Source organism: Cricetulus griseus, chromosome 5 (assembly GCF_003668045.3).
Source record: "Cricetulus griseus strain 17A/GY chromosome 5, alternate assembly CriGri-PICRH-1.0, whole genome shotgun sequence".
NCBI classification, from domain to species: domain Eukaryota; kingdom Metazoa; phylum Chordata; class Mammalia; order Rodentia; family Cricetidae; genus Cricetulus; species Cricetulus griseus.
Window position 1 is genome coordinate 78,268,965 of NC_048598.1, and position 70,748 is coordinate 78,339,712.

The window sequence follows — 70,748 nt, forward strand, 5'->3', positions numbered from 1 at the left end:
TTGCCACAAAATTTATGGAAGGGTGCCAGGTCTCAGCAGTCAAGGAAAAGGAAGTTAAGTTGCTCTATATATAGCAGGAGGTTACAATTTTTAAAATGTGACTTTATAATATTGTTGATGCCCCTCAACTGAAGAGTGAATAGAGAAAATGTGGTACATTTACATAATGGAGTACTACTCAGAGAAAAAGAAACAATGGAATCTTGAAATTTTCAGGCAAATAGATGGCACTAGAAGAAACCATCCTGAGTGAGGTAACCCAGTCACAAAAAGACAAACATGGTATGTACTCACTCATATGTGGATTTTAGACATGGAACAGGGGATTGCCAGCCTACAATCCCACCACCAGAGAGTCTGGGAAACAGGGAGGACCCTAAGAAAGACATGCATGTTACCCCCAGAAAAGGAGAAAGGAACAGGATCTCCTGAGCAAATTGGGAGCATGGAGGGAAGGGAGAGGGAGATAGGAGAAAGAGAGGGAGGAGAAGAGGAGGGAAGAGGAGAACATGGGGGAGCAGGAAGATTGAGTCAGGGGAAGAATAGAGGAGAGCATGATAAGATGTATTGTAATAGAGGGAGACATTATAGGTTTAAAGAGAATCAGGCACTAGGGAAATGTCCAGAGATCTACAAGGATGACAACAACTGGCAATCTAAGCAACAGTGGAGAGGCTACCTTAAATGCCCTTCCCTGATAATGAGATTGATGACTACCCTGTATGCCATCCTAGAGTCTTCATTCAGTGGTTGATGAAAGCAGAGGCAGAAAGACACTCAGAGCTAAACACTGAACCGAACTCCTGGAACCCAGGTGCTGAAAGAGTGATGAGCAAATGGGTCAAGACCAGGCTGGTGAAACTCACAGAAAAAGCTGACCTGAATAAGGGGTTGCTCATGGACCCAGACTGATAGCTGGGAATCCAGCATGGGACTGATCCAGATCCCATAAATGTGGATGTCAGTGAGGAGACCTCAGAAATCTATGGGGCCTCCTGTAGTAGATCAGTACTTATCCCTAGCATAGGAATTGGGAGCCCATTCTACATAGAGGGATACTCCCTGAGCCTAAACACACTGGGGTGGGCCTAGGCCCTACCCCAAATGATATGATAGACTCTGAAGGCCCCCTATGGAAGGCTTTACCCTCCTTGGGAAGCAGAAAGGGTATGGGATATGTAGGGTGTTGGTTGCAGGGGGGTCAGGGGAGGAGGAGAGGGAGAGGGAACTATGATTAACATGTAAAACAATCTTGTTTCTAACTCAAATAATAAATGGAGGGAAAAGAGGAAATGAATAAAACAGCAATATACTGTGTGTCTTTCTACCACACTACCTGAGCCCTGCCATCACGTGGGCACCTGAAATAACACACAGAGTCTTATAGTAATTACAATGTTGCTGGCCAATGATTATGATTTCTTATCTGTTATCTCTGTCTTAAGTAACAAACATAATTATTAATCTATAGTTTTATAATGACTTATCTGATTGAGGACACCAGCAGCATGTGTCCTCTCTTGTTGGGATCATATTGCAGCTCCCCAGAGAAGAGACAGGAGAGGAAGAGAGCAATTTCCTGCTTGTCCCTGCTTAGATTCTGAGTCTGCCTGCTATGTCACTTCCTGCCTGAATCACAAGACTTCTCTTTACTACATTTCCCAGAATCCCCCTCTACTCCTAGTCCCACCTATCTTGCTTCCCTATTAGCCAACAGTATTTTATTCATCAACTAGTAAGATAAACACATACACAGAAGGACATCCCCATCACCTGTGTCTTCAAAAAGAAAGAAAAAAGAAAGAAAGAAAGGAAGGAAGGAAGGAAGGAAGGAAGGAAGGAAAGAAAGGAAATGGGCTCCAAAAAAGGCCATCTCATGCACCAGGGACAGTTCCTGGCCCCACTTCTAGGGACCCCACAAACAGACCAGCCACACAACTTTCACCCACATGAAGGGGGCCTAGTCTGGTCCCATACAGGCTTTCCAACTGTTGCTCCAGAGTCTGTGAACTCCCACCAACTGAGGTTAGCTGTCTCTGTGTGTTGATCTTGAACCCCCTTGCTCATGTAATCCCTCTCTTTGACTGGAATCCTGGAGCTCATTCCAGGTCATTTGTGCTTGGTTGTAGATACCTGCATCTGCTTCTATAAGTTACTGGATGGAGGTTCTATGAAAACTATTAGGGTGGTCATTAATCTGACTATAGGAGAAGTCCAGTTCAGGCAACCCCTTCACTACTGCTAGGAGTCTTACCTGGGTCATTCTTGTGAATTCTTGTGAACTTCCCTACCTCATAATGACTCCCTCTATCAAGAGATCTCTTTCATTCCTCTCCTTTTCCATCCCTCCCACAATGTGCTCATCCCCATTCCGTCAATGCACCCACACTCAGTTTACCCAGGATATCTCATCTAGTTCCCCTTCCTAGGGAGATCCATGTGTGAGAGTCCTCATGACTTATTATTACATGCCATCCTTTCATATGGCATGCAGGGAGATTTATATTACAGTTTGGTTATGCAGTCCAAATAGACTTATGAAGTTGAAAGATGTGTTTTACCTGCTCTAATATAGAACAGAGAATCACCTTTAGCCGACTTATCCATGTTTCACATTCCATACTGTGATAATGCAGATTTGCATGCTACCTTTAGCATGTAGTTTCTGGGGGGGGGGGAGGACCGAAATCAATGAAGATAAGCAGCCCAGTGATCCAGCCTCTCAGAATGCCCTCTGTTATAGTTTCCTCAAAAATGTGCATCCAGGACAACTGCAAAGCTGCTAGCTGAGAGGGTCCAGCCTAATAGACTATCCAGCCAAGACTTTAGGTAGGTTCAATACTTCCCCATCACACAAAGACTAAACAAAAAAATAATACATCTAGCTCTCAAAAAATTTGACCATTAACCCAATTTTCTCATGCCCCCCTACAGATGCCATTACCCCCAGACAATAGGAAACGGTCAAGAGTACTTGAAGCCCCTACTTCCAAGAGGTGGGGTGGGTGGTTTTTGGTCATTTGGTAGTCTATGGATGTTTATAATCATTTAGGGGGGGATGGTTCCACGTTGTTATTTGTCACGGTGAGAAAAAAAAAAACTAAGCAAAGGGGGTTGCTTTCAAGGATCTCTTTCTGAAAAGAAAGAAAAACGAGACATAAGATTGATAGAATAAAAGGTTAGATTATTGAATCTACTTTTAAAATAAAAAGCAACCATTAGTCTGAAATATTTTACATTGGTATGGATTTTTGTATACTGACATAAATTTATGGTTATTTTAGTTATAATGTACTCTGTATATGTTTGTACTCTTGTTGAAGGTTGTTTTGTATATTGATACAAACCTATGATTATTTTTGTTATAACATATTATATATGTTTCTACTATTACGTAAGATATTTTTGTATATTGATACAAATTTAAGGTTATTTTTCATAACATACCTTGTATATGTTTCTATTCTTGTTTAAGGTAGTTTTGTATATTGATATAAACTTAAGATTATTTTTGTTATAACATACTGTATTTATGTTTCTACTCTAAGATATTGTCCCTATGAAGCTTACTTAAAAATGTAATGTGAAGTTCCAGTCTTTGGAAGCTACTATTATAAACTGTTTAGGAAAATTATAAAGCAATAAAACTTCATGTAAGTGTTTATATGTAGACAGAAATAAGCTCTATTTAGCTTCATGTGTTTAAGTAGATTGGTGGTCTTCAAGCACTTCAAACAGGGTAGAAGAGTCCTTTAAAATTACTTTACACACACACACACACACACACACACACACACACACACACACACACACACACTAAAAAAAAATAGCTGCAGATATTCTAGGTCTGTAAGCTGAAGATGAATGCCCCAACAATCCAGAAGAACCTTGATTAACTTTTCAGGCAGCCAGATGTTTCTCTCATTTCTTTTTTTTTAATTTTAGAAACAATTTTATTTTACATATCAGTCCCCCCAATTCTCTTGCCCTCCTATCCTCCTATGACCCCCACTGACCCCTCCAACCTACCCCTACCCACTCCCCATAGATTGTGAGGCCTTCAACAGAGGATAATCAAAGTCTGTTGTACCATTTGGGGGAAGGCCTAGTCCCTCCTTACCATATCTAGGCTGCAATAGTATTCCTCCATAGGGAATGGGTTCCCAAAATCCATTTGTGTACTAAGGATTAACACTGGCTCCACTGTTAAAGGTCCCATAGACTGCACAGGCCTCCTAGCTGGCATCTACATTCAGAGGTCTTGGTTCAGTCCAATGCTGGTTCCCCAGCTTTACGAATAGGGTCTCTGTGCTCTTATTAGGTCAGGTCAACTGTTTCTGTGGGTTTCTCCAGCATGGTCTTGGCTCATTTTCTCATCCCTCTCTATAACTGGATTCCAGGAGTATGGCTCAGTGTTTAGAGGAGTGGGAAGGAGAGCAAGAGGGATCAGGAAGACTGAGACAGGGAAGGAATAGAGGAGAGCAAGAAAGGATATGCCTTGATAGAGGGAGCCAGTATAGGTTTAGAGAGAGGTTTGGCACTAGGGAAATTATCAGGAATGCACAGGGATGACCCCTAAGAATCTAGGCAGAAGTGGAGAGTCAGCCTTTGATGCCCTTCCCCTATAATGAGATTGATGACTACCTTGGTTGTCATCCTAGAGCATGCATCCAGTAGCTGATCGAAGCAAAAACAGGCACCCACAGCTAAACACTGAGCCATACTCCCAGAATCCAGTTGTTTTTTTATCATTGTTATAGTTTTGGAAGTTGTTTGCTCTGCACTTCCTGTTTACTCGGCTAATGTTATATCCTTCCTGGGACTTTGATGGAGTTGAAAACTAGATAGGATATATAATAGAGTAGTTTCTTTGAATTTGTCAAATACAAATGGACTGGACATTGTGAATGTAAATCTTACCTGATAATTGTTCTTATTATGCAAGTTTTACTGTGTTATTGTTTAAAAAAACCTTTACTGTTTATTTTGACAAAAGGGAGAAATGTTGCAGGATATTTGCTTACACTGTGTAAAGATGTGTCATTGTGATTGGTTTAATAAAAAGCTGAATAGCCAATAGCTAGGTAGGAAAGAATAGGTGTAACTTCTGGGGAAAGAGAAGAACTCTGGAAAGAAGAGAGGTGAGAGACACCAGTGAGACACTGAGGAAGTCACACATATAATTAGACGAAAGGTAAATGAGCCATGTGGTGGAACATAGATTAATAGAGACAGGCTAATTTAAATGATATGAACTAGTTGGAAAAAAGCTTAAGCTAAGGCTCAACTTTCATAATTAATTATAAATCTCTGTGTTGTTATTTGTGAGCTGGTGGCTCAAAGGGAAGTCCAACTACATTTTTGTCCTTTACACCTATTTATATATTCCTAATGTGTTTATTGCATGGAAGAGAATCTTATCATTAATTCCCACTTACTATAGCTTCTTCCTTCATTATATATATTTATATATATTATATAATAAATATATAATGAATGAAAGAATGTGGCAATCATTAAGATGGAAGAAGAGAGCTAGCAGGAGGAGGAGGGGACAAGAAAGAGTAATGGGTGGGAAGTGTGATGATATATGTCTTTGAAACTGTTCTATTGAAAGCTATTATTGTATAAACTAATTCAAAACAAACGAGTAAGTAGAAATAAGCAAAAAATTGTATTATAATTTACCCAACCCCCTTTTTTTTTTTTACATTTTTTGCTTTTTCAAGGTCAGTGAAGAAGGAAACCTATGTCTCTTTGCAATCTGCTCCTGTCTAAAATCTCTTAGTCAAAAGTTCAGCATATTCTGCAGTCTCCTCTTTGTTTCCTTTGTGTGCTTTTACTTCAAAGAGATAAGTGAGCATTTGTGTTGCAGCACATGTGGAAAAACAACATGGGTGCTAATATGACAACATATTAGTGGGCATTATCTTCTTTAGAGAGATTTGAAAGCTTTTGGTTTCTAGTAGTTCTTCTGGGCTCCATCCAACCAAACAATAATTTTTTGTCAGTTCAAGAATATCCTTCTCTTCTCTTTCAAAAGAACCAAATTGAGAACACTCACATTAGCACTGATGAGGCATACACAAGCAGATGTGGGCTTCATTTCTTCCATTCTCCTTGGTCTATAGCAACAATATTCCTTATTCAACCCGAAGTACACCCTGCCTTTGGTTAAGACAACTAGCTTCATGAGAACATTTGTTTGTTGCTCTTACCCCTGTTTGGACCACATCACACTTCCATTCTTCACCCAGGGTATCAGCAGCTATTTCTCTGGACATGTGCTTCTCATTGATCCTCTACTTCAATGAGTCTCTGACAGCTGAAAGCTGAGAAGGAGCTATTCAGCTTCATCTTGACATAGCTTACCACTTAGAGGCACTATGAAAAAGAGCTTCTGTTTTTTTTTTTCATTTTCTTTTCTTTTTTCCATTCATTAAAAATAAATTTCTTTCTTATGCAATATAGCCCAATTCAGTTTATCTTTCCTCTGCCTCGCCCCCAATTCTTCCCCTTTCCTCTCGATCCACTCCCTTTCTGTCTCTCATTAGAAAAGAACAGGTTTCTAACAAAAATGACAAAATAAAATAGAATAAGAGGGAAAAAACCCCATCACATCAAACCTGGACAAGGCAAACCAACAGAAGAAAACAGCCCAAGAATGCACAAGAGTCAATGCCCCACTCATTCACACACTCAGGAGTCTCATGAAAATACTAAGCTGAAAGCTACAAGAACCTGGTCCAGACTCATGTCAGCCCTGTTCTTGCTGCCCCAGTCTCTGTGAGTTCATATGAGCTTTGCTCAGTTGATTCAGAGGGCCTTGTTCCCCTGGTGTCCCCCATCCTTTTCTAGTTCTGCCCATTTGCATACAAATTTCATGAATAATTTCATTGTATAAATGTACCACATTTTCTTTATCCATTCTTTGGTTGAGGAACATCTAGGTTGTTTCCAGTTTCTGTCTGTAAACATGGTTGAGAAAATATCCTTACAGAAGGCCTTTCTTTGAGTATACTCCCAGGAGTAGTATAGCTGGATCTAAGGTAGATCAATCCCCAAATTTCTGAGGAGCTGCTGTATTGGGTTCCATAGTGGCTATACAAGTTTGCACTCCCACCAATAATGAATGGTGTTCCCTTTATTCCACATCTTCACAAGGCCAGCATAAACTTTCATTTATTTTATTAATCTTAGCCATTCTGACAGGGATAGATAGAATCTCTGAGTCATTTTTATTTGTATTTCCCTATGGTTATGGATGTTGAACATTTCTTTAATTATTCCTAACCCATTTGATTTTCTTCTATTGAATTTTCTGAATTCTGTATGCAGATCTGTACTCCATTTTTAATTAGATTATTTGTTTTCTGATATCTCGTTTCTTAAGTTATATATCATTTGGATATTAGACATCCATTGGATGCAGAGTTGGCAAAAATCTTTTCCCATTCTGTAGGCTGTTGCTTTGTCTGAATGATGGTACCCATTGCCTTACTGAAGATTTTCAGTTTCATGAGGTCTCATTTATTAATTGTTGTTCTTAGTTCTTGTGCTATTCGTTTATGTTCATGAAGTTTTTGCCTGTGCAAATGAATTTATGGCTTACCCCCACTTTCTCTTCTATCAGACTTATTAGATCTTATGTAGAACCCTCTTCCAGTCAGCAACCATATTTGCAAAAAGGAAAATAAATATATAAATGTGGCAAGGGTTTAGGAAAAATTCTTATCTATTTGAGGATTAGACATTTTCTATCTGAGGTGGGAAATTAAAAAAAAAAAAAACCAGATGCTTTCTGATGGTAACTTTCTCATTTTTCATCTTGAGAAACTCCAGTCTGAAAATCTCTCTTCACATCTTTCTAATTAGCTTTACGTCCTTTCTCATTGCTCTACTCATCAGCTTCTCTCTAATTAACTCTTCACAGCCTCCACACCTTGTTCTCTACACCCTTCCTCTACTCTCTTTTTCCAAACAAACTCTGGACAATTATAAGTTACATTTTCAGGCCCTGAACCATTCTTATAAAACAAGATAAGTCATATAGTTTCTCTTAGGCTAAGGTGGTCACATTGACCAGCTAGTGAGTAATGCTTGTCCGTGCATATAGCTGGACCTTAAGTGATAGGGAATATGTGTAGAAAGTCCATTTCTAAAGTTGCTTCAAGCTCTGACTTTGAATCAGCAAAAACCTGGGAAATTATAATCATGTATTTGTCTCTAGGGGAAAACAGATATTCATCTTTAGGGACAACCAGCCTGGTTTGGATTTATTCTGGAGTCTAAAATTAGCTGTCTGTGTAAAAAGCTGTCTTTGTGACTGAGGATATCACTACTTTCCCACATCAGTCTGAGTAATGTAAAATATCTTCTTGGTAGTATCTGTTTTTATATTAAGGTTTTTGATCCATTTTGACTTGATTTTTTTGCATGCTGTTAAGTACGGAAATATTTTCATTCTTCTACCTGCCAATATCCAGTTTGTTCATCACCATTTGTTGAAGACACTGTCTTTTTTCAGTTTCTTTATCAGGTGTCCATAGGTGCATGGATTTATGTCTGAGTTTTCAATTAGATTCCATGATCAATGTGTCTATTCTTCAGGCTATATTTTTAAGGATTTATTTTATAGTTTTGCAGTGCAACTTAAAATCTTGAAATTGGGAATGTTGAGTCCTCCAGCATGTCTTTTATTTTTCAGGATTGTTTTAGCTACCTTTGTTTTTTTATGTTTGTATATGAAGTTAAAAATTGACCTTTTAAGCCTGTTAAGGCTTTGGGCAACAGCAGGGAAGTGTATCTACTACTTGAATGATTAAGTAATAGAGTGGGGTAGACACACACATGCATACACACACACACACACACACACACACACACACACACACACACACAGAGAGAGAGAGAGAGAGAGAGAGAGAAAGAGAGAGAGAGAGAGAGAGAGAGAGAGAGAGAGAACACAAATAGAATAGGGTAATAGTAGTAGATCTGGGGGAATTGGTTGGGGACAGTGGAATGAATATAATCAGATACACTATACAAACTTCTCAAGAAAATAACAAAGTACCATTTTAAAAATAATTCATAAAAATTAAGAAAATGTTTATAACAGAAAAGTCATGAACCACACAAATTCAAAATTAAGTGGAAAGACAAACACATAAAATATTGAATTATAAAGAAGAAATCACCACAGATACTTGTTGCTAGTGGTTTTCTTTCCTGCCTAGGTTCCACCATGCTTAATTCCCCAAATAAACACACAGACAGTATATTAATTATAAATTGTTGGCAGATGACTAGGGCTTCTTATTGGTTAGCTCTGTCTTAAATACTAACCCACTTCTATTAATCTATATATTTCTACATGGTCTTATCTTACTGAAGAATGTCTGGTGCATCCTTTCTTACAGGTCCTTACATGGTGACTGTTTCATGGTCTTCCTCTGCCTACCTTTCCCAGAATTCTCCTTGTCTCCTTATTCCACCTATGTTCCTGAATCATTGGTCAAACAGTGTTTTATTCATCAACCAATAAGAGAAACACATATACAAAAGGACATCCCCCACCATATACCATTTGAGAATCTGAACGTAAGGGATGATTTCCTAAGAAAACAAAACTTAGCATAATTGCCTCAGGATGAAGTAGAAAGTATAAATAGTCCATTAATTAAGGAAGAAAATTTAAATCTGAATATTCATAACTTTAATTAAAAACTTAAAAGACATATTATAAAAGTGCCACATAAGAACAAACCCATGTGCATTAAATATGAACATTGTCTCCAACCAACCAGTCATTCAAACAGCAAGACAATTGGAAAACCATAACACTTTAGAACTGATACTCTTATTAAAACAATGAAGCAAGTGAGCCAGTATCTGTTGTGACACTTCAGCATGATATTCAACCCTTAAATACATATTGTTTGTTTGTCACTCCAGAAAGAGTTTCTGCTTCCCCTTTAGAGTGGAAGTAAAGGGAGGGTCACTGCCCTGTCATTTTCAAACTGGGCTATCTTCATATCTAAGCAATATTCTTCTCCAGTTGGATATGAACCATGTCACAGAATATGAAACTTAACAAAGTTACTCTAGGATCATAATATAGTGGCATGTAAAAATGTTATTTTGTAATGTTATCTAAGTGAAGATTATTGCCTTTTCATAAAATACCAAACACCAACTTTCTCATTGTAAAACGTCTAATTTCTATTTCTTTAGAACTGCTTACAACTTCTTCATTTTACTTTATCTCCTCTATGGAGAATGTTTTTTTAAATTTATTTATTTTATTTTACATGCATTTGTATTTTTGCCTCCATGTGCTTCTGTTTGTGGGTATCAGGTCCCCTGGAACCAAACATACAGGTGAGAACTACCATGAAGGTACTGGGAATTGAACCCCAGTCCTTTGGAAGAGCATTCAATGCTTTTAATTGCTGAACCATTTCTACAGGCTTGAGACTGTTTATTTAAATACCTTGCAAAGAATTGTCTCCAGATTTCACAGTTCCCAATCTAGAACAATACTAACCATGACTATGGATCAGATGTCAAGGAGGCCTTGCCTGAGGAAGTACAGACATGTGAAGAGCCAATTTACCATGGCTGTTGAGGACTTTGTAATTATTAAGTTCCATTGCTCAGAACTGGAGAAGTCAGGTATTTTGGGGGGAAGGGGTATCATTAAGAATCTAACATCTCCTTAAGCAATCATAGAACCCAAAACAACCACTGTAAACTGGAAAGTGTATGGAAGTTATCAGTGAGAAGATAACTGACCTTCGGTTTTAACTTAACCCTTCACCATTTATTACCAGTGATCCAAGTCTCTTTACTTTTTTTCTCAGCTGAAAAAAAAAAACATTTTAACTTTTTTGTATATTCACCTTGTGTGTGTATTACACACATATGTGTGCAGTGTGTGTGCACAAGTTGTATAGCAGTTGCTTCTGACATTAAGTTTTCTCTCTGTTTTGGAGGGGAGCTCATTAAGACACAGGGAAGGGAATGTGAAAACATTCCATTTTTCAGGGACAGTTAAGCTCAAGATGTGGAAAATTCTACAGCTTCAAGAAATCCCTGCAACTGACCAGATTCACTAGCGCCTGTATCCCCAAGAATGCATAAGCAGGAGGGACTGCTGAGAGACACTGTCAGACAAGCTTAGCTGCCCAGAAGAAGCAGAGACTGTGTTGTGTGGCAGAAGCTAAGACCTACTGAGCTACCCACAAAGAACACTCTCCAACCTGCTAAGCTGTCTGAAAATTGCATAATATGCTCTAGGTTCCCATATTTCATGAGCTGTCACCCATGTTGGATTGGGCTTCAGCTTTGCAGCTGTCTTTGAGTCATTTTTTGCTCCCACAAATAACCCCAGGAAAATACTCCGGTTCTCAAGTTAGACTTTGGTGTTATCCTTACTTTGATCTGTCATCAACTCCCTATCTGAAGTGAGGAGTTCATGTCTCCCCAGGAATAATGTCACACAAAAGATTCCTGCTGAGTTTGAGGTAGAGGTCAACCTCAGGTGTCATTCCGTAGCGTTATGACCATCTTGGTTTTTAGACAAGATCTCTCACTTTGACCTGGAGCTTGATTAGACAACATCGACTGGCAGACAAATCCCAAAGTTCCGCCTCTCTCCACCTGTTCCGCACTGATATTACAAGCACACATCACCGTTCTTTCTTGAGCATGGATGTGGTCATGAAACTAGGTCCTCTTGCTTATGTGGCTCATACATCATTGATCTTAAATAATTGTTGACAGTAGTAAGTTAGAAAAAGTATATTGTAGCTTTGTAAATTTTATGTAGCCTGTGATAGCTCGCAATTTGATACCCAGGAAAGAAGGAACCTCAGTTGAGAAATATGGGGTCTCCCTTTTCCTCATGATCCATTTGGCCACCAGTCTATGAGGACAAAGGGGGCAGAGGCAGCATGCAGGGCTTTGTAAAGTCTGTGAATACAATGGGAATAGCCTTCCTGAAGTTGTCTTCAGTGTTGCAGTTCAACTTTATTCCAGAGTAAGGGGAGTATATAGGATGGGAAGAGTAGCTCCTCAGGGCATCACCTAATTTGTATTTGGCAGCACTGTCATACCATACAGCTGTGGCACAACACTCACTTATCATATGGATAGCAGTAGGGGAACATTTTCGGGGTACTGTGTCAAAAGTCACACTTAAGTCAGGCATCCAAGCTCAGGAACAGCTTCCAAATAAGGTCAGGCAGAGAGCAGCAAGCCTTGCTGGAGGAAGGGAGTTCTCCATTTTGTGCCAAGCTCAGAGAGCTATTTGGACACGGTGGTCTACAACCTTAAGAAGCAGAGCCCCCCAATAGAGGAATTGCCTCTATCATACTGACCTGTAGGGACATCTGCAAGGCATGTTTGTGATTGGTAATGGATGTGTGTGGGGCCAGCCCATTGTGGAAAGTGCCATCCTCGGGCAGGTGGGCCTGGGCAGTATAAGAGAGGTCGCTGAATATGAACCAGCAAGCAGCATTTCTCCATGGTTCTTACCTCTTTTCCTGGCCTGGCTTCCCTCAGTGATGGGCTATGATGGGGAAGCAGAAACCAAATAAACTTGCTTCTTCCCAAGGTGCCCTTAGTAGTGGTGTTTTTCACAACAAAAACAAAACAAAACAGACCAAAAGATGAGGCAGAACAATATAATTTTATGGCTTTACTATGTAAAGAAAGGGAAATTCAAAGAAATGTCCTACATAAGATCCCACAGCTATTATTAGATTGTAGTGTAACACTCTGTTGGAGGTATTTGCAAGGGTGCTTATGTAACAAAAATAATGCTTTCAAGAATTTTTTATATCAGAATATTTTTTACCATGTCACCTATGTTATTTCATTTATAAGAACAATATTTTAGTTTTACATATGTGGTATATAAATGCTTTCAAATATATTCTACTTCATAATTTTAATTCAGAACTCAAAGCATCACACACACAAACTCCCTCTCTGTCTGTCTCTCTCTCTCTCACACACAAACACACAGAGGAGAGGCATGCATATATACGTACATAGATATGTATGCACTTATATATATACATATGCATACATATACACATAAATACACATGTATTAGTTCATAGTGCATTGTAGGAATATGTTCCATCACTAGGTAGCATTATTGTAGCCTAAGATATTATTTTAAAACTTTGGAAATGCAGAACATGTACTTATGTTTCCACATCAATAAAATTAGAAGAAAGAGGATCTTACTTCAAGATTATGATGACATATTAGAAAACCACACAGTGTAATTTCAACATGAGTGAATGAGTCACAGATATAGAGGAAGGGGTCATGACTCTTCAGCAGAAAAATGTGATGGACAAAGGGTTTTTCTTTTTTTATAACTAATGCTGAAGTCTTCATTTTTTTTCTTTTGGAATGGGACTTGTATATTCAAGTCCGGGCAAACACAAATTTGTTGTAGAGTAAGAGTAGTTAGGCACTAATAGCTCCAAGAGATGGTCTCAGAGATATATGTACTTGAACACAGGGGAAAGAATGCCTATGTCTTGAGTAAAAAACAGAGTTTTATCTTCATCTCTACCATCTCTACTTCATGGTTATGAGGTCTGAGACTGATTTACTGTATAGTCAGTTTTAATGAGCCAAAGGCTGTCAAACATAAGGAAGTCTCAAGTCACCTCATTCAGTGTCATGCCTTGCCTGAAAAGAGAAACCATTTACATCAAGGCAACAACTGTTTATGAATATGAACACTGAAATCACCAACCAACCAACTGAAATACCATTGCAGCTGCAGTAAAAGCAAAACTCACTGAGAAATAATACACTTGGATATTTTTTCCCTTGACTCCAACTTTAAGTCTGAGCACCTTGATATCCAGACCCTAATAACAGGGAAAACTAGGGCAGAGCAAGTTCTGACCTGGTAGAAATCTGAGATGCTCTGATCTTTGCATAATTGCATTAGCTAATCATGTGAATGCCAAGCACATAAATCATTTCAGTAATTTTTTCTTTAAAACTAATATTCATCAAACTCCTATGTAATCTATTACCTAGAATATGATGTTTTTCAGCATTTTCAAAACAATTTTTCCATACCTTTCATTTACTGTGTGTATGATCAAGTGTTCAAAAGCATAGAAAGGCTAATGGGGCAGTCATCCTCAGGGACTCCACTTTCTCTGCATCACTGACACTTACATTTATAGAACAATTTTGGTCCTTTCCCCCCTCATCCACCTCCCAAATTTTCTCCTTCCTTCTGCTGCTTCTCAACAAACCCCTTTCTACCATCTTGTCGTTGTTTCTGTGTTTTGTAAATTATAACTTCCTTTAGTTAAAATTTCTTGTCTGAGAGTGGGTGGGAAGTTACTGGAGCAGGGCATCTTATCAGTGGTTATACCATTGAAGCAAACACCTCCACCCCCACCAGTAGTTCTGTGGGGAAGAATGAGGCCTCATAGATACCTACCCATCCATGATGAAATATCAGGGGCCCCAGTTTTATGCAAGCCCTATTCAGATAAACACAGAGGCAGTGAGACCATGATTTCAATAGCTACCTCATAGCTAAGAGAAATCTTTGTGATGCACAATTCCTCATACCCTTGATCTTACATTCTTTCTGCTACATCTTCAAGGTTTCCTGAGCCTTATAGGAGGTGATAACTGACTTATTTGATCCATTTATGGCAGAGAATTCCACCATCACTTTTTCCTCTAACTTTGGCCACTACATTAACCACTGTCAATTGCAGGAAGAAGTTTCTCAAATGAACAATGTTGGGTAAAGCATTAATTTATATGTCTAAGCATGAATATTTAGAAGGTAGCTTGCAGCATGACCATTTACAAACAAACAAACAAACAAAACAAACAAACTGAAACCCCAGTGGGTTTCATTCAAATGCCTATGATTTCCCAGCCACAGGCTCTTGACCAGATTTCCAGAGCTTGGCATGAGTTCCTTCCTGTCATCTGGACTCAAATCCAATCAGAAAGTGGTTATTTCCATACTGGTAATGATACTGTTTGTACTAGAGGGTGATTCTGTAGGCAGACTTTTCTTTGCCACCACCAGTTTCCAAATAACTGAAACAGAGACTAACTATTATTTATAAATGCTTGGCTGATAGCTCAGGCATATCACCAACTAGCTCTTACAACTTAAATTAAGCCTTTTCTATTAATCATTATATTGTCACATGGCTTGTGGCTTTACTTGTCCTCCAGCATGTCTTGTTCCTTCTGTCTTTTGGCGACTCCTCTTGACTCTGCCCTTCTTTTTCCCAGCCTCCTCTGTGTCTGGCTGTCTGCCTATACTTCCTGTCTAGCTACCAGCTGGTCAGCTTTTTATTAAGCCAATCCAAGTGACAAATCTTCCCAGTGTACAAAGAGATTATTCCACAGCATGCTTCATTCCTGATATATCAGTATTACATCTTATAATATTCACAACTGTGTAATACTGTTGGTGACTTTTTTCCCCTCAGCAGCCCACATAACAACTTTATTCATTGTGAAAACAAAACTAGCCAGTGTGGATAAAGCTTCCAACTCAATTGTAGCTTCATACCTTTTAGTCCTGTGACCAAAATATGGACTTCTCCACTTGTATTCTTTACTATTTACTATCTTTTATTCTTTCTCAGTATTTTCTTACTTTTAGAACTCTTGAGGTCCAGCATCTGTAAGACTCTCACCTAAATAGAGGATATACTTCCATGATACTATCTACAGCCTTTGTGCCCATCATCACCACTGAAGATCATGGTTTCTGTTCCTTTGTTGATGGACTCCTGTGAGAATGTGACAGAACCTTTGAACTGTAAGCTACCAAATTAAGTGTTCTCCTTTATAAGGGTGTCTCTTCACAACAAAAGAAGCCCTAAGACACCTGTCTAAACTAAAACATCAAGTCCTTTCCCCCTCCCCTGTCCTATTTCTCCTCATTTACAGCTGTTTTGTCTAGCAATCACCAAGATCAGTTCAAAGCAACACCCTTTACTTGTTTTAAATCTGTCCCTCTTCCCCCACACACCCCTGCTTTCCGTTATCACCATGGTGGGACACAGAAGTGTGAAGGCACACATGATACTAGAGAAGGAACTGAGAATCCTACATCTTGATGTACAGGCAACAGGAAGTAAACTGTCTCACTGTGTGCAGCTGGTGCATAGGAGACCTCAAAGCTCACTACCACAGTGGCACACCGTCCTCCAACAAGGCCTCACCTCCCATTAGTACCACTAGCCTAAGCCCAGATGGATTCACTGCAGAATACTACCAGAAATTCAAAGGAGAGCTAATACCAGTACTCCTCAAATTGTTACACATAATAGAAGCAGAAGCAACATTGCCAAGCTCTTTCTATGAGACTACAAATACCTTGCTATCCAAGCCACACAAAGAAAAGGCGAGAGAGAGAGAGAGAGAGAGAGAGAGAGAGAGAGAGAGAGAGAGAGAATTACAGACCAATATCCCTCATGAACTTCGATACAAAGATATTCAACAAAATACTGGCAACTCGAATCCAAAAACACATCAGAGAAATCATCAATCATGATCAAGTTGGCTTTATCTCAGGAATGCAGGGATGGTTCAACATATGAAAATTCATCAATGTAATCCACCATATAAACCAATTGAAGAAGAAAAACCACATGATCATCTGAAAAAGCCTTTTACGAAATCAACATCCCTTCATGATAAAGGTCTTGGAGAGATCAGGAATAACAGGATACCTAAACATGATAAGAGCAATATATAGCAAACCAACTGCCAGCATCAAACTAAATGGAGAGAAACTCAAGGCTATTCCTATAAAATCAAGAACAAGACAAGGCTGTCCACTCTCTCCATATTTCTTCTATTGTACTTGAAGTCCTAGCTAGAGCAATAAGAAAACAAAAGGAGATCAAGGGGATACAAATTGGAAAGGAAGAAGTCAAACTCTCACTATTTGCAGATGATATGATAGTCTACCTAAATGACCTTAAAAACTCTACCAGGGAACTCCTACAGCTGATAAACACCTTCAGCAAAGTGGCAGGATACAAGATTAACTCAAAAAAATCAGTAGCCCTACTGTATACAACTCCCTTTTTGAAACTCTTTTCTTTCAAATCACATCAGTAGGTGAAGCTGAGAAAGCTGTAAGATGGTCAAGTAGAGATATTTATGAAGAGGACAGAGCTGCAAATCTCAAGATGAGGAGAGAGGTAAAGACTGTAGAGACTTCTGTAGTCTTCAGGATCCCTATCCTTTCTTCTCCCACCCAAATATCATCTTCCTACCTTTGTTCTTTGTGTTTTATGACTAGTGAACAGGAATAATTTCTTGTCTTTCCTCCTCACTTTCACACAGCTCTAAAAAAAATTGTTAGAATTGGAAGTGAAGGGAATCTAGCCAGCCTGAGCATAGCAAACATGGCTCCCCCTGCCTTGCTAAAAACTGTTAGATTACATTCCTAATGCTAGATACCAAGGTTCATTCCTTGAATGGCCACTTTCTTCTCCTGACTACCAAGGTCCAGCTATCAAAGTATTGAAGTCCAGGAATCAAAAGCCTCCTTTTGCTCACCTAATTAACATAGTCAATTAAAATTAAATGCTCCATCCCAGCACAGGACTCTCCCCTTTTAACCTTGAATAACTGCCATTTGCCTGTAGGCCACATCTGTCTCCTGCCTAACCAGAGGCAGTCTTTTGTCCTAGCTTTTGGAATAAATGCCCCTTGCCCCCTCCTTTGTTCCTTTCCCCTTCTCTGTTGTCCTCTGTCTGATATCTTTGTCTTTTACTTCCCACCCTTTGTCTGTCTCTCTGGGGCAAACAAATCTCCTTTGTGCATAGAACTTGGTTTTGGGGTGTGCTGAGTTGATACCAGTCCCTTCAAGAAGGAGATGGGAATTCCAGCCCTAAGGCTATATGCATGACTGTCTTGCAATTCATTTAAAATCAAGGGATTGTCCCTATTATTTTACAGAGGATAGAATCTGAATTCCGTGTGTATAGTATCTTTATACTTTAGTACAAACTAGCACTATTGATTGGTCTTATATTTTATCTAGTCTTAAAAAAAGATACAGAAATCTTTGACAGAATAAAACAGAAGTAATTGATACCAAGTTGTGGAACTCATTATTTGCTGGTAGTTTGTCTTCTAAATGTACTTTCTGAAATTTAACATAGAAATGTATTCCTTTCTTTGGGCATACAACAATGGCTATGGCAGATTAGAGTTATGCAAGAGGAACAGTAACCAAATTAGGATTTAAATACAAATATAAATAATATTTGCTCATAAATTATCCATGAGGATAAGGTAGGTTGGATGATGAATGTAGTTAAGTCTCTATGAGTCTAACATTATATCATTTGCCCTTCTCAGGAAACACTTGATGGTAAGCATCCAGTTTCATGTATTATGTGATGGGTGAGTCATGGTAGGTCCTGAGGCTGCTCTCAAAGTGTCCTGTGCATGCTTATGGCATGACAACTCTTTAGGCCTTTGTTGGTTTTCTCATGTAGCTGAATCATAGAATACTGGATCTTTGTTTCAACAGCTTCCCAACCAAGGCATCTGTGTTTGGATTTTTACTTGGTAACAAGATAAATACTCTGCCAGAGGTGTTAACACTCTCTGACAAAGCTTGTTTCTTGTGCAAACATTCTCACACTCAGTTGGCCTGGGGCTTTTCAAGAGGTTTGCTGCCCTGGTTTTGGATTTAGAGAACTTCCTTTCTCTGGTCTGGGCCACCCTCACCCAAAGCCTTCTAAGTCACTTGCTTATCTTCTTCACACACCCCGAAACTCCTTTCCTGCCTGTTCTCCTCTCAGCTACCCTCCATGCAGGAACTTAGATACCTGGCACATTTCTTCCTGAGCCATTAATGTGTCTTGTTTTATTGCTAACAGTAAAAGTAAGTATTTTTGCTGTTAAAGGTATTTTAAGAAATGTCACGTGGAGAATGTTTTGCAAGATATCCCCAAATTTACACTTAGTAACTGTTTTTACCAACTCTCCCAAACAGCAACTTCCAGCTAAAGCTGGAGAATAAATCATTTTATGCAAGTGTTATAGCTAGTTAATCTTGGTTATAAATTAACAGAGTTTTAACGTGTCATACTGAAAGTGATCAGTAAAACAAGATCATCCTGTGGAATTTTACGTATTTCTTTTATGACTCACAACTACTGGATCATCCTAGTGGTATTTCTGTTAATGTAGAGATAACGAGTATTTCCAATTTGTATACTCCACAACTAACAGAAAATAATTTAGGTAATTATGGAAGTACACATGATTCTTCGAAGTGGAGAGAGTACAAATGTGTTGCTGTTGCCTCATACTTACCATTACTAAGCCATTGAGCAGACAATTAGAGAACGCCTACTAGGAGCGTTCTGTCTTCACTATTGGATCTCACAACAGAGGACCTCAAGGTCATTTCAATCCATCAGGGGAGACAGACACTAGATAGTTTGTTCCATCAACAATGAGTAGGCAGCATAGTATATGTAAACTTTCACATTAAAATATTAGAACTTGGCCCCAAATTATTTTTCTTTACACACAATTGTTTGGATAGTGCTAATAGAGGAGAAGGCACTCAAAGTAGACTCTTTGATAATATATTTCTGATTTTAAGCAGTGCATGAGGTCCATAGAAAACAAACAAAACCCCCAAGAAGTTCTCAACAATTTAAAAACAAAACAAAAGAACAACAAAACAAAACAAAAGAACAAATGATCAAGAAAAAAATTCCACAAATAAAAGTGATATCTATGTATGAGAAACACATAGAAATACTCTTAAATTATAAACAATGATAAATACCTAGAGTGGGATATTCATTTACATTTTGACATATTTCCCTCAAGTCATATTTCTGTGCATGTTTTATTTATTTATTTGAGGTCCTATTATGTATATAATTTTTAAAATCTTTCTTCTCTAATTTTCATTATTCTATACATATTTTCCTGGACCCCCTGTTCCACCATTTTCAACTTTCATAAGGATGACTTGTCCTAGCATATAGCATTGTGATTTTAGGTTACAGCAACTTATTTATTTAGCAGTGGAAAGGGACTCTGTGATGGGTGGACTTTTGCTACCAAGACACACTAACCAGCCACCACTGTTGTGCTCTTACAGGTCTCCTATCCCTTGAATTCCTATTCCAGATATATTGATTTCCCTTTGTGAAATGCCTTTTACTTAGTTCTGTCTGTCTTCCAGAATTTAAGTTATGCTGTCTTTAGGCTGGCTTGAATCCAAGGATCTTCTGTAAGATCTTTTCTCTTTATAGTTTCTCTCCCTTCCCTACAATAGCAATGCCTCTTCAGGCAGATTATAGGGAGGTACACAATGCCTTTGCTACCTATTTCTGTTAATTTCAGCATCTTTCCCTTTCTATCTTTTCAGGGTTTTATTTTGTGTTGTTTTCTTTTCCTTTACCTCAACTTCTTCCTCATTATCCATCCCATTTTCTCTTCCCTAGGACAGTATTGATACCAGTCCATTTAATTTCTGTTTCTATATTGTCTTTTACATTTTCTAATTGTATGTTATGTGAAAGTTTTCTTATTGTGTTAAAATTGTGAGATTGTACCAATGTAGATGAGACAGTGACTTGTAAACCTAACCTCCCAGCTGTGTGGTGTTACTAGGCGTGTAATGCTTACAAAAGGTGAGAAATAGGTACAAGGTTATACAACTGGAAAGTGGAGAAAGGGGAACTTGAGATAGATCTTTCTAAATGTTTCAGCATCCCCATCCTTACACACCACACTATATAGGGCCTCTCTAGAGAAATTTAGCATATTTCTCAACTCACCAAAAAATGGTATAGCAAGAACCTTCTTTATAGTTCATATTATATCAACATGCTGATGTTGGATAATCACATCACCCCCTTAGGGATAGAAGTCTTAAATGTGAGGAAGCAGATGGGATATAGCTGATTATTATACTGTAGGCTCAATTCTGTTTCTAACTAGAAGGAGTCCAGTGAGGCTTGTAGGGGTCAGATGGGGCTTTATGAAGCCACAGGGTAGAAAAGGCACAGATATGGACCAGTAGGGAGAAAGATGATATCTCTCTTGAGGGGGATAACTTAAATGGAATGGGCAAGGCTGGAAACTGAGTGAGACAAAATGTGGGCAAAGTGTGGGCAAAGTCTAGACGCATCCGATACATTCAGGAAACAGATGCTGATGTGTGGATGGAGAATGGTTGAAAAGACATTGAACTTGAGGGTGCGATCTAGAGGACTAAGACCAAAAGGGGAAAGAGCCCATCAGTGATAGCGTCAACTAAGTATTCACAGGGGAAAGAACAGAACACAAGGGATGACAGAGCTTGTGATGCGTCCATATCAGCTCAAAATGTCCCTTTAGTTTAATGGAGTAATTTAGGGAGTTTAAAGTTCATCTGTGAAGGAAGGTATGTAGTTATTTTTTTATGTGACCTGAGGTCTTCTATCACTTAAAATGTGATGTTGTTCTTGACTTCCAAGCAGAGACAGAAGAACCTGCCAATTGCACTATTCCTCCTCTAATAATCAGGGTTTAAGCCATTGTACTCTTTGGTGACCAGAGACTGTCAAGGTAAAGGTAAAGTCTGGCTCTGTGACCACAGGTGGACATAGGAGTGGACACTGTCTCCTTGTCTGGTCTCAGTTTCCCTGACACTTGAGATGAGATATGCATTCCAAATATAGGGAAAGTCGCAGAGTTCTCTCCAGCATGCTGAGGAGAAGAAGGACACCTTTTTGTGCCCCTGTGTCTGTGTTTTTTTTTTTTTATAGAAATGTACAATGAAGTGATGAGAAGCGATCTGGAAGATGTGTTTCTAATAAATTCTAACAATGTGAACATTTTCAGATTCATGATTACATTTAGTTATGTGTAAGTTTTGTCTTTTTTGTTCTCAATAACTTTGGTGTACTTAAAATTTCGGTTATTTTCCCAAAAGAGTGTTCAAGATTACAATTTCCAGTTAGCATGTATGAATTTCTGTCAATTATAAGTCAATGTAAGCAGTAGCTTGTTATTGTTTAGAGTAGGGTAAGATCTATGGTATAACTGAGGGCATATGAAAAGTTCTTAGGGTGTGTCTTGAGACAGTAAGTTAGAGTTGAGCCCAGAATTTATTATTATTCCTGAGAAAATCAGAGTATAAAATAGAGAATTAGTAGATGATCAAAATTCTGTTTCTCTCTTTCCTCTTATGTTCGGAGGGTCCTTTGATTCTCCCTTACTTCAAAGGGGAGAAAAGACCCTATCTTTTATTGTAAAGATCCTCACAGATGGTGGCTGTCCAAAGGACAGAGTATCATGGAATTTAATATTATCATCGAGTACCCATGAGAAATGAGAAAGACCCAAGTGTGAATGGTGCAGATAGCTTCTAATAGTTTAAATTGGAAATTGCTAAATTCTTGAATTTCTGAATGATGTCATACCCTCAAGTTGTTTCTTAAACTGAACATTACAAACAAGCATTTCTTTTCTAATGATGTCTTTATGAGTAAAATGTTGACTCATACAAAGAACACAAATTAAAAAGTTTTAAAAAAAGCAGTGTGGGAGGGGCACAGCTCTATAAAACCAGTCATTACCTTGTCTGTATCATGCCAGCTTTCCAAGGAGCATTTCCTGGCTGTCAGCAACTCACTACGGGGTAAGGAGATAATACAGTGCTTCAGCAATTCCCTGGCCATCTCTAATGAATTCAGGCTTTCCTTTTTACTCTTCCTTCATAGTAATATTTTAATATATTGACCTGGGTAGAGAATGAGTAAAACCTGTAACCATGTTTTCTTTTTCATTTGTTTAACTAAAGATCATTTGGGTTAAGACTTGAACTAAATTTATGTCTGCCTAACTTTGAATCTCAGAAGACCACTAATCAAACTGAAATTGAAATGTACATTTATTGTACTTTCAATTTTAATATTATTGAATAGGTTACATGTATGTTTTATATTAGTTATTTTTTGATGTAGAATTAGACATGAATAGATACAAATATTAAAATGTTTATATTTAAAAATTTGAAAATAAATGGCATTCAATTTTCACCTAAAATTAACAGCTAGAAACTATAAAAATTAAGTAGCAATTTTGGTCAGAACAATCCAGGATCAGAATATATTTATTTAACTTAGCTCAGTAATGGGTCAATTCTTTGAAAGATAAATGTCAAATAAATTAGCTAATGGGTTAATCAAGTTGGCAATTTAATCTCCAGATAATTACTTATTAAGAAAACTATCAACTAAAATACTGCTCCCAATTTCTGGGAAATTTGTTTTATTTTTGATGGGATGTTTCCTTTCTACTATTGTTTTATCTTAGTTCTCACTGATTTTTGAAATCAATTTCAAAGCATTTCGTTATGTGGTAATATACAAAACTGTTTGAAATGCTGCAGCAAAATCCAATTTAGCATCTAGGCCTATTGTGGAGAGGGAGTATGGCAGGTGGTAAGCCTGTGGCACCTCCCAAATTCATCACTTCTGCCAAGTTTCACTAGTGCATTTGCCAACTTGTATTGCAGGAACCAACAGAAAGAGGAGAGAGCCCAACCCAGCAGAAAATTTCCATTCATTCTTACTAATGTTCATAATAGTGTCATATCTGGAAACATATGAAGTTGTGTGCATTATTATACTGTTAGGAAGCTCAACACATGTGTGCCAGTTTAGAGAGGTTGTGTTTGGTACTTACATCATACCATGACCTCAATTTCATATTGTTGGGGGATCATCCCATTCAGACATAAGATGGGGGCTTGTCTGAGAGCCAGAGGATACTATGTGGATATGTATACTAGTTTGAAACTTTCAAATATTATTTGAGGAATTTATAGGAAAAAGCCCAGACTCAGAACTGAATTAGTTCTGAAATATCTATATTTTCACATTTTCATTACTATAGCAGAAATAGCAAAGGAGATAGGGTATGTGGCTACAGATGTAACTAGGAAACTGCAATAAAGACATCAACTATCATTTTTATGTAAGTGTAATAAACAGCACATCATTAGAAAATAGAACTCCAGGACAAGGGATGTTGGTCTGATGATGGGTTGCTTTCCTAGCAAGCATGAAGCCCTAGGTTCAATCCTTGGTATTGTATAAGTCATGCTTGATTTCATAGTGTGTAATCTCAGCACATGGGAGGCAGACAAAGGAGGATCAGAAGTTCAAGATAATCCTTGGCTATCTGTTGAGTTCAAGGTCAACCTCTCTAATACAAAGTAATTGAGGTTGTTTGGTTCAATTTTTTTTCTCTTTGGCTAGAACTGGGGATGTGAACACAGGTCACTGTATACATAGTACTGGATTACTCCCTCAGACAGAGATGAGTTCTTAAGTAAATAACTATATCTGGGATAATTTTACTCTGCTTAATAAAATTACCTGTCAAATTTCCCAGAGTTGTAATTTAGTATTAACTGCCTTTGTTGATGATAGGCCTTGACCCTTACATCTTGTAAATGTCTAAGAGACTGACTGGCTTCCAGATTGTGGCACTGTCAGAAGAGCAGGAGAGACTGTAATGTACTCTCCTGGCCTGACCCCTTATTTGAATTTTCACACAGGGACAGAGAAACATTTTATTCATAATTTAAAAATAATTTATTAAGGAAACTTATTGATAGAGTCTAATTAATTATAAATTTAAGCCACCGGAGAAGTCATTTTCTGAACTACTTACCTCAATGTGGCATCTCTGATGACACAAGAAGGCAAGCAATGCTGTTTCTTCTAAGTTAATAAACTTTCTAGGAGCAATACGGACTTGCTACTTTCCTGTTTTCATTTCCCCTTTCAAATATTTCTCAATATAGTACTTCCGTAACTGACAGTCACAGTGAAAAGCCTGTGAGACCTGGATGTCAGGGGGCTTTCTGTGGCAGATCCTAGCCTGCTCTGCTCTGGGGCATCACAGTAAGCTGTGGGTCCTCACAGGACTTGTTTCACCTCCAGCAGTTTTGGAATGCCCTCAGTGAAACAGTCAGTCATATCTACGTCCTAAGGGGCTACAAAATTTAACAAAAGGGCCGGTGAGATGCATAACCAGAACCCATGTAAAGGGGCAAGGAGAAAACTGGCTCCATAAATTTGTCTTCTGATTTCCACATGCCCCCCTCATGACATGTGCACCCATGCTCACACTCATATGCCCCTGGCCCCAACACTAATAAGTTAAATGAAGAGACAAGGGGTGGAGAAGAATTTAAGGAACACAATTTAATTTACTATTTTTGTCTTTACAAAATGAAATTGCATTATGTTACAAATGACAGATTTGGGTGCAAATTCTTCTCTCTTCCACAACACTTCTGTAGATAGTTAGGACAATAGCTACAGACTTGCTTCATCCAGTGGTCTCTCCACTACTCCCCAGTTCTGGAAAGTCTTTGTTCCAGAAGGTTTACAAAGAGATGAGTATTGTCATTCTGTGGTGTATTTGTGTATTTTGGTAATTATAGGTTATTTTAGTTGTGATGAAAGAAAAATAGAGAAGTAGGAAGATGGTGACCTCCCAACATCCCTTCCCACACACACACACCCTTGGGTGTGTCCAAGCATCCAGCTGCATGCACATAGAGCCTTAAGTCATGGAAGGTGTGCCTATCTTTTTTTAGCTAGGCATAAATTAAGCAAATTGTGTGGTTCCCACATCTTGGATTATCCCTGAATTCCTGTGGGTACCTGGATTTGTGTGACAGGAGAAGAGGTACTAAAGTGAACTCCCTTAGAACAAGGCTGAGACATGTGAGATGAATATGTGCTGAGGGTGGTAGAATCTGGATGAAGATGGCAACCCTGAAATAAGTCTATGCACTTCCAAATGAAGTTGAAAGATTGTCTCACCTGAACCCAGCAAGACTGTGTACATGTGGCACCAATTTGGATATGTCTATTGTATTCTGCATATGTATATATTTTTATGTGGTGTGGGTATGTGTAGTATGAATATGGGTGAAACATGGAGGTTGAGGGTGACCCTAGAGATCACTTTCCTGGCTTCAGCATCACCTCCCTTCCTTTGTTATTAAATGGCATGGTTAACTGACTTTTATGCAGTAGCAGTTTCTTCCTTTGTAGAGGGGTATCAGTCCTTTCCCTCATAGGATTTCAGCGAGGATTAAATGATTTCCGAAGTAAAGTATTGAGTACAGTTTAGTGTCTATAGTCTTCTGGGCCTAATACATAGAGAGTAAGAATTCAAATGAGTGTTACTGTTATCCCTATTATAATATGAACATCATGGAGTCATTCCTCATTATAATATTGTTCATATCTTATGACTGGCTACATAGTTTACAGAGTCTGGGGAAAACTGAAAGTGCATGCAGGTTTTCTTGTTTAAAATGATTCAGATTTCAAAATGGTGACAGGAAATGTTACTTCTGGGCACTGTGAGATGCGCAGGGTTTGTGACTAAGCTATTGTCACCTTGCCTCATTTTGTCCCATGAAGGGAAGACAGGAAGGGAGCTGTAGGCAGGACACAGCTTATATTCGTCTGCTGCATTCACTCATGATGCCAAAAAGTCATTCAAACCTCATTTTCTCTCCTCCCGTTCATTCTAGACTGAAACAATGGAAGAACTTTCCATGGCAAACACCATGTTCGCCCTCAATATCCTCAAGCATATAGAAAAAACAAACTCTTCTCAGAATATCTTTTTGTCTCCATGGAGCATCTCGTCCACGTTGGCCATGGTTTTCCTCGGTGCCAGAGGCGACACTGAACACCAGATGGCTGAAGTAAGTTTGCTTTAAACCTCACATCAGAACCCAATGTTTTATGAATTCAGTTGCAGGCTTGATCTTGTTTTATGTTCAGGTCATCTTGACTCTAAGAAAGCAGGGATGGTGGCATGATTGCTATCACAACACAGATTCTGTGAGTTTACGTCGATAAAGTCAATCAGGGAATGCCTCTACTGCAGCTAGCAGAAGAATGTCAGCATTTCTACAAGGATGAAAATAGCACCTGGCAAAATCTTCCATTTAAATCAGATCATGCTCATACTTTGCAAAGCAAGTGTTTTACCTGCTTCACTTCACTTGGTTTCAAGTCAAATATCATTATACAAATGAGAACACTGGCAACCTGTTCCCAGAGCACCATGGCCTCCTAACTTCCAGCTGAGGCTTGCTCTTAACACTGTCATGATGGTTAGGGTCTGTTCCTCTTTCTTATAAAGAATGTCATAAAGAAGGAAAAAGCATTGTGGCTTTGGTCAACATTCTCAGAGAAATAGATAGATAGATAGATAGATAGATAGATACAGCTTTAATGGGCTCCCCCAGGTTATCCACAGAGGCTATGTGTACACAGTGGGGCTGGATATTACAGATAGCCACTCTTCAAAATCAGTGTGGACAGCATGTGAAGCATCATTGCCAGGGATTTGTGTATCAAGGTTTTGTCTTCCTTCCTTGATGAATGGATGACCCTTCTCCAGACTTCAGAACTACTTAAACTACATATTGCAGTACACCTAAAGATTCATACAGTGTATTACAGTTTCTCGTGATCTTCTTACTTGCTGGGTCAGAGACCTGAATGTGGAAATCATATAATTAAAATTTCATTGCAACCACATACATGCAAAGATTAAGAATGTATGCTTTAAGTACAAGCATGCATTGTACTTTCAGTCACACCAAAATGCCACTGGCTCCTTTCTGCTTTCCCACGAGAACTGTCTGAGCATAAATACATTCTTCCCAGGAACATGGTGACCCACTTCATGTGAGCCTCTTTCACTTCATGTATAAAGTTTCACAGAGACAACATGAGCCAGCAGGTCAGGAGGTACATAGATGCCTCTTAATGTTGCTGTCAGTTTAAATGTCACGTCTTACAACAAAACTCAATTGTTCAACCCTGGTGGTAGCCGAGTTGTGCAGCACTTCTTTCTCTTTATTTTCTTTGCCTTGGAAAAACATAGTAAAGCACATTTTACAAACCTTAGAAAGTGTTTTGAATGTAAAGGGCCAGGAGTGCTAGAGCTAGAGTATAAGTCTCTGATGAAGTGCTCTGGGTTAACATGATTTTGATATTACTGGAAAAATTCTCCTAGTGGTCACTCTTGACAAAGACAGATTTCCTAAAGCAAAAAAGATCCTTTAGTATGTGGGACCATGCAATCTTCTTACAACTCTGTTGCATAAAGAGATTTTAAAATTCAAGTGCTAACTTTATTGGTTTCTAAATAAAAAGGGCATTTCTTTAGGCTAGGAAATAAGCATAGGCTGTAGCACCAGCCCGGTGTTTCCTGCTTTGCTCCTCGATTAAACAATGGAAAAGTTTAATGTGATAAAACTTACAAGATAGCTGTGGAGATGAGAGGTAATATGTAAAGCGTCTAAAAACAATACCTTCAATACCTTTATTAATAGCTAATTCTTACTAATTTTGATTGTTATTTTTATAAATGACCCTTCTTAAAGCCTCTCAGGAAGTTACATCACTCAGAATCCTGTGGCATGGATGCAATGATTATCATACTCATTTCACAGATGAGAAAACTAGGACCTCCAGTTGGAAAATGGTCAGGAGGACGATGTAGTATTGTTATAACAGAAAGAGGAATCATAGAGTGGGTAAACTTCTCAAGAGACTAAAGCTACATGAGATCGCTGTCAGGAAAGAGATGCTTTGCCATGATAAGTTTAGTATGAGTCTGTGGTCCTGTGGTAGCCATGCTGTCTCTTTGGACCTTTACATGGGCCAGAGTCATGTCATACTCCCATTGTGAAGAGACACCACCCACAGTGACTTTTGTGGGGATTCAGGGAGTCTCTCTTGCTCTCCAAGAGAGCCCTGCTTCAGGGTCAGTTGCTTTCAAAGGAAGGAAAACCAGAAAATGTGTACAGGAAATAGTCCTTTCAGAACGAGGAGGAGGGGAGGGAGGCAGGACCTATGGCCTATGACTCTGGAACAGAGAAAGGCCCTCCAACACCAACACCTTTCCTTCTAGTCTAGGAAATTCACCAATTAACTAGATACAGTTGCCTACTTTATTACCCGCCCATTTACAAATTTGTTTTCTTTTCACCATGGGCCTCAAAGGGAAATGCTTCAGGGTTAGGGATTCCCAAAGACATTAGAGGTGGGGTCCCCATGAGTCTGAGTCTGGAAGAGTAAGCTGGACTGTTGGCAGTTTGTGGAGAAGGGACTTGAGACATACATAGGCCAGTCTTACCTACCACCATCAATAAGCTGTATGAAATAATTTACTTACAGTGAAAGAGATTCAGTGTATCAAATACCTGTAAATTGCCCTCTGATGAAGGTATTAATTTCTCTTTATGTGCATATCTTATCTTGGGTGATCCTTCTTATTATTAGGTTACCAATATTCATGTTAAAGGTCACTATGGCTTCTAACTTCCCTCAGCTTAAAATGTATTTAGTAGAAAAGACCATTTCAGAGAAGAGGAGATGAGTTAGTTCTATTACTTTCTTTAAAATATTTTTTAAAAGACAGTATTATAATACTGGTGTTTTTTTAAGACAATTTGTGGGCTGGATGAGACTTAGGTAATTCAGGCTAGACTTTATAAATCATCGCATAATAATATTGATTTCTAAAATGTCCAGTATAGGAGTCAACATCAAGTACTTCATGGATTTTTATGACACAGAAATGTCTATGGTTACTTTCCATATAAAAAGACAGAGAGCCAGGCATAGGACCTTCTACAGCAGTGGTTCTCAACCTTCCTAATGCTTCGACCCTTTATTATGGTTCCTCATGCTGTGGTCACCTACAACCATAAAATTATTTTCTTTGCTTCATCATAACTGTAATTTTGCTAGTTATAAATCAAAATATCTGCATTTTCTGACAGTCTTAGGTGACCCCTGAGAAAGCTTTGTTCAGACCCCAAAAGGTCACAACTCATGGAAATGCTGATCAAGAGATTCCTGAGCCTTTGACTTGAAGTAATTTTGCATGACCATGTCATCATCCCCCTGATTCTGATTGCAGGTGCTGCAATTTAACAAAGTTGGTGGCTATGACATCACCACGGAAACCCCAGAGAAAGTCAGTGGCTTTGATTTCACACAGCAGATACAGAGGGGAAATTATCCTGATGCTATTTTACAGGTACCTGGCTTGGTTTGTAATATTTCTTTTGTAATCTGTCTCTAGCTGCTTCTTTTCTCAAAGTCATAGTGTTGAACTGAGAAGGAATGTAACACAGTTCTTCCATCCATAGGAAGAATACCTAGGCTAAGTACTGTGATAAATATTCTAAGGGCTAAGTACTGTGGTAAATAAGTGATAAATAGACCAAGGGCAGAGCCAGGACAGCATCCAGATTTGGTGACATTTCAACCATGATTGTTCCTCAATCCTATCACATTCCTCGGCTGTGTGTGTGTGTGTGTGTGTGTGTGTGTTTATAATTTATATAATATGCATTTATATATATAATAAATTACTTATTCTAAAAGTGTTCTTTGCTATGTTACAAGAATATTTGGGTTCATATGTCCATTGATATGTTTGGGAATTACATGAGGAAAAATGATAATAATTAAGAGGTGGTGAAGCATGAATGTATTATCGGCTTAAAATCTATCATCTATCAATAATCTGTCATCTGTCTAGCTATCTATCACTTATTATATGCAAATTATCCATATACATCTACCTACTCTATACCTATCATCTATCTTTCATCTGTTAATTATCATCTATCTGCCTATATCTACCTGTCACATCTATCTATTATCTATCTATCTATCTATCTATCTATCTATCTATCTATCTATCTTTTATATGTATGTGTCTGTCTGTTGTCTATATCCCACCTATTATCAACTTATTATCTGACCATCCATCTATATCTATTATAGGTAATAAATCTATTCATCTACCTATTATCAATTTACAAAGTAATGCCTTTTCCTTAATAATCAGCTTTTAAATAATACTATTTCCTTAAAAATCAGCTACCTAGTGACACTAGAAACATGGTGAAAGGGTAATCTATTGGTAACCAATTTACATGGTAATGCCTATGATTAGATTATGGGGACCTGTCTCCTAAGTCTTCTTTCCTGTATATACTGGTCCACCCACTATCACGGTGTGCTATGTGGTAGAGGAGATAGAAAAAGCCTCCACGATGTTTTCTGAAACACTGGAGTCCTCTGTCTTGTACTCTAGCTCAGTTGCTGTTGTGATTGAGTCTGTCTGTCACATTGCTTATGGACTCCAAGCTTAAGCATTTGCTCTCACATTTATTTTGTGAATTTTTTAAAGTTCCAATTTTCTACTTACAAAGGTTACCTTGTAAAATGGAAACCTATTAAGGTATATACATTTTGGTATTATTTTACTAGAGTTTCAGTGAGAACTTCACAACTGACAAGTAAAATTACACACATGCAGTATTCATGAGGTGATATATCTATACATTGTGAAATACTTACCACAATCAAAGTAACACATTGACCTCATATGCAGTCACTGTGTGTGTGTGTGGGGGGGATCAGTCCATTTACATGTATCTTTATCACTCACTAATTTCAAAAACAATACAGTCTCACTAACTGTACCCCTAATGCTATATTTTACATCCTCTGGGTTTATTCATTTTGTAACATAATGGAAATTCCTTAGAAACACAAGAGTTTACAAACATCAGAAGAAACTGGCTTTCTTCCAGGCCCTGGGGTTCCTTATTTCTAATGAATCTAATTTACAGACACAGTAGAAATCTATAATTATTAAACTGTGCCTTTATAGCCTTCCTGCATCACATTTGTATACAGGTTTCTCCCCCCCCCCACTCCCCGTAGGGTGTTGAAATAAATTTGCCTTGAACTCATTGTGCTGCTGTGATGAGCCTTGAACTTAGTTTGTGTGCCTCTGCCTCTCCTGTGATCATAGATGGAAGCCATCACCCCAATCTTTTTGAACAATGTTCTTAGAGATTTTTTTCCTCGAATGGACTAAAAAACATGCATTAGTACAGTATTTTACTGTTGTGTTGAGAAAATGTTATTGCTTCAGGATTCTTTAGTTAGAGGTACTGTGTTATAAATGAAAACTTCTTGCATCTGTTCAGGCACAAGCAAGAGATAAAGTCCATTCATCCTTCAACTTGCTCAGCTCTGCAATCAACTCATGCTCGGGAGATTATTTACTGGAAAGTGCCAACAAGCTGTTTGGAGAGAAGTCTGCTAGATTCAAGGAAGTAAGTGAAGCTTGTAACTAGAAGAGCTTTTCCAACAGCAGCAGTGAGGTCAATTTCAAAACACTCCCCCACAGTTCACAGGAACAGAATCAAAATTGCAAGCAGGCTTTTAAGGCTGGCCTTACTGTCTCTTTTGCTCTGTCAGTCTCTCCCGTTCCTGTTGAAGATGGCCCATGCAAAGATCAATAAATGATGACAGTGACATAACTCTTTCCCCAATGATATAACTGCTATTCTCCTTTATTCCCCAAGCTATACTTTTGTTCTTATTCGTTGTCTTTAATGTGAAGGGCAGATAGAGTTGGTGCTGGAGTGTAGGACTGGGCATTACCGATGAAAGTGAAACAACAGTCCCTGGCTCTACGCCCTTCACAGCCATTTTACCTCCCATCCTTCTCTCCATGTCTCCGTGCTTTTCTTGGAACCTGTAATTCCTCACACTTCCCTTATTTAACATACAGTGTGTGTTCCATTTGGCGTTTTCTTGTTTTAAAGGAATATATACAGCTCTGTAAGAAGTATTACTCTACAGAACCAGAGGCAGTAGACTTCCTTAAATGTGCTGAAGAAGCCAGAAAAAAGATTAACTCCTGGGTCAAGACCCAGACCAACGGTAAAACTTTGGAAATTTTTTCTTCTCTTCCCCCCCCCATGTAGAAAACTTTGGTGTTTCTTTTGAAATCATCCTTGAATTTCACCCCATTCCCTTAAAATTTGTTCAATCTACTCTCCTTCACCTGCTTCTGAGTTGACTAAGTCTCGGATTACTTAAAAACTTTGGAAGACAATATAAAAGAAAGTGAAAATCCCTCCAAATGTTATAAGACATAATACTTTATATGCAGTATTAATAGTTTCTTTTATATTTTTTATTATAAAACATGAACATCATTGTGTTCCCTGCAGGTGAAATCGCAAACCTGTTACCTGAAGGTTCTGTAGATGAAGACACTAAGATGGTGCTGGTGAATGCTGTCTACTTCAAAGGGAAGTGGAAAACTCCATTTCAAAAGAAACTTAACGAGCTGTATCCTTTCCGTGTGAACTCGGTATGACACAAGATGCATTTTCCTAGCTTTATTTTAGAGTTTTAAAGGGATACAGAAGACACAGAGACTGTTCACTGATTGTGTTACAACTTGCGAGTTACAGCTTGTGAATGCTGGGTATTGGCTTTTTCACTACTGAGTATCATTCGATAATTCCTAAGTCAATGTGGATAGAAGTGAAGACCAAAGCCTTGTAATTTATAACTATGCTGTGTAATCCCACTTGCCTGGTCTTAAATGTTTTACACTTACCCTATGACTTCATTTATCAACCATTTTTTTAAAAATCTTTAAAGCTAGAATAATATCTAGTTCAAAAGTCTGTTGTGACTACTCAACAGAATTTTCTTCACGTCCTGGCTCATTTGAGGCATTATTAATTTATTATTATTACCATTATAAATATCTTAGTATTGCCTATAAAGTAAAAAAGCCATTATGTCTAAGGACTTTGTCTAAAAACATATAGTTTGCTTTGTTGATTGAAGAAAACACATCTCCTTAGGATTGAAGTAGAAATTATTTAGTCTTTTAGTCTTGCTGTAAATTTCTTAAACATCTGAGAACTGATTTTCATATTTTATTTTTTGGCGATATCAGCGTGAGAGCATACCTGTTCAGATGATGCACCTACGTGAAAAGCTGAACATTGGATACATACAGGACCTAAAGACTCAGATTCTAGAGCTGCCGTATATTGGAAATATCAGTATGTTCCTGTTGCTTCCTGATGAGATTGATGACGCATCCACTGGCTTGGAGCTGGTAATGCATTGCAATTTCAACTGTTGTAAAATTTGGCAGCAAAATCTCCTTTGCTCAAAATGAGCATCTATGCCTTGGCAATGGTGTATGATTTGTCATGAAAACGAATAACTCAGTTGATAAAATGTGTCATTTCACAAAATTCCAAAATCTGTTGTGCATGCTACCATCTTAAAAAATTTGTTCAGTCCATCAAATTTTAAACATGGTAAAGTCATGTAATTGCTTATTTTATTTTTTATTTTTGAGGTTATAATTACATCTCCCCCTTCTCTTTTCTCCCTTCAAGCCACTTCTATACCCTTCTGTGCTTCAAACTCAAGGCCTATTTTTCATTATTTATTGTCACATGCTTATATACACATATATAGAAAAATATATAGTCTTAAATGTAGCCTGCTCAGTCTGTATAATGTTACTTGTATGTATGTTTTCATGACTGACCATTTGATGCTTTTCCCTCAGGAAGACCATGCTTGTCACTCTCAACATTCCTTAGTTACCTGTAGTTGTTTGTGTGGGGTTGAGGTCTCGTTTTCTTTTGAATTCTTTCTATGTTTTATTAATTGTTTGAGAATTTCATGCATGTATGTTATTAATTGTTTGAGAATTTCATACATCTATATTATTAATTGTTTTAGAATTTCATACATGTATGTAATGGGCCTTGATATGTTATTAATTGAGAATTTCATACATGTATATTATTGTTTGAGAATTTCATACGTGTATGTAATGGGCCTTGATAAGATCTACTCCTTACTCTCCCCCCTTCAGCTCCTTTCAAACCATCGCAACACATTTCCAACCAGCTTCACATGCTCTTTTTTAAAACCTCACTGAGTTCATTCTGTGCTGGCAAAATGTGTGTGGATATAAGACTATCCACTGGAGCATAGACAACCCATTAGGAGCCTTATCCATGAAGACAACCAACTCTCCCTCCCATAGCAGCCATCAGTGGTTTTGGACATGGCAAGACCATTGCACACATGAATTCACAGAATCATAAGAGTATGTATAGTAGAGGGGCTTGTGAAGTTCCATCTCCAATGGAGGAGTAAATGGCAACCCATGAATATATATTGTGAAGTACGCTCTCACTCCAAGCTGGTCTGGGATTCACTTATGTAGTTCAGAATGGCTTTGAACTCACAGAGCTCCATCTACTTCTGCCTCTTGGATACAGTAATTAAAGTACACTTAGCTTTGCAATTGATTTTTTAAAAAGTTTTATTTGTTACTATTTTTGTGCTTATGGCTATATTGACTGCATGAATATCTGTATATCACATGCATGCAATGTCCATGGAGGATATAAGAAGGCATTGTATCCCCTGGGACTGGAGATACTTATGGTTGTAAGGTGCTATGTGCATTCTTGGAATTAATCCTGAGTCCCTGGAAGAGTAGTCAGCGCTTTTAACCAATCTCCAGCCGCTTAGCCACTGATGCTCAACATTAGACTTTGAGATATTTTTCCTTCTACCTCAAATTCACTTTTTGTTTGTTCTTTATGCTTTGCAGCTCGAGAGTGAAATAAACTTTGATAAATTCAACAAGTGGATCGGCAAAGACACAATGGCTGAAGATGACGTTGCGGTCTACATTCCCCAGTTCAAACTAGAACAAAATTATGAACTCAAATCCATTCTGAGAAGCATGGGCATGGAGGATGCCTTCGATAAGAGCAAGGCCAACTTCTCAGGGATGTCCCAGAGGAATGACCTTTTTCTTTCTGAGGTGTTCCATCAAGCCACAGTGGATGTCAATGAGGAAGGCACCGTTGCTGCTGGTGGCACCGGGGCAGTTATGACAGGGAGAACTGGTCACGGAGGCCCACAGTTTGTGGCAGATCATCCTTTTATTTTCTTTATCATCAACAAACTTACCAACATGATACTATTTTATGGTAGATTCTCCTCACCCTAAAAAGTGAAGGCTTTATTTATACATTGTCTTTTATAGCATGAGTTATAAGCCACAGAATTGCTTCTGCAAGTGCCAAAAGTTTGGAGACTTTCCTACACATTTCTGTACTTCTGCTATACACTAAATATAAACTCAAAAATAGCTGCACAGCTGTCAACAATGCTTATAGAAAGCTATTGTGTTTATCTTAAAATCAGATGATGTCTATTTAGTTCATACTCATCATTGCTTTGTCTTTATAGTTTCAGTTTTTACAGTGTTATTTATTATTTATATAATGGTAGTTTTACAAATTGTTATCCTCTGTCTAATGAAATTGTAATCCTGAAGAAGCAGGTGATTAGATAATTTTCTATCTAATGAAAAGCAACTGTTTGATCTAATATTGAAGGAAAAATATGAGTCCTTAGATGCTCAGCCAAATGAAAGCACTTAACAAAAATGAACAGCATGCTATATTTCTATCACTGTATGTCATATGTGTGCATCTGCAACTCATCTGTAATTAGGAATATGTAATAGGTTAGCATGCTTACTTACCCACAGGTATTGTTGTTCTCTCTTAGGTATGTGGAGCATAATAATCAGTCCTTGTTTGTTGGCCTTCTTTACATTACTGTAACACAATGCCTCAGATAATAAAGTTGAAAGATTTATCCTGTCTTGCTGTTTTAGAAGTTTTAGTCCAAGGTTGGTGGATGGCTGTTTTTGTGTCTGTGGTAAAACAGTAGAATGTGGTGGAATGTGTGTAGAACAGGACTGTTCACTTCACAGATATCCTACAGAGGAATAAAAGAGACTAGTACCCCCAAGCACCTTAGAGAACATATGACCAGAGATCTTGACTTTACATCAGGATCTACCTCTTAAACGTTTCCATACCTTCTAATAGCATCACTCAGTGGACCATCACTTTAATGCATGGAACTTTTGAAAACATTCCATATCAACACACTTTGGATTCCTAGACAGTAATCACAGTGTATCACTTGTGGGAACATAGAATAATGGACAGCAAAAAGGAGCAAAGAGCACAAAGAGCCAATACTGAGGGTGAGTGGATGGACAGCTGGGTTTTTCTCTGTTAACGTGGCACAAGGTAGAGTTATCTGGGAAGGGGAATCTGATTTGAGAAAATGCTTCCATCAGGTTGCCTCTAGGCAAGTTTGTAGAGCATTTCTTTCACTAGTGATTGATGTGGAAGGGCCTAAACCATTGTGGATGGTGCCACCCCTGAGAAGGTGGGCCTGGCTTCTCTAAGAAAGCAGACCAAGCAAACCAGAAAGCGGTCCTCCTCCGTGGCAACTTCAGGTTCCTGCCTTGCTGAAGTTACTGCCCTGGATTGTGATATTGAAACAAACCATTTCTTCTCCAAGTTGCTTTTGTTCATGGTGTTTTATTGCAGCAATAGAAACTAAGTAACCAAGACAGATGGTGTCTTAGTCACTGTTCTATTGCTGTGAAGAGACACCATGACTGAGGAAACTCTTATAAAAGAAAACTTTGAGTTGTAGCTGGCTTACAGTTTCAGAAACTTTAATTCATTATTGTCATGGAAGGAGCATGGTGGCATGAAGACAGGTGTGGTGCTTGAGTTGTAGCTGCAAGCTTTACATCCTAATCCACAGGCAGAGAGGGAGAGAGATACTGGGTCTCAAAGTCCACCTCCAGTCCCACTCCTCCTCCAACAAGGCCATACCTCCTAATCCTCTCCTCAGAGCTCATCAACTGAGGGCTAAGCATGCAAATATACAAGCCTTCAGGTCAGGTCAGTCTCATTCAAACCGCCACAGACTGATTGTAGAAAAATGGATCAGCACCCCTTTCTCAAAGCAACAAAGATAGAACAATTCAGAACACTTTATGCCGGAGTCCTCTGAAGGAACCAGAAATTTTTGAAGACAATGTAATAATGAACACTTAGTCTTTCTCTGTCTTTCACTTATTTGTGGTACAAGTGATTGAACCTGTTACCTCACACATGCTAGGAAAAGTCTGTACCACCGAGCTTCAACCCAGTCTATGTATTTTGAGACAGGGGCTTACTAAGTTGCCCAGGCTGGCCTTAAACTTGTAATCCTTCTGTGTTTGCCACCTGAATAGCTAGCATTATAGGCTTGTGCCATCAGGTTCCACTACTAGTTATTTGGTTTTTTGTTTGTTTATTGTTTTTGCCCTAATAGGAAACAGACAACTTACAAAAATGATTCTATTGATAGAGACAGTTCATTTTTAAATAGGGATTTTAATTAAGTAGGAAAGAAATACAGAGAAAGTTTAAGGAAGAGAATGAGAACAACTTTGTCCTGTGACTTTTACAAGGATGAAACAATTTGACTCATCCAGTAGCATCCAGATATAAATGTGTTTAATATAAGCAGCAAAAACAATGAGAACAAGTCTTCCATCTGAGCAGTGATGTAGCCCAAGTTATTCTGCTGAAGGGCTATCAGCCAAAGCCAGTGTTCTGTCTCCCGGAGCCTCTGCACAATGCATTCGGGCTAAGAATAGAGCTGGATATGGATGTTGATATCTGCTCTTTACAGGCCCAGTAGGGTTCATTGAATTTCCTACCACAAATATTATTTCTAATCCAGAGCAAGTCTCCACAGTGGGCTCTTCCCTGGTCTTCAGTTTACTAGAAGAGAAGTATAGACATATGTAAAGTGGAAACAGCACCCAGTGCCTGGCAAGGCCCCTCCTTTCCTCTGGGCTATTTTGGATATTCTCATACTTCTTTTCACTCTTGCCATCATTCCTCCATGCTTCTGAAAATGATACTGGTGCTCTATTTCCTTTTCCCGTGTTACAGAAAAAGAGTAACCATGTGAAGGATACTGGAGAAAAACAAAGAAAAGCAGAAAATGATGAGCAATGCCCCACATAACAACGGTATCCAATACATTAATGGAAGCCTTGCTCCTGTTGGTAGAGGAATTGACTCTGATCCAACACTCACTCTGGGTTCTGTACTAGCCTTCCAAGCAAGACTGGAACCAGGCCTGTGTGCTTCTCACAGAACACTGGAGAGAAACCTTAAGAGACCAGCACCAAATGATGCAGTAATAATGTTTTCTGTTTTGTGGTCCATTATTCTACTTGATACAATTCATTTTTAAAAAGAGACATACCAATGGAGACCATGTTGTTTGCTGTCAGTTAGCAACCTATAGAAGGGATTTAGCTTGGAAGGTATGAGTTACACTTTGTCAGAATTCATGTCTCTACCTGCAGTCCCATGTGGAAAACGTAGGTATTAATAATTCAGGAACGAACTCTGCTGTCTGCTACTCAGACTTTTTTGAACTTTGAGCCAAGATAAGCCTGAAAGGAAGAGTGTGCTGGCTTGTGAAAGGGGATAAAGGGTGGGGCTCAGAAGAAGGAGGGGTTGTATTTTTTTTTTAAGTTTCTTCAGTTAAAAGTTACCTCACTCTTCAGCCACAGTCTCAAAGTAAAGGAACAGTTTGCCAAGTCTGCTCCTGGAGAGGGAAATAAGGTATTGTAAATATTTCTTTGGTTAAAAATGTTTATGTTTTCCTTATTGTGGTGCCTAGGAAATTACCAAGACCTCTACTAGAAACCCCAAATAATAGATGAGGCTCCATTTCCTTAGCACTTTTCTGTGCAAGTACTTAGCCTTGAACTGAGCTGTTCCAATGGAATTGTGAGAAACATAAGTGGATTTCTTTCCTCCAACCATGTCTGGATTTGCCAGCTACTGAGTTGTAATTGCCAGCTTAACAAAGGGAAACAGCATTCTTAGAATAATTGAATCCCCATCTTTCTAGGCTCTCTGATGTGGTGGCTGGACAGTGTTAACTTTGATATATGGAACTAATGATTTGGTCATGCTATCTGCATAACCCATTCTCCCACCTACCAGCTTTGTATGTGCCTTCAGCTTCTTTCACTGCTGTGGAACACCTGAGCCCTCCCGCACACCTTACTCTTTTTTTGTTTGTTTGCTTTTTTGTTTTTTTGAGACAGGGTTTCCCTGTGGCTTTGGAGGCTGTCCTGGAACTAGCTCTTGTAGACCAGGCTGGTCTCGAACTCACAGAGATCCCCCTGCCTCTGCCTCCCGAGTGGTGGGATTAAAGGCATTCGCCACCACTGCCCGGCCACACCTTACTCTTTAGAACCACTCCAACATAACTACTCCCCCAGAAAAGGGCTTTGGGAAATAAAGAAATCCTGGGAGGCGATTGTAATGTTGTCTCTGTTATGCATAGTTTCACAAAGATTCAGCATTGTCACCAGTAAAGCAAAAGAACTTGGGTATTCTTGCATGGGGCAAAGAAGAAGCACTCCCTTGTTGTCAGATCTACTTCTTCCTCATTCCTCTTTAAACTTTTTTTTCCCCCTGTAGGTCCTGCATTACTCAATCTTTCTCTTACCATCAAAATCCTACAGACCATTAGCTGCACTGACCACAAGATTTGTATTCACAGCCAAGAGAATGGGGCTTCACTTTTCACTGTTTCATTAGCTGTGCATCATTAGTCAGTTCATCTAACTCCTCTGGTCCTGAATTTCTTAGGAGATTAAATGGGGGTGTTGGACTAGGATGGTTCTAAGATTCTGTCCAAGATCATATGCTAGGAGCATGTTGGTTTATAATGGTGTTTTGATGGATTTTATGATCTGTTTCTTACTTTCTTAATGTTCTCTTCCATGTGTATAGTGAATATGATGTCTCTCTCTCTCTCTCTGAATATATATATATATATATATATATATATATATATATTCAGTTTTATACCTTCTGAAAATTTCAAAAGAGCAATTCATTTTGTAAATGACACAATAGGGGGATGGGCAGATAGTTAAATCAATAAAATACTTGCCTCACAAGCATGAGGACTTGAGGCTGATCCCCAGAACTCATGTAAAAAAGCAGGCATGGGAATTCCCATTTATAATATCAGTGCTAGAGGGTGGGTGGTAGGTGGATCCTTGAGGCTTGCTGGTCAGCCAATCTACCTAACTTGGTAAATCTCAAGCTAACAATAACCCTGTCTGAAAAAACATGGGAGGCATCTCCTGAGAAACAACATGAAGCTTGTCCTATGGCTGCACATTTATATGTACCCACAATGCATCTGTATACATACACATTCATACACACACACTGAGGGGGGAGGAGAGAGGGGTGGGGGAGACAGACAGACAGACAGATAGACAGAGACCCAGAGAAAAAAGAGACTAAGCTTCTAATTGTTCAATATTTATATCTAAATTATTTCCAATAAAAACACATCATAAATTCTGTACCTTTCAGGAATTATTGCTGACTGTTGGGTTAGATAACCAGCTTAAAGTTTCCTCACAGTTGTTTTGTAAAGATGGGAGTTGTCTGTTCTGCTATACATTTTTTTATAGATTCTTTTCTTAATTTATTTATATTTATTTTATGTGCTTTGGTGGTTTGCCATGGGTAAACAGTCCTTTGAAACTAGTGTTACAGACAGTTTGTGAGCTGCCATGTGGGTGCTGGGAATTGAACCTGGGTACTCTGGAAGAGCAGTAAGTGCTCTTAACCACTGAGCCATTTCTCCAGCCCTGTTCTGCTATACTTAATACATTACTGGTGACTTTAGGAAGAGTGAAGATAAGAGGATATTAACTTTTCACACAAGGAAATCTCTTTGATAGAGAAAAGTATGATTTTCAGGTAGTTATTGTACGTGAATAAGTTTTTACTCTTTGGGTCTTTGGGGGACCCATCACCCAGCTTCCAAATAAATCATACAGGGGTATGTTATTACTTATAAATGCCTGGCCTTAGCGTGACTTGTTTCTAGCCAGCTTTTCTTAACTTAAATTATCCCATCTACTTTTTGCCTATGGGCTTTTATCTTTCCCTTTCTTTTTTTTATTTGAATTAGAAACAAGATTGTTTTACATGTCAATCCCAGTTCCCTCTCCCTGCCCTCCTCTCTTACCAAGCCCACACCCCAACTAAAACCCTACCTATCACATATCCTTTCTGCTCCCCAGGGAGGGTGAGGCCCTCCATAGGGGGTCATCAGAGTCTATCATATCCTTTGGGATAGGGCCTAGGCCCACCCCCATGTGTCTTGGCTCAAGGAGTATCCCTCTATGTGGAATGGGCTCCCAAAGTCCACACCTATGACAAGGATAAGTACTGAACTACTACAGAGGTCCTGTATATCTTACTTTCACTCTTTCTCTGTGGCTGGCTGTATAGCTGAGTGACTGACTCCAGGAGTCCTCCTCTCCTCCTCCTTTTCTTGATCCTCGATCCCTTTCCTCCCATATTTCTCCTCTTATTTACTCCCTCTGAATACCAGCCCTACCTGTTTCACTCTCCTGCTCAGTTATTGGCCATCCAGCTCTTTATTAGACCAATCTGGTGTTTTAGAAAGGCAAAGTAACATGGCTTCACAGGGTTAAACAAATGTAACATAAGAGAATGAAATTTATTTTTGTATCATTAAAACATTTGCATTATTCTACAACATAAACAAATGTAACACATCTTAATATTATATTCCACAACAAGTAAGTTCTATATTAAGCATAATCTGCATATTAAGGTATAAAATTCTCAGGACCTGAGATGTTGCTTGCTCTCTGATCTTGCTGGTTAATGTGATTTGCAACACAACCAAACATTTTTTTTTTGTGAATACACTTAATGAGTTTTAAAAATATAAATTGTGTAATCAAAATGTAACCTGAATGAATATGAACTTTAAGGAAGTAGTTATTTCTAAGATGATTATTTTGTGGGGGAAGGGATACTGGCAAATTTCCAAGGATTTGTGAGAGTGTAGAGTAACCACAACACAGTAAGGAGTTTTATTTCTTCAAAGAGTATTTACCTAGGCCCATTGGGAGATTCCGCAGTGGGTAGAAACCACACCTTGGGTGTGATGCTGAGTCTGGGAAGCTGTTTTGTCAAGTGTAACTTTATGTGTGGGAGGAATTTCAAAAGAATCACTGTAAAAAAAATTACATAAAGTCATGACGTAACCAAAATCTACACACAGTTGTCTTTGATTCCAGTTTTCTACCACAGAGAGAATGCCTGACTTTCTCAAAGCCTTTGTTGAAAATTTCTGAGTAGAAATGTGATGTTGGGACAGGAGTTACCTCTACACAGCACGAGTACCTACAGAGGGTCTCATGCTTAAGCATTTGGTATCAGTCATTTAATCAATTTGAAAATTATTTGACTACAGAACAATGGTAGGTTTAAATATATACATTTGATAGATACTCAGTTTTAAAAGACATTTTAAATAAAAATGCCAGGGCAATTAGAAGTTATGTAATACAATAATATAAAAATTGGAAAACTGAGTTTTCTTGTTAAAGAAAAGTGAATAAGAAAAAAGGGACAGTATTCTCAATTTCTGTGTAATGATTTCCAACTTAATTGTGCATAATATCAAATTAAAGTTAATAATGCTTAGAGTATCTCAAACAGTAAAGACTATGTATAAGTAATAGAAAAGTACTTATAAATATCTATTTGGGGCAAAGTGCTGAACTATATGCCGTTAGGTATACAAGGCAATATATGAAGAAAATATTATTGCTAAGTATCTAGGGAACACTACACAGAGGCATATAAGTAATAAATGTTTAGGAAATGGGAAAAATGTGTCATGACACTCAGCTGTCAACTGATCATAATCTGATGTTGTCTGGAGCAAGTAAGCCAAACATTGAAGTAAGCATCTAACATTCCATGTTTTTAAGTGTCAGAATATATAAGACAAAAACAGGGGATGGAAATAATTTGTTAAAATAAACTCAGTTCTTGTCAATAGTTATATATATATATATATACATATATATATATATATATATATATATGTATATATATATATATATATCCCTATTTGGACAGCTGCTTTTATAAAATTTAATTAAATGGAAAATATTCAACATTTGTATGTTCTCTGTTTTATGCTTTTTATAGATACCCAATGGCTTCTCTAGCAGTGTCCATCAACCAGTTTGCCCTGGAGTTTAGCAAAAAGCTAGCTGAATCTGCTGAGGGTAAAAATATGTTCTTTTCTCCTTGGGGCATCTCAACTTCCTTGGCTATGGTGTATTTGGGTACCAAAGGTACCACTGCAGCCCAGATGTCCCAGGTGAGTGGGAAAAGATAATCATAGTCCATTGTCTGAATGCTGTTTTTTGTTTTGTTTTAATTTCAGTTTGGTCCAAATTTTATAACAATATCTCTCAAAACACTTAGAAAAAGATGTTCAGTGAGAGAAATATATTTGAATTTGTTGTTTGGTGCCATGACTTTAATCCAAGAAGGTAGATCTCTCTGAAGTGCTGTCTTCTAATTCTTTGTTACAATATAAAATAGATTGTTGTGAATTGTCTTCATCTTGCTGTGGGGCAGAGTGCTCAGCCTTATTGCACTGTCTAGCTGTATTTTGATACCCAATCAACTTCCCTCAATCTTTCTCCCTGTTTCAGTGAGGATATGGAGACAAAACAAACTCAAACTTACTTTATTCTAATATAGTTTCTATAGCACACACCACTTCTGGCACTAGATGTTAGAAGTCTTCCACACAGTGTGTGCTCAAATACACTAAATTCTTGTACATTGTATCCACAAATATCATTAGATCCCATAGCAGGAGGCTTGATCCCCAAGGTTTTCTCTCTATTGCAGATGCAGTCAGAGCTCTGGGCTGTTTTACCTATGCTTCTGACCGAACAGCCAGTTATAAACCCAAGTTCCCACAATATCTTCAAGCTCAGTTAATTTGTTATTGTGGATCACAGAACTCAGAAAAATGCTTATTTTTTGGCTCATTATAAAGAATACTACAAAGGATGCAGATGAAGAAATGGGAAGGGTATGGAGGATAGAGGCTGACAGCTTCCGTGACCTTTCCCAGGATGCAAACCTCTGGGGATCTGCAGATGTTCACTTACTATCTGAACCCTGTCTTCTGGTGTTTTGGGGAGACTTGATTGCATTTCTGAATGATGACATTCATATAGCAAGATACTGGGCAAGAGTGTATACTGATGCTAACAGACTGACACTGAGGAAACCCAGCAAGGCTGGCTATTCCAACTTTTCTTGGTCCCTGTATGCACCGTAAAGGGACCCATTCTCTAGGTATGGAGCAAGTGGCTTTTTGTTTGCTTGTTTTGTTTTCCTAAAAACCTCTGTCAGCCAAGAAATGTCAGAGGATGTCTTGATGGCATTGTCAAAGACAAGAATGGACTAAGGTTGCATTTTGAGTTTCTATGATCCATCTTAAGGAACAGACACTAGTATCTAAGGCTTGGACTTCAAAAGGGAGCAGGTGAAAACAGGCTAAGAGAAAGGTAATGCATGGGTCATAAACATTGTTCTATTGTTCTAATGTGAATCTAGTCACTTGGGAAATAGTAAAGGTTTTAGGTGCCATGAACCTAATTATATTAATTAGAGACAAAAAATTATATAGCACATATCATACCACTTCTAAATTTCTATGAAATAAACTTTATAAGTTTCCATATATGGGATCCTAGTTCTAACTTGGTTGCCACAAAAACCCAGGATTTCCTTTATTTACACATGAATAATATCTCATTGTGTAAAATACATTTTCTCTCTACATTCGGGTGTTAACTTTAGTGGATTTTGTACTCTGACACTTATCTTTCTTTGTAAAACAAGAAAATTTTACTTCAGGATATTTCCAGCCTTGTTAAAAATACCTTGAAGAGTAACTTTTGTGTTTGTTTTTGATTTTGTTTTTTGAGACAGGATTTCTCTGTGTAGCCTTGGCTGTCCTGGAGCTCACTTTATAGACCAGCCTGGCCACAAATGCTCAGAAATCCTCCTACCTCTCTGCCTCTCAAGTGCAGGATTAAAGGTATGCATCGCCACACCCTGTCACAAGAAAGTTAAAACAGAGTTTTTAAAAATTTCACTTGAAGAGCTTTTGAGTTACTCCATTGACGTCAGATAATCTCAATTGGAGCCTTTTTGTTCAGTTATTTGTGTTTTGTGGTCAGCAGAACTACTGACTCAGATATACAAAGTGTTATTTCATATGGGTACTTCTCTGTAGTAATTCACTTGCTTTTTTAAAATTGAAATTACAGGTACTTCAATTAGATAGAGGCCGGCACTTCAAATCTGGTCCTGATAGTGAAAAGAAGAGAAAAATGGTATTTATATATTTACTATCCATTTGACCATTGTGAAGAGATGACTTCTAATATATGTCTTTTGTGGTCAGTTTAACCAATCCCTTTTTTAGATGAAATACATCAGAATATTTTATAGAATCCAGAGTGTCTGTGCTTTGTAGTAGTTCTGTATCCTTCTTTCTTATCACCCTTTTGATTCCTTTCAAGTTCTTGTTTTACTTTTGAAGTTGTTCTTGTCTGTCTTTGCAACTAACTGTGAAGGAAAGGTGTCTTCTTTAAAGTTATATACTAGTAACATCAGAAAAAAGACATTTTTATATTTTTTAAATAAATGGTTTTCACTTCATGTTTGTAATATGCCAAATAATTTCATTTAACTATGCATTAGTCATATATTATTTAACTTTTGTTCAACATTTTTTTCTAATCCCCTTTCTTTTAAAGGAATTTAACTCAGGCAAGGTTGAAGAAATACATTCTGATTTCCAGACCCTTGCTTCAGAAATCCTCAAGCCTGGAAATTTCTACATACTCAAAACAGCCAATAGGATATATGGGGAGAAAACCTATCCATTTCATAATGTGAGTATAAATGTTTTTTGCTGATTAATGGAAAAAGAAGAAGCAAGCAAGAACCAGCAATAAAACACACATTTCTCTAGGGCCCCCCCAAAAATTGTGGATAGTATTTCCTGGTAATCAGTCATTTTACAATAATGATGAATGCCAAGTTCTAAAGAAAGTCAGTATTGGGTCTGACACAGAAATGGCTCATGAACACATAGATATGGGCTCCTTGAGCTAGCACTTGTTCCACAAGAAGACAGAATGGGGAACATAGAGTCATGTAAAAGTAGGGTAGAATTGAAGGAGCCAAAAATGGTGTCCACCACAGGAGTGTTGCTAGAGGCTGTCCTTAGGAACAAAGAAGACCTTGAAATGAGAATAGAAGGAAGTTCCCACAACAGAATTTTAGAGATTTTTGTCAATATGGACCATGAAATGATGCAAAGTTCCCTCTTTGTCTGATGATTAAAAGCACACCAATGGTAACCTTGGTCACCCTGACCCAGTAAGACTCAAGTGCTCCTCAGAGTACAGTGAATCATTTTTCTCTTTTAAGTTTGTGGATCACACCATTTACAAAGATCAAAAAGAGTAGTAGACTCGAGCACATAAGGAGCAAAGAGAAACATTAGATAGGATGGATGAGAAGCAGGTATCTTGTGGTTTCAACCATGCAGTGGCTGCCCACTTCAGTGAGTTCTTTCAGATTTAGGTCCTTAGGATTTGTTAATACTGAATCCACAAAACCATCTAGGAAGAGTCTTAAAGACAGTTTCATGACTGGCAGGCTTTTGGAATCCTACTTAACTAATTCATTACCAAGAAAGAGTTGAGCTCAGTAGCACTGGGCTCAAAACAAAAGGTATATGGTCATCTGCACATCTTTTTATGGGTATACAGGTAAATTAACAAGGTGTATGTAGTGCCTCATATTTATGTTTTATTTTTGGTGGATTATAAATCCCAATACAGTCCTCACAACCTTTAACCTATGTCTTGGGGACAGGACTAATTTGCCACACTTTACTTCTTGTAAGTTGTCCAAGAAATAAGCAAACTGAAGGAAGCAACATGGCACCTCCCCAAGGAGAACAAATTATGTCCCCATGGTGGATGCTACAGCAGCTGCAACCTCAGTTACAGCCAGCTGTGATGGATGCCATGGAGTGGGACATCAAAACTCCAGAGTTAGAGGCCTTGATCATTCCCTCAAAATGGCTGGTGAGGTCTTTGGTCTCACTTCTGGGTCACATTGCCTGGCAGAATATAGTTTTCTTTCAATTGTTGTAAGTTCCTGGGTGTTTGGAGACCACAAGCAGTCAACTTGCAGACCAACAGGTCTTGCTGTGTTTCCTCCCATGCCTCACACAGAAAGCCAAGCCCAACTCTAAATACCATTTGTCCACTTTGTCCACTGGGTAACTCCTGTGGATTTATGGTCTTCTCTTTTTATTCTACTCTCAGTTCCAGGCCTGAATAAAACACAACAAAATACATACACACAAGTAGTATCACATAGACTGAGCAGGTTGTGTTGATGTATTCAGAAATATATATGTATATACATATATCTACATGTATGTAACAACAATTAATAAAAAACAGAGGCCACAAATTTGAAAGAGATCAAGAAGAGGCATATGAGAGGACTTGGAGGGAGGAAAAGAAAGGGGTAAATAAAGCAATTATAATATCAAAAATAAAATAAATAATATTTAAAAATAGTCAAGAAGGGATCCAAATCCAGAACCATGGGTAGCCAGAGTTTTCTTCTATCCCTGGAGTTCTGTATGGCTAGTTAGTTTGAAGAGGATTGCACTTATATTTTGACAGATACCAGGAATGATGAAATAGAGATGGGAGGTGTGGAGTGGGAACAGTTGTTCTCCTCAGTTGATTTTTTGTTTTAAATAATGTACACAGGTTTGATTTCCCTGTTTTGGACAAACTGTACAAAAGTGAATTTTACCTATGTCTTTCAGAAATATTTGAAGGACATGGAAACATATTTTGGTGCAGAACCAAAGTCTGTTAACTTTGTCGGAGCTTCTGGCCAAATCAGAACAGAGATCAACTCCTGGGTGGAAGGCCAGACAGGGGGTAAGCTTTTGCCCAGGGCACAGCTAAGAAGGGCTTGCTCCAAATTTCATCTTATTTATATGAAGTTGTGCCATATACACCTATGTGTTTCTTTAGTGGAACTGTGGGACACATGTCCAAATATTAAAAATAAATATTCAAAACTTTTCTTTCTATTTACACCTGTAAATTTTAGATTGGTGGCCTTCCCAGTAAGGCTAAAATATAGAAGTCAAACCTCCACTTTTCCAAGTAGAGAGGAAAAAGAATATAGCTTTTTGATTCCAAAGAGGAATACAAGATAAAAGGAAAGAAATGGAAAATGGGATATAGGAATGACTGTTGCACTTGTGATTTTAAAGAAAAATGGTTATTAATTTGTAACAAAAGTAGAGCAATGTTTTACGAGTGCAAGATCATAGCTATCTTGCAAATTAAGATTATTTATTAGCGTTTAGGGCACAAAAAAAAAATCATTCTGCTGCAGTTCTGGAGGCCAAGAGTCCAAATTCATTTTCCCGTTGGGGGTTTGCTGGTTCCAGAGTAGTCCTTGGAGTAAGGCTATATCATTCTTGTCTTTGTTTTTCTTGTTTTTTCTTTGAGTCTCTTTTGTGTTCCTGTGTGCTCACATTGTTTCTTTTTTAATGTCTGTGTTTACATTTCCTTCTTCCTAGGAGGACATGAGCCACTAGCCTGAGGATTACTTTAACACAGTATGACATGATCTTAACTTGATTAAATCTGTAGAAATTCTCTTTCCAAATAAAGACACATATACCAGGTCCTGGGGCTTGGAACATAAAAGTTTTGGAGGTGTGGCAAATTAAACGTACAAGGATTTCCTCACAAAAATGGATATTCTTAATGTTATCTCAAGGAACAATGAAATAAGCTCAAATTAGAATTTGAGGACATTCTGCACAACAAAGGGCAATTTTTTTCCAAAAGTGTCAAAGTTTTCAAAAAACAATGTACTGTTCAGAACAAAGGTACTACAAAGAAATTACAACCAAGTGCCTTTGAGATGCTGATTTGATTTCTGGCCCAGGGGGAAGGAACAATTGATGATTTTAAATCCAGCTTGTTAAGAACATTTCTTTGAAGCTAACTTTCAGGTTAATATCCTTGGCAGACACAAGGTTCTAAGACTTAATACTATTTTAGTAAGCTGATTTTAGTGACGCAACTCATCCCACTGAGATTGAGTCAGGAAGATTATGCCCTTGGGGCCTGCTTAAACTACCTGTTGAGTTCTTCATGGTAGCCTTGGGCTACATAAAGGATGTTTTGTTAAACATACAAACAAATAAACTAACCATCTAAGTAAACCAATATTTATCAATAACAGTTTTATAAAACTGATATAGCACCAAAATGCAACTATATCTTTCTTATTTTCTATTGCTAGGAGAAAAAGAAAAAACAAAACAAAACATCGTCTGTAAAGTAGCATAGGTCAACATTTATAACAAATTTTCTTTTGTATTTCAGTTTACTTTCCTTGTTAACCATATGATCTGCAAATAATAACACTATGCCTTCCTTTTATGTAACCATACCACATTTCATTTTGTTGCTTAGATTCATGAATTAGCATTTTGGGGAAAACTTTAAGTGACAGTCGTCCTTGAAAGCTGTGGATACTGCTGTGCATTTGTTTACTGTGGCTGAAAATGATAATTATTGGAGAAGTTGCCATATTATTTTTTCCAGCATCTCTCTCCCCCCTCATAGCTTTTAAGAAAATGTAAACTACTTAATCATGAATTTTTCTACTTCTGGAATATCTGAAAATGGATTTTTAAAGGAAAACTTTGTTTCCAGAAAAAAAAAAAAAGGAAATCAGGTTAGCTAATTAAAACATACATATCCCACTTGAAATTTGTCCTGTTCTTATAGGTAAAATTCCCAATCTCCTCCCTGTTGACTCAGTGGATTCCATGACTAAGATGGTTCTGGTGAATGCCCTTTATTTTAAAGGGACCTGGGAGCATCAGTTCTCAGTGCAGAATACCACTGAAAGGCCTTTCAGAATAAACAAGGTAAGAACTGGCTAAAAGACACTGATTGTCTCATGACCTTGTAAAAATAGATCCTATGTTAATCTACTTTGTTTTCTAATGGCTTCTTACTGTATCCTGGCTTTTATCAGGGAAGGAAAGGCTGGCTTGGAAGCTTTTATGTCCCATCTACTAAAACATCCTATTTTATTGTTTTTCTCTGAATACAGACTTTGCACAATTTATCATTTCATGCTACTAAGCAAACGTAGGAGTAGGGTAGGGTGGATTTTACATTTATTTCTCACTTGAGAAATACAGGTAGCTAAGGAAGTGGAGGTTTGTCTGAGTTAAATTTTTCAGAACCAAAGGTTATTCCACTGTAAATTCTATTGTTTCTGTTAGCCCATTATAATGATATGTATATGCATCCATGTTGGGGTGGGGATGATACAAAGTTAGAGAGAGATCTGAGAGATTCTGAAAGCTGTCAGCTTGCCATAACCATGACAAAATACAGATTGAAAGAAAGAGGGTAGCCCATGATTTCAGAGCTCTAGTCCATGGTCACCTGTCCCAGCAGAACATTAGTGCAGGAAGTCAATCATGAAGCATTCCTCACTTTATGGTGGGGGAGGGGAGACAGAGGGAGGGAGAGGAAAGGAAGAGAGAGAGGAGAGAGAGAGAGAGAGAGAGAGAGAGAGAGAGAGAGAGAGAGAGAGAAGAGTTCTATGCTCTAGTGGTCCAACCTCTTTATTAAGCCCTAACTTCTACAGATTGCAGCATCACTAGCTGGCAACTAAGACTTCCACACATGGCCTTTAGGATACACTTAAGACCCAAACTACAGCAGGCTGAATCAAAATGTTGTCAGGAAATTTATTTCTTGTTTTTTTTCTCACTGTATTTATTCTATTATCAAAAACTTTGGAAGGCCAGGTTCTAAAATCTTCACTCAGGGTTCAGAAAAAAAGGAGCCACAAATAAGCTAAGGAACTAAAATTTGAGGGAAAAAAAGAATGATCTTTCTATCCATATCTCCGCTCTCTGCCTCCTCTTCTTTTTCCTCTTCTTCTCTTCCTCTCCCCAGTTCTTGGGGGTATGGATATATATAATTATATATATATATATATTATATATATGTATATATATATATTATATATATATATATATATATGCAACAATAATTTTTTTTGGCAATACAGTGTGAGATTTGAGTTTCTCATGGTCAGCAAGGCAGATAAGATTTACACATAGAGCAATAAACTGAAACTGCTAGGAGAAACTTTAAGCACCAACTGCTTAGGGCTGTAGGTCAAGGAGAGGGTTTAAGTTTAATTTACACAAGAAAAAGAACCAGGTGCCTTCCAGTGATCTGGCCTCAGTGGCATCACAGGCCTTCATGAAAGTTTACTTTTTCCTGAGGATGAGCAAATGGGCTGATTACCTTTGTCATTACCTTCTCAGGGGAAACACAAGCAGTAAATTTCTGGGCTAGAATTTGGGGTAATAAATTGGAGTGAGTAGTTCGAGAATCTTTTAGTGTAGGACTAGTTTAGGTCATCACTTCTCTACCTGTTAATAGGGTCAAAAAGAGCATCCAAAATTTGAACAATTCTAAGCTTAAATATGTTGTCCTTTCTTCTCTATAAGTCTCAAAAACAGTTTCTGTCTGGCTGTATCAATAGCATTTATATATATATATATTAATTAGCCATCAACCATGCGGTACCTACCAAGGCTGGAAGTTACCACGAGGAGGCAGGCTGTCCGCCCCACCAGCAGCCATTTTGTCTAGCCGGCCTCAGACACCAGCACGAGGTGGTACCAAGCCGCTGGCTGAGAGCCGGCAGACTGCGGCCGCTGCTGCTGCTGCTGCCACTGCTGCTGCCACTGCCGATGCCATGGCTGACCTTGGCCTTATCTGGACTATGCCCTGCGGCTGTATTTTGGGCACAAGCCTGATCCCTTATTTTCTCGTTTTGTTGGGACTCTGTCTGACCTGGAGCTCTTTCTGAACCAAAGCAACCTCTAGAAGGCTCTATGCATTTCTTTCTCCCTGTGCCTTGCTTTCTGTGTAGGAATAACTTATTTTTAACTGAATTTCCTGTAAGGCAGCCATCATTGCTAATCCCTGAGCATAAGATAGGTCCATATTTGAACAATTCTTAATGAACTCACCATATCCGTCCTCTTCCTGTGAGGCCTTAGCATGGTCTGGCATGCATTACCAACATTATCATAAGCTAGCTATTTCACAATCAAAGTTCTAACACCCGTGTCCCTAACTTTTTTGTATAATGTCTACAAAGGCCTAGAAACCAATTCTGAACTAACTCCTTAGGTCTCTGCCTGCTGTCTATAACAAATATCCTCCTCCTGACCGGCAGGCCTTGGTTATCCGCTTTCAATTTCCTAGGGCTGAGGCTTTTATAGCAATATTCCCTATCAGCCTCTGTTGGTCCATACTGGACATAAGCCATTATTTGTACCTAGAGCTGTTTGAATGATATTGGCACATGTATCCTGCTATGTTCCCTTGAGCCATTCTCTCTGATCCAGGAAACCTGTAAATTTCTTATCGTCTGTAAGCAATTTCGCTAAAATTTTTAAGTCTCTTAGCTCTTGCTGAATTTTACCATTGAGTATTTCCCTTTCTGTATTTCCAGCTTAAAATGAAGGAAGGAGGTGAAGGCTCCCTCCATCTAGGTACTTATTAATTGTCTCTCCCTGTTGATCCCAATCATTTGTCTTGTATATTCTTTACTATCCAGCCGCCCCTAAGTAGGCACGGAGGTTTCTGTTCTCCATTACATTCCTAGAATCTCCTGAGGGCCTGCGTGTATGCGAGGCCACATCTATGTCTTCCCAAGCCCCCACGTAACTCAAAATGCTGCATCATGGCAGTGGCTTTTGTAAGAGGGAAGGATCCTTTTGAAACTTTTAAACTCTAAAATCTCCTGTACTTGAGCAGTCTAGGCTTCTACTATCGGTTTCTGGTTTGGGGTTTGAACTAAAGACAGGGTAATTTTTAAGGTTTTTAGGAGAATGAGGCTCTAGGCCTGTAACTAAAAGTCTGTGAGGGAACTGCCTCAGGTCCATTTTCTATGAGCAATCTGTTAAGGTCCTTCTACGACCTTTTTCCAAGTTAGGGATGAATATTTGGGCTTTCTAAAATGACCCATGGACATTTTTTGACAAAAAGGGCAAAAAACTGAATCAAGTCCTTACATTTTACTCAAACTCCTCTTTCCCGAAAGGAAGTGTTTGACTTCCTTAGACAATTTGGCCCATCATTATGGAACGGAATGAGGGGGGACTTACCAGGGAATCAGTCACTCATGATCGGTGAGAACTTTCCCCAGACCAGTGTCCGTAGCAATCTGGCGAGCAGAACTTCCTTGTCGGTGTGCACTACAGAGGTTTCCTTGGGGGAGGTCTCCATTCGGTGAAGAACGTACCTTGAGCGGCATGTTTGGCTCCACCTGCCCTGTCCCTCGGGGCTCCGGTAATTCGTGAGTCCAAGATGGATCCACCTGGAAATAATGGGCAGGAAAGAAAGAGCGGGACCAAGCAGGTTTTCTTGTCAAGGCCAACTTTATTGAAAACAAGGGGATTTTTAAAGAGAAAGAAGGAAGCAGAGAAAAGGGAGGTGGGGGGAGGGATGAATGTTAATTGCTCTAGGCAGGTATCCGGAATCTCCTGTGTTAAGGAAGTGGGGGAAGGAATAGGTGTTAGTTGCTTCTCAGGCCAGGTCCCAGAACCTGAGGGGTGGGATGCTAGACTGGCTGGAGGCTAGCTAGGCATGGGGAGTTGCCAAGGCTGGCTTCTGACAGGTCATCACTTCTCTATCTGTCAGTGAGGTAAAACAAGGGCATGCTTAATTTTTTCTATCCACTGAGGAAGCTGTGAATCAACAGCTTTGGGCATGTGGTAATTCTATGTCCTTGGATATCTGAGAATGTCTTAGATGGAATGCTTTTGCCTGGACCCTGAACACTGACCAAATAACCTGTCAAAAGGATAATTGCAGGAAGGCAGATCTCTGCAATTACATAGGAGAGGAGAACAAGGACCTGATGGTGGGAAAGAGGTCTCACACATAGCTAGGGAGTGGAATCAGTAAACTCCAAATGCATGGGAGAAATTGTTCCCAGTAAATGATCAGATAGTGCTAAACTGTGGGAAATAAATCCCAAATTTGTTACAGAGAGTAATAAGCTAAAGGAAAATCTATAGCAAGAAACAGCCACTTCATTCACAAGACTATATTCCAATACGCCTTACATCCTGGTTTAATCCTTCAAAAGAATTCTTAATTCTTCTGGGCTGTCTTCATGAGATGGTGGCTGTGTAATTACTATGTGATCTTGCTGCTTATAGCTTTCTATCATTTTTCTCTCTGGCTGAAGTCTAGATTTTTCCTGTTTCTAATCCACAGTGGCTAAACACAGCTACTCAACATCTCTTCTACTCTGGAGAATAGGCTGATAAGCCTATTTTAAATTCCCATTTTAAATTCTTAGAGAGAGAAACTTGTAGCACCTCAAAGCAAGCTGACATGGAATGTCCTAGTTGTTAGTTTTAATAGTGAAATCTGAAGAGGATGCTAGTTGGTACCGTTAAAAGCACACCATGAAACCATCATGTATCCCCATCAATGGTCTATTAGCCTATGGGAGAGGCCTTCTGCTTCACATTCAATGGATAAATAATATGTCTATAACACTGGATTGCAGAAAGTTCACTGAGGTTTCACTTGCAGTTGTTTTTGTTTAAAAATATTTCATATGGAGCTGGAGAAATGGCTCAGCAGTTAAAAGCTCTTGCTGCTTTCCCAGAGGACCAGGGTTTGATTCCTAGCACAGAGGAGATTCCTCTCTAGAACTCAAGTTCAAGAGGATCTAATGCCCTCTTCTGGTCTCCGTAGGTACTTGTACTCATTTTAACAGAAGTTTTTTATCTAATAATAGTTTACAATGTGTTGTTTTCCTAATCTATTGCTAGTTTTCCTTTTTTGATGTATTTCAGTTTTTAGGATACTAAAAATACTTTCCAGGGCTCTCAAATGTTTACATGTAAGATGGCCCTTAATTTCTGGGTCAATAGCATTTATGTGTTCATGCATTTCTCCTTTCAAGTGTTTGGTAGAATCTTTATTGTGGCATAAACATGTTGCCCAGTATATTTTTAGAGACAGGAACCCGGTTTCTTATTATCATTGATATTGTTAGTAAAAATTTCCAGAAGCTAAATCAGGAAAACTTCTGTGTTTACTATAAGGTTACCAGTTTTACTAAAGCCTAAGACAAAGGGACACTGATGGCGACAGGCTAAAGAATCTGGTAAAAATTTCTTCTGTGACTCTGTCGTCCATTTCTTTAGACAACAAGCAAACCGGTGCAAATGATGTCAATGAAAAGGGACCTTCAAGTCTTCCACATTGAGGAGCTGCAAACCATAGGCCTTCAACTCCACTATCAAAATCGTGACCTCAGCCTGCTTTTGCTGCTGCCAGAAGATGTGAATGGCCTGGAACAGGTAGATACATCAGTCTGCCTGACATAAATGGATTCTGTGCTTCCATTATGTCTTAAACAGAAAAACACGAGGATTTGGCCTCCTTGTTTTTAAGATTCTGCATAGGAAGGCAATCAACTATTATATTTGAGCCCTGGTGACTTTGTCTTCCAACATTTCTCGTACTTTACAAAATTCTATAAAGCTAATATTATCATTTTTAGTAAGGTTATATAACTATGGACATTTCTAGCACAAGATAGGCATACACATAGCCACATGTACACAGATATGGAGGCTCTTATCACTGTAAGACCCCCAGAAACTCAGGCCTCCAGAATCTTTTCCCAGGACTGCAGCCACCCCACTCACCATGAGGAGGCAGAAACTTGATGCAAACAGCAAGAGGCTTTAATGAAAGGTGGATGTTTGTACAAACAGGCTCTCTCAGCATACAGGCTAGAGAGCAGCCCCGTCCCCCAGGCACAGGAGTTTTTAAAGGCAAAAACCATAAGCTTAGGGAGGGGCCTCGACTCTCTGTCTGTTGAATACGTGACCAAAGTCATGGGTTCCTAGGAAGCCCTTTGTCTTGAGTGGAGGTCTGGGAATCAGAAAGCCTCCTGACCCCACCAGTTGTAAAACCTGCAGACCTCAGGATGTGCTAACTAATGGTAGCTATCTCTTTGTTTCATAGGAACCCTTAATTGTTAATTATTGACACATTGGCCAGTGGGGCAATCTGTTTCCTTCAAGAGCCCCTTGGGGAGGGTGGCCATCTGGGAATTCTTGGTACCCAGTTATGTTATGGCCTTGTAAGGGAGTAATTGCTGATGGCTGGTAAATTCCAGGCACTAACACATAGTAGTAGCCTTGGTCAGTTTGGGCTATATTTCTTTGCTAATTTTTAAGTCTTTCAATCACAAATTGAGATTACACATTGAGTTGCCTTAGATTTTCTAAGGCTAGCAGAAGCTATCTAATTCAAGATTAACTTTTATTTAGAACTGCTTTTTTATTATATTAAACAAACCAAAATTTCATTAATATTCTCCTTCTGATTTTAAAAGGTATTTCAATTTTAAGAACAAGGTGTAACATAAGAATAGAGTATAGTTACCTTAGATAAAATACATGTAGCTGCATCATTTAAAATTTTATGTAATTCCATAATAGATTGATGACAGTTTCCTCATAATGTGTCATTTGGCTTGGCAGCAAATGAAAGTTGGCAGTCTAGAGTGTTCTCAATTTGGTCTGAATCCTGATATTTCATTGCTAAGCCAGACCTGGCTTGTAATTGGCTGAGGGACTCTAGATGGCGGTGGTAGAGTAGAAAGCAGAAATAGTGCTTGGATGAGTTGGTTGGAGTGCAAGAGTACCCTGGATAGCCACTGCTTAAGGAAACCAGGTGTTTACCTGCAGAAGAAATGTCTTGTGGGAACCTGGAAGCCATACTAGATGCATAAGGGGCTTTCATGTTTAATAACCCTTGTTATGCCAGAGGACAGGACTACATCTATGCACAGAAGCCACTTGCAGACCTACTTCAGATTGAGGCACACAGAAACTCTTCTTGAGGATTGACTCTTTTTGTGGGGCCTCAGATCAAACCCAACGGCCTCTTGTGTGCTAAGCGGGCTTTCTTCGATAGAACTGCATCCCAGCCCCTAATGAATCTTAAAAATGTTTGTATTTGTATTATCTTGTGTGTATGGGTGTTTTGCTTGCATGTGTGTCTATGCACTATGTGTGTGTGTGCACTTTCTGTGGTGACCAGAAGAGCACATTGGATCTCATGGAACTGGAGATATATAGATAGTTGTAAGCTACCATGGAGGTGCTAGGATAAGAATCAGAGTATTCTGGAAGAGCATCTATACTCTTAACCTTTGTGGCATCTCTCTAGCCCCCAAATTAATCTTTTTAATCACTTGGATTTACATATGAGTACATATATTTATATGTATAACCCGTTCCACATTTTAAAAACTTTTATGTTTATCAAATATACAATCTTCAGGAGAAAAAAACTCTCCCCTTACCATCACCATTTAGGCTGTTCACCCTATTAAGCCTGATCAGACCTCATGTCTGAACAAATAGATGCCAAAATGGTATGTTAGCTCCTCTTGCAATAGATAGGCTGTCTTTCTTTGGCCAGAGTCCAATTTTTCTTTTGTATCAAGCTCTTAATTTTGGTAGGCTTTCACAACTCTGCTAGTATAAAGAAAATATTTTATATGGCTTTTGAAAATGTGATAAACTGTGGAGGATGGAAACAATAAGTCCTGTGTAGACTAAGTATCACTTACCACTTCAGTCATAATGGGCTGATTCTTTGGAATTCAGGGTCCTGAGATGAAGATATTGTCACATTATTAATGTGTACTTTTCATAAATATGTCACTTACAAGCAATGCTTGGGTCTATGAAACTCCCAAATGAGCAAAAGTGTATGCCTTGAAACAAACTTAAAAATAAAAGTGAAATTTATACACATATATAATCAGGTTTATCCACAATTCATACATTGTTCTTACAGTCCACATATTATTATACATATTCATACATTACTCTTAGAAATTGTAGATTATAAAGAGGAGTAATGGTTTCCTATGCTCATTATACAAATGTGCTCATAAGATTTGGAGTTTTCTTTTTTCCCTCTTTTCATCCTTTCTTGACATAGCTTATAATATTGTGGTTATAAAGTATAGGCATTTTATTTTATCTGAAATTCTGTTTTCAGTGAACTCTTTCCCATGTCAAGAAAATGAGCAGTTTGTACCCTGTGTTAGTCAGTTTATTGTTGCCATGATTTACTCCTAACAGAAACATCTTTATGGGTTAAAAGATTGATTCCATTCTTGATGTCAGCCACCCTGGCAAAGAGTTTGTGGCAGAGTAGTTCACATCATGATGGGCAGGAAGCAATAAGCAGAAGGACTGGAGCAAGATGGAGCCACCAGGGACACATGTACATTGTCCAGCCAGGCACCACCTTCCCCAGGTCTGCCACCTCTCAATAGTCTATTCAGTTTGAATCCAGCAAAGAGTTAAGTTGTTTATTACTGGGAGTCCTCATGATCTAATTCTTCTGTATAAATGCTCTCATGGATACAGTCAGAGGCATGCTTAACTAATCTGTTAGTGGTTTTGAATCTAATCAAGTTGACAGTGAAGGCTCATTGGTGCCCAAACAACATGGTAGTATATGGGTTTGTGTACAAAAAATGCAAATGCTTATTTACATTGGGATATTTTAGTATAATTGACATCTTCCATACTGTGTTAGAAGTTTAATTCTTCTATTTCTATCTATGGAACAAAGACTCTGTAGGTCAACAGCAGAAAGTTCTCACCACTTAACCAGTGGATTTCCAAATGTGTGTTTTGCTGCCCCGAGTAGAGGGGTGTGAGAGTAATCTTCTCTATGGCGCTTCTCTCTCACTAATTTACTGACTCTTCTTGGGTTCCAATCCTTAGCTGGAAAGAGCCATCACTTATGAGAAACTGAATGAGTGGACCAGCGCAGACATGATGGACACCTTGGAAGTGCAGTTGTACCTCCCGAAGTTCAAGCTAGAGGAGAGTTATGATCTCAAGCCAGCCCTGAGCAGTATGGGGATGACTGATGCTTTTAGCCAGGGAGAAGCTGATTTCTCAAACATGTCTTCAGAGAGAAACCTATTTTTGTCCAATGTTTTCCACAAGACCTTTGTGGAAATAAATGAAGAAGGCACAGAGGCTGCAGCTGGCACTGGAAGTGAGGTCAGTGTTCGAATTAAGACACCTTCCATTGAATTCAATGCAGATCATCCATTCCTTTTCTTCATCAGACACAACAAAACCAATACCATCCTCTTTTATGGAAGATTCTGCTCCCCCTAAACTCTGCATCTCTCATTTAATGAAAGCATCTGATAGTACAAAATAAACAAACAAACTGATATCATAAAATGGAAAAGCAGTCATCACATAATCAGTCCATACTCTATACATATTTCATGCTCTAATATTAATAAATGAACCTTGAAGGAATGTTTTCTGGTGATTTTTTCATGTCTGTATAGAGAGAATGCTTATTTACATTGGGATATTTTAGTATAATTGACATCTTCCATACTGTGTTAGAAGTTTAATTCTTCTATTTCTATCTATGGGACAAAGACTCTGTAGGTCAACAGCATTCAATTTGTCTTATCACATACATAACATTTGTCTTAGTGTGACTTTTATTTATGCTGCTTAAATGTTGTTTATAATCTCCAGCACTTATTTACCAGACCAGGATTTCCTAAAATGGTTGGTGGGAATGAAAATCAGGCTGCATTGGACAGGTCTCAGTAAGACTGAGGCTGAGACAAGTTTATTGCAAGAATCAGACTTTTATCGTCTTATCAGAAACATAATACAATGATGATTGTCAGAATCAATACAGTTGTAGTTGCCAGGGTACAATGGTGATGGCAAGCTGTACAGGGTATACAAGGTTAATGTCTAAGACCAATTGTCCAGCCAAGCTTCTAGGGAACTCAGACAAACGCAGGCAGCCTGAATGCTTCACTGTCTGAGGAAGTGCCTCCGTTTCTCAGTAACTGAAAGGGACACAGTGCCACAAGAACCGTGTCATGAAATCTAACCTGAAATACCTACAATGTATGCCTCTTAATGTAGCTAGACCAGGTCAACTCCATGATTCCCCAAAGTTCTCACTTTTTTAGTTTTTAATTTCAAGGTATACAAGTCATTTTTTCAAAGGACATGTAGTAGCAAATCAATCTCAAGGCTATAATGCTTCTAAATATATTCCCAAACAAAATTCCCACAGATAATTCTATGGACCACAGTTCAATCGGTGACAAAAATTAATGACCAAGAATTGTTGCTAGGTTTTGCACAGGATTGGAGGAGGGTAATCCATTGAACTTTGAATATCTAATAGTTTATATTTCACCAAGGGAGGCCTAAACTTAGATAAGAAATTGGCATGTGACCATCTTTGTCTAGGGAACAATATGACCAGTTGTGGGGAGGTGTTATTCTCTTCTCATCTAATAAAGTGAAGTAGAGGAGGATCACAAATATAAGCCCAAGATGACATAGCAGTAACAGATGCATTTGATAGAGACAATATAGAAAGGAACAGCAACCACCTGCTTCCCATGAGATTCACCATTTCTTTCCATCCGTCACTCATTTCTTCATCTGAATTATTGTTGGTAGGGAGATTCTCTGTTCTTATTGGCTTGACGACTCCGTTGCCCTCTTCTTTTCTTTTTCTTCAGGTGAAGCCAATGCAGACACATTTTGGAACCTATTTGTCCACCTTCCCCAGGTTGGGTCAGTCTTTCAGGTGTCCCCACAGCTTTTCATCACCCTGCAGGAAAAAAAAAACATAAACATAATCTCAGCTCCAGAAAATTGCTGATCTGGGCCATTCCATTGGCTGAACAAAAATTTCTCCAAAGAACCATAACATATTATAAGGAATAGCCATACCACACTTCCTCCTCCTTTATTTTTAATAATGTTTAAGTTGTACACGAGGTTTTTTCACAAACAAAAGAATTGACCGTGAGGATTATATGAAATGCTTGAGGTATGGGTTAAGGCATATTGTTTGCAAAATTCCTGGAAAGATTTGGCAGTAGAGACAAAAGAATGGTCAGTTTTCAACACTTTTCAGGAGCCTAAAATTTCAAAAGCTCAGACTAAAAAGGAGATAACATCTTTAACTGTTTCCCCTGATTGGAGAACAGTTCTATGAGGAATGAATTGGGGTCCACAATGACATGAACACATTTTAACTTCCCAAAAGTGGGGCCATGGATAATATCCATGTGCTAAACATGATTTGACAACAATCCTTAGGGAGTTACAGCATATGGAGGAAAGAGGTATAATATTGATTTTTTATGCATGAAGGGAATTTCTTAACTATCAAGCAAGCCTGCTCTTTAGTTGTGAAAGCCAGGTTTTTTTCTAATGCTGAAGTGTTCTGATGAAAGCATGCATGAGATTCTTATACTTCCTTTAGGTGTCAGTTCCTAGGAAAAGAGATCCAGCTGCCCTTGAATACTCCCATAACCTCCTTTCAGATCCAAAGACCCAAGCCAATGACACCCATTCCCACCGTCCATTCATCACTACCCCAACCCCTTGCTACCCATGCCAGGCCTCTAGACAGGAGATATCTTCTGCTCGTGTGCAGGTCACAACAGTCAGAAGAACCAGTGCAGACCAAGCAATGCAGAAGAACAGAGACTCCCTGCTAGAAAGGAGGTCACACTGGCTTCCAGAAATAGAGACTACAAAGTCTAGGAGATCAGAGAGGAAACACAAACCAAGGAAGAAAATACCTATCCAACAAGGAAAAAAATCAGAAACTGGCACTTAGCCCTATATTCATTGCAAACATAGATGCAGAGATGCCAGTGTAAGAACACAATCATTGGCAGAGGGCAATACAGTACTGCCAGAGCCCAGCTGTCCTACTAGAAGAACCTCTGAATATGCTAACACAGCTGAAGCATAAGAAAATGACCTTAAAACCGATTTTATGAAGATGTTAGATGTTTTTACAGAGGAAATGAAGAACCTCTTTAAAGGAATCTAGGAAAACAAGCAAAAAAATGGGAGAAAATTAGTAAATCATTTAAAGAAATCCAAGAAAATACAAACAATTGGAGGAAATTAATAAATTCCTTAAAGAAAGTCAAGAAAAAAAACAAACAAACAAGTAAAGGGAATGAATAAAACTATTCAAGACCTGAAAATGCAAATAAAGGGAATAAAAAAAAACCACAAACTGAGGGAATCCTGGAGATGGAAATATCTAGGTAAGAAAACAGGAACTACACACACAACAGAAAACCTATAAAATCATGGAAACTGAAGACCTCTCTACTGAATGGGTCAAGGCAGAAATAAAAATAGAATTTAAAGACTTCCTAGAATTCCATGAAAATGAATGCACAGCATACAGAAACTTAAGGGACACAATGAGAGAAGCACTAAGAGGAAAGTTTATAGTAGTAAGTGCCTACATAAGAAAATTGAAGTAATCACATTCCATCAACTTAACAGCACACTTGTAAGCTCTCAAGCAAAAAAAGCAAACATACCCAAGGGAAGTAGATGATAGGAAACAATCAAACTGAGGGATGGAATCAATAAAACAGAAACACAGAGAACAATACAAAGAATCAATGAAACAAAGAGTTGATTCTTTGAGAAAATCAACAGCATAGACAAACCCTCATCCAAACTAATTAAAGGAGAAAGAGGAGATCCAAATTAACAAAATCAGAAACGAAAGGGAGACATAACAACAGACCCTGAAGAAATTCGAAGAATTATTAGGTCATACCTCAAAAACCTGTACCCCACAAAGTTGGAAAATCTAAAAAAAATGGACAATTTTCTTGATAGATACCGCTTACCAAGTTAAATCCTGATCAGATAAACAATTTAAATATACCTATAATCCCTAAGGAAATAGAAGCAGTCATTAAAAGTCTCCCAACCCCCCAAAAGCCAGGAGCCATGTGGTTTTAGTGTCAAATTCTACCATACTTTCAAAGAAGAGAAAATACCAGCACTCTTCTAATTATTACATAAAGTAGAAACAGAAAGAACATTGCCAAATTCATTTTATGAGGTCACAGACACCCTGATACCCAAAACACATAAAGATTCAACAAAGAAAGAGAATTTCCCTCCTGATCATTGATGCTTAAATACTCAATAAAATACTTATAAACAAAATCCAAGAATACACCAAAGAAAAAAAAATCATCCACCATGATCAAGCTGGTTGCATCCCAGAGATGCAGTGATGGTTCACATACAAATATCTGTCATTATAACCCATCATATAAAGAAACCAAAAGAAAAACGCATGAGCACACACACACACACACACACACACACACACATACACACACACACACACACACACACACACACACACACACACTCATCTCTTTAGATGTTGAAAAATCCTTTGACAAGATCTAATACCCTTTCATGGTAAAAACAAAAATTCTAACTGCCTTTTATCATAAGGAATACAAACTTTTATTGGCTCTTGTCTGAATAATTGCCTTGTGTGAGACCTGCTTAGAATTATAAATTCAGCAACCATGAGCCAACATGATGTGATAACTCTTTTTGGACTGATAGAGAGATGTATCCATTCTGTTGGTTCCTCATCCCAGAGCAACCCTGTGTGGATGTTGGGAGAAGGGATAACTAACAACGCAGGAACAGCATAGGGATGTGAGATGTGCTGAAGCTGGTGCTTCTAAGTGCCTTTTCCACCTGATGTCATGCTATACATGCAGACTTTTCCATTCTCTAGGAGATAAAGGATTAGGACATCATTTGATGAACTTTATTTGATGTCCTTAAGTCCCCTACATGTTTTTGAAGACCATTTAGTTTTTAAGGTGTCCTTCCTAATTTCCACCTTTTGAGAAATGATTGCTGAAGACTATCAACTTTCAAAGACATAAGATTGGACAAGTGTTTTGAATTTTATCAGGAGCTATAATCAACCCATAATGGGTTAATCCAATTTTACTTCAGCAAACAGATCTCCCAGTATTCTATTATTTTTCAGCAGAAACTCATCCATATAATGTATAGTAAAAGCAAAAGGAAATGGTTCCCTAGCTCTCTCTAAAGCTGAATCAACAAATTTTAATACAGTTGAGGCATTCTCTGCCCTTAGAGGACCGCAGCCAGAGATAACCTTTGAATATGTCATGACCCAATATCAGCACAGTGGAGGATGTGAGGCCAACGTGATAATCACTACCTAACTGAAACAAACCTACAGAGGAGGATGTAATCATTAATATCTCCTGTCTTTCAAAAGGGATGGATGGCATTTCTGGCATGCCGCATTGGTATTCCCAAATGCCAGGCAATGTACATGAGACCATTAGCAACCAGGAGACTAGGCACCTGCAAAAGACAGACAAAATCTTGATATAGTTCTTCAGGCCCTTATCTGATCTCAGAGTTTGTCTTCCTTATAGAATCTGGTAACATATGCCATTCTTGCTGTGCCAAAGCATTTATTTATCCATAAGCCTCAGGAGAATTTGCCATCTGTTGTTGAGCATCACTATATATGCCTTCTCCTGCCAACATTTCAAAAGTTCTAGGCACATTATTTTGCTGATTTCTAATAGCTTGATCCCGATATCCTTGTGAGTAATCGTCCTCCACAGTAAATATTCATCCCCAGTAAGACAAGCTTTTCTAAGATCATCCAATCAGAGGGAGCAAAAACATTCCCAGTGATAGAATCAAGGAGAGACAATGTAAAAGGAACAGTCATCCGTATTGAGCATAAGCCTTCTGAAGATCCTTAGGAGTCTTATATGAAATGGGTGTATAATTTCCAACTTGTTGCCCCAGGTTATCAGAATTGGGCATGTCTTGCAATTCCTGAGTTACCTGACCATTGTGTTCCTTATTTCATATTCATTAATTAGTGGAAAATTCTTTTGGTACATTTATTTATTTATTCACATCTCAGCAGCAGATTCCCCCTCCCCATTCTCTCCTCCCAGTGCCTCAGTCCCCCCGCCCCCCACCAACCCCATCCTCTCCTTCTCAATTTCTCTTCAGGCCTCCCATGTATATCAGCTAGCCATAGCATACCATGTTGCAGTAAGATTATTCACCTCCCCTTCTATTAAGGCTGGCCAAGGCAACCCAGTAGGAGAAATAGTAAACCAGTAAAAATCAGAGACTACCCTACTCCCAAAGTTAGGAGTCTCACCAGGAGGCCAAGCTATACAGCTTAACATGTACAGAGGGCCTAGGTCAATCCCATGCAGGCTCACTGGTTGTCCTTGCATGAGACAGCTATCTCCTGTAACCAGTGACTATTTCCAATGGAAGGATTGGGACACCAGTCTAGCTGCAAAACCTCTGACCTACAATTTGTCCCACTAGAAGACGTTCTGGGGTAAAGATGGAGCAGAATTCGTGGTAGTTACAAACCAATGACTGGCCAGATTGACACTGACACTATGAGAGGGAACCCATCCCTGACATAGTATGGAGGGCTAAGCCCTGGAGTCTGGTTATCCTAGGGAGCAAGGATAGAAACAAGCATTAATATAAAAAATTAAATTAAATGCCACTGAAATGATTCCCAGCGATATTCTGCTATACTCATAGATTGGTGCTTAGCCCAGTTATCATCAGAAGGTTTCACCCAGCAACTGATGGAAACAGATGTGGAAACCCCCAAAAGCCAGATGTTAGGCAGAGCTCAGGCAATGCTGTGAAAGAGAGGCAGGAAGGATTGTAGGAGCCAGAAGGGTCAAGAACACCACAAAACCCCCAGAGAATCAACTAGCCTGGATGTATAGGGGCTCACAGACAGAAAATAGTTAATAAATGAAATGGCATATTTGTAAAACATTTTTCTAGAATATCATTTAATAACTCTTAAAATTAATTATTTCTGATAATTTAAAAATTATTGTGTTGACACTGGTGAGTTATATACTTTAGTGTATTTAGGCCAATATAGTTTACATTAGGAGTGATGTGTCTATTGGTGTTTTGTTTCTTAAGCATACCATGAGAAATCAGTATTAGGGAAAACTGTTTTAGTGCATGTGGAAATCCTCTGTATAACTTTTGTGACCATTCTGTGACTCTAAAATTATTAAAAATAATGTTTTCTTAAGAATAAAAGTTCTGCCATACTCACATTCTCTGCTATTAAAATTCTTATAGGGAAGAAAAGGAAATTTATCATTTATATAAGTATATTCTGTTACATCTAACATATATTTTTAATAATACTAAGATTTCCGGAAAATAAATCTGGCTGTATTTTATAACTTGTATTTGATGCTAGAACTTGATCCTATGGCCTCTGGCATGCTAGGTAAGAATGCTACAACTAAGCAACATCCTCAGTACTTCAATTTTCTTAGACATTAATATTCTCTAACATATCTGTTTGGTGGTCTCATTGGATGTCATGCTATTTTAGAGACCAATAGAGAGCCTATTATTCAGGCTTACTTTTTCACCATTCACCTAACAACATGAGGAAGATTGGGTGTGTCACGGACAGTACAAAATTTAAATCAAGAAAATCTCCTGAATATAGTCTTAGTTTTTTGCTACAGGATAAAAGAATGATTCTTTTTCACCAAAAATAAAAATTGTGACAAATGTAATATTACATCACATTTTTTTTTCTTAGAAGTCTGTGCTTCCTTTATTTCAAGTGTGTGTGTGTGTGTGTGTGTGTGTGTGTGTGTGTGTGTGTGTGTGTGTGTGTGTACATGTGTGGCTTAGAATGGAGAACTGTGATGATGTTATATTATCCTCTCCCTCCATAAATGTATATTAGCCTGTTGTTTAAGAAGAGTCACAGATGTCAGGAACAGCAGGTAATAATCATAGACTACCAACCTTACTTGTTCCCAAGCAAATCACACCGTATTAAGGAAACAATGGAATTGGTTCTCATTCCCTGGGGTGGATTATTTATGGATTTTAAGAAATCTTTTTATTCAAAACATACACAACTAATTAAAATAGGGGTATTTTCACATAGAAACATTTTAATATTCACAGGGAAAGCCAGTTTCTCTTCCTATTTGCTATAACTCTGCAATCTTTGATTCTGTTACATTGAGTGAAGTTGTACTTGGTGTGTGGAAGTTAGAGCCTGGGAACTGTCCTCTAGGCTAAACTCAGAGTGAAATAGTAACAGCGCAGCTGCACAATTGAGAGTAAAGAGGAGTGTACAAGGAATGACTTCATCAGAAAGGTGCAGTAGAAGCAACTGAGCTTCACTATGCCACAAAACCCGAATACAGCTGTCCATTGTCCTTCCTCTCCTCTCCTGAGCCACCTCCTGTGAAGTGGAGGAGTGGCCAGTGCTGACAGGCCTTAATGCCCTGACACCAGTTAGAACAAAAGTAGGTTGAGGCTGGTGACCACCCAGAATGCTGAACATTTTCCACATTCAACTGGGAAAACATCAAAAAGAAACGTTCAAAACAACCAGTTTCATGCATTGCAAGAGGCACTGCACTGGTCCTCCCGGAGGGAATCTGATTATAACTTCCCAGACTTCCAGGTACACCAAGGTTCTCTCCAGGATCTTGTAACTCAGTGGTTCTCAACCTTTCTAATGCTGGGCTTAAATGCATTGGGAATAAATCACCTGTTATTAGACTGCCCAAAGACTGATCCTGGTTGACGAAGTCAATCTGCACTGGGTTTTCATTCTTATTTCTTTGCATGGTTGGCCTTCCTGTATGAAGCCTTCAGGGGCCCCCTGAGTATAGCATGGGTAAGGCTCCCTGCAACAGTATGAGTAAAAAAACCAAGGTCAGTGGTAAGATTGAGGTTGCTTCTTTCTCACTAGATCAGTAATTCTCAGGGCAGTCTTTGCAAGAGCAGAACAAAGATCATCTTCCACAGCAAGTCTATTCCTGCATTTTGATTTGATAATCAGTAAGCTAGAAGCTCTGTTTCACAGAGATTAGTTGTTGGGAATGGAAGAGGGTGCAACACAGTCTCAGGCAGAACAGGTTATGAATGCAAACACTTGATCCAGACTTTTGTAACTGGCATTATAGAGAAATAGTTCTTGCTGCATTCTGTTAACAAGTTCAACAAGTTCTTGAGCTCTCTCAGGAACATCTCCAGCTTTGACTGTGAATGGCCTTCTAGAAATTGCAAATGGGGTGTCAGGTAGATTTAGAAAATATGGTGAAATTTTGCTTCAGGTATGTGCAAGTGATCTGTCACAGAAATTGTCATAATCCTTTTGTCTGGTTCAGTGTCATGTTCCTCAAAGAAAACAAATAGAGTAGGCAGCATATAAATTTATCTTCATCTATTTTTTTTTGCCAAAGCTGAAGTTTCATTTAGAATGATCAGATCTTTCAGACAAATCCAGGCATGTTGTATTTGGTCCTTGCAGCAATAAATTTGACTCATTCAAGATGGTAAAGATGTCGACCAAGTAAGCTCTTTCTGAAATTTACCTTCATTGATGTTTGGAACTGCCACGTTGCTTTCTGATTAAAAATGTTGTGTATTCATCATGAAGCCCAAAAGCATGCTCTAAAACTTCTCCTCTTGACAATTATTAGTGTGAAATACCAGAGCTTTGTCCACACATGCAACTCGTAGTACAGATGACAAAACAGTTGGTGGTTCAGAGTGTTAGAGTTTAGAGACTGATGGAACTTACATTGCTTTTCATTACTTCTTGAAACTATTATTTATTAATTGATTTTTGGAGACAGTTTCTCTGTGCAACTGTTCTGTCTGTCTCAGAATTTGTTTTGTGGACCAGGCTGGCCTTGAACCCTCAGATATACACCTGCCTCTCCTTCTGAGAGCTGGGATTAAAGGTGTGCACCACCATCCCCAGGTATACTTCTTGTAACTCTTGTGGCAGAATAATTGTTGTTAGTATTTGCCAATGAATCATTCAGTGAGTTCCGGTGACGTTTGGTGACTCCTTCCACATGTTGAAATCCATTGCTGGAGTACCATCTGTGCAAATACCACAACCTTTTCCAAGAGATCTTTTGTTCTTTCAGGAAAGAACCATTTGTGTCAAGTACTTCATATGCAGTAGTTGTTTCAAGATGTTTGCAAAAAGAGGAACTCATCTTTAAAGTTGCCATCATTAACATACCTACATAAACAAGTAACTATGAACAGTTTGCAATGTCTATAGATTCATCAAGCTGGATACTAAGTATTGGAAATGGAGCAGATTTAATTTCGTGGATTAAGAACATCAGCAGACATGTCATCTATTCTGTGGACTGATGGAGGATGTCCTTCTGTATATATGTTTCTCCTATTGGTTGATGAATAAAACACTGATTGGTCAGTAGCCAGGCAGGAAGTATAGCTGATAGTTTCATAACGGATAACACATTGTGGTTTCTTAATTCCTGCTGTAATTTTTGAGGTAAAACCATACTGTAAAGAAATCCTCATTATGTTTTTTTTTCTTGGCATTCTTCTCTACATGATCTATGGTCATGGGATGGTTTTCTAGTGAAAATAATATATAACAGTAGCTTTAATAATACAAAATATGATGCATGGCATAGTTCATTAAAGTTTCCTATAATTTATCATTCTTTTGGTTGTTTTTTTTTTTCATACCTATTCCTATTACTAACACAAGGGGGCAGTATTCACGATACCCACAGGTAAGACCATTCAGCTTCCAGATTAAGTTCCTGTGTGCCTGCCTGTGCATGTGCATGTGCATGTGCATGTGCATGTGCATGTGCATGTGCATGTGCATCTCTCTCTCTCTCTCTCTCTCTCTCTCTCTCTCTCTCTCTCTGTGTGTGTGTGTGTGTGTGTACTTTGAAGTACTTG

The 70,748-nt window shown here is 38.5% G+C and overlaps 2 protein-coding genes across 2 annotated transcripts; both read left to right on the plus strand.

Annotated features, from left to right (window-relative positions):
* Nucleotides 1-26,634: 26,634 nt before the first annotated feature.
* On the plus strand, nucleotides 26,635-36,671 carry Serpinb2 (serpin family B member 2). The gene is made up of 7 exons (XM_035445549.1): nucleotides 26,635-26,809; nucleotides 30,049-30,168; nucleotides 32,141-32,269; nucleotides 32,765-32,882; nucleotides 33,176-33,318; nucleotides 33,919-34,083; nucleotides 35,611-36,671. Exons 1-7 carry the CDS (start codon nucleotides 26,642-26,644, stop codon nucleotides 36,013-36,015), a joined length of 1,248 nt encoding a protein of 415 aa, XP_035301440.1. The 5' UTR covers nucleotides 26,635-26,641; the 3' UTR covers nucleotides 36,016-36,671.
* Nucleotides 36,672-43,973: 7,302 nt separating this feature from the next.
* Serpinb10 (serpin family B member 10) lies at nucleotides 43,974-60,224 on the plus strand. Its single transcript, XM_035444831.1, has 7 exons — nucleotides 43,974-44,141; nucleotides 46,120-46,185; nucleotides 46,612-46,749; nucleotides 48,717-48,834; nucleotides 50,713-50,855; nucleotides 56,199-56,354; nucleotides 59,820-60,224. The coding sequence occupies exons 1-7, from the start codon at nucleotides 43,974-43,976 to the stop codon at nucleotides 60,222-60,224; spliced, it is 1,194 nt and encodes a 397-aa protein (XP_035300722.1).
* Nucleotides 60,225-70,748: the final 10,524 nt, after the last annotated feature.

Excerpts from the sequence above, each read along its gene's own strand:
- Serpinb2 (XM_035445549.1), top strand. The coding sequence starts at position 26,642 with ATGGAAGAACTTTCCATGGCAAACACCATGTTCGCCCTCAATATCCTC. Across the intron at positions 32,270-32,764 it reads AGTCTGCTAGATTCAAGGAA|GAATATATACAGCTCTGTAA; the intron begins GTAAGTGAAGCT and ends CTTGTTTTAAAG. Across the intron at positions 33,319-33,918 it reads ATCCTTTCCGTGTGAACTCG|CGTGAGAGCATACCTGTTCA; the intron begins GTATGACACAAG and ends TGGCGATATCAG.
- Serpinb10 (XM_035444831.1), top strand. The coding sequence starts at position 43,974 with ATGGCTTCTCTAGCAGTGTCCATCAACCAGTTTGCCCTGGAGTTTAGC. Across the intron at positions 46,750-48,716 it reads AAACCTATCCATTTCATAAT|AAATATTTGAAGGACATGGA; the intron begins GTGAGTATAAAT and ends TATGTCTTTCAG. Across the intron at positions 48,835-50,712 it reads GGTGGAAGGCCAGACAGGGG|GTAAAATTCCCAATCTCCTC; the intron begins GTAAGCTTTTGC and ends CTGTTCTTATAG.